This window comes from Arachis hypogaea, chromosome 17 (genome assembly GCF_003086295.3).
Source record: "Arachis hypogaea cultivar Tifrunner chromosome 17, arahy.Tifrunner.gnm2.J5K5, whole genome shotgun sequence".
Lineage (NCBI taxonomy): Eukaryota > Viridiplantae > Streptophyta > Magnoliopsida > Fabales > Fabaceae > Arachis > Arachis hypogaea.
In genome coordinates, this window is record NC_092052.1 from 66,755,994 (window position 1) to 66,828,082 (window position 72,089).

Below are 72,089 nucleotides of genomic sequence, written 5' to 3' on the forward strand. Positions count from 1 at the left end.
GCTTCCTCTGAAGAAGAAGCCTATGACCCTGAGAATGCTGCAATGGCAGAGGTGAATTACATGGGAGAATCCTATGGAAACACCTATAATCCTTCATGGAGAAATCATCCAAATTTCTCATGGAAGGATCAACAGAAGCCTAATCAAGGCTCCAGTAACAATAATGGTGGGAGAAATAGGTTTGGCAATAGCAAACCTTTTCCATCATCTTCTCAGCAACAGACAGAGAATTCTAAGCAGAGCCACTCTGACTTAGCAACTGTAGTCTCTGATCTATCTAAGACCACTCTCAGTTTCATGACTGAAGCAAGGTCCTCCATTGGAAATTTGGAGGCACAAGTGGGTCAGCTGAATAAAAGAGTTACTAAACTCCCTCCTAGTACTCTCCCAAGCAATACAGAAGAGAATCCAAAAAGAGAGTGCAAGGCCATAAATATAACCAACATGGCCGAACCTGGAGAGGAAGAAAAGGCAGTGATTTCCAATGAGGAAGACCTCAACGGACGTCCACTGGCCTCCAAGGAATTCCCTAATGAGGAACCAAAGGAATCCGAGGCTCATACAGAGACCATAGAGATTCCACAGAACTTACTATTGCCATTCATGAGCTCTGATGAGCATTCTTTCTCTGAAGAGGATGAAGATATTATTGAAGAGTAAGTTGCTCAATATCTGGGAGCAATCATGAAGCTGAATGCCAAGTTAATTGGTAATGAGACATGGGAGGATGAACCCTCATTGCTCATCAATGAACTAAATGATCTGGTTCAACTGAAATTACCTTAGGAGAAACAGGATCCTGGAAAGTTCTTAATACCTTGTACCATAGGCACCATGATCTTTGAGAAGGCTCTGTGTGACCTTGGGGTCAGGGATAAACCTCATGCCCCTCTCTGTAATGGAGAAACTAGGGATCTTTGAGGTGAAAGCTACAAAAATCTCACTAGAGATGGCAGACAATTCAAGGAAACAGGCTTATGGACTTGTAGAGGATGTCTTGGTGAAGGTTGAAGGCCTGTACATCTCTGCTGATTTCATAATCCTAGACACTGGGAAGGATGAAGATGATTCCATCATCCTTGGAAGACCCTTCCTAGCCACAACAAGAGCTGTGATTGATGTGGGTAGAGGAGAGCTAGTCCTTCAATTGAATGAGGACTACCTTGTGTTTAAGGCTCAAGGATCTTCTTCTGTAACCATGGAGAGAAAGCATGAAAAGCTTCTCTCAATAGAGAGTCAAACAGAGCCCCCACACTCAACTTCTAAGTTTGGTGTTGGGAGGCCATCATTAAGCTCTGAGTCTCTGTGAAGCTCTCTAAGAGCTTCACTGTCAAGCTATTGACATTAAAGAAGCGCTTGTTGGGAGGCAACCCAATGTTATTTAATTATATGTATTTGTTTTCCTTTGTTATTTTATGTTTTCTTTAGGTTGATGATCATGTGAAGTCACAAAACAACTGAAAAATCAAAAATAGAATGAAAAACAGCATTAAAAATAGCACATCCTAGAGGACAGACTTACTGGCGTTTAAACGCCAGTAAGGATAGCAGAATGGGCGTTTAATGCCCAGCCTGGCAGCATTCTGGGCGTTAAACACCAGAATAGGCAGCACTCTAGCGTTTAACGCCAGAAAGGGCTGTCTGGCATCTGGCTGGCGTTAAACGGCAAAAATGGGCATCTGGCTGGCCTTTAACGCCAGAAATTGGTAGCAGACTGGCGTTTAACACCAAGAAAGGTAGCAGAGCTGGCATTAAATGCCAAGATTGGCACAGAATGGGCGTTTGAACGCCAGAATGATGTAGGGACTCGAATTCCTTGACACCTCAGGATCTGTGGACCCCACAGGATCCTACCTACCCCACTTCTTATTCTCTCCTCTTCACACCTTTCCATAACACTCTTCCCCAAACACCCCTCACCTATCAAATCCTACCCTCTTCCCCATATTCTCTTCACCACTCACATCCATCCATCATTAAACTCCACCTACCCCACCATTCAAATTCAAACCATTTTCCTCCCAAACCCACCCACACTTGGCCAACTACCATATCTCCTTTACCCTATAAATACCCCTCCTCACTCCCTTCAATTTCACACTTCTCATACAATACTTCCCCCCTTGGCCGAACCTTCACACCCCCTCCATCTCCTCCATTTCTTCTTCTTCTACTCCCTTCTTTCTTCTTTTGCTCGAGGACGAGCAACCATTCTAAGTTTGGTGTAAAGCTTTTTATTTTCCATAACCACTAATGGCACCTAAGGCCAGAGAAACCTCTAGAAAGAGGAAAGGGAAGACAATTGCTTCCACCTCTGAGTCAGGGAAGATGGAGAGATTCATCTCAAAGGTCCATCAAGACCACTTCTATGAAGTTGTGGCCAAGAAAAAGGTGATCCCCGAGGTTCCCTTCAAGCTCAAAAAGAGTGAATATCCGGAGATCCGACATGAAGTTCGAAGAAGAAGTTGGGAAATTCTCACCAACCCCATTCAACAAGTCGGGATCTTAATGGTTCAAGAGTTCTATGCCAATGCATGGATCACTAAGAACCATGACCAAAGTGTGAACCCGAACCCAAAGAATTGGCTCACAATGGTTCGGGAGAAATACTTAGATTTTAATCCGGAAAATGTGAGGTTAGCATTCAACTTGCCAATGATGCAAGGAGATCCTCACGCTTTCACTAGAAGGGTCAACTTTGATCAAAGGTTGGACCAAGTCCTTAGGTTGGACTCAAGAGGCAAGCCGGTTCAACTAAGAAGGCTTGACCTCAAACCAGTGGCTAGGGGATAGTTGGAGTTTATCCAACGCTCTATAATTCCTACTAGCAACTGGTCTGAAGTTACAATAGATCGGGCTAGCATGATCCATAGTATCATGAATGGAGAGGAAGTAGAAGTTCATGAGATTATATTCCTAGAACTCTACAAGGTGGCGGACAAGTCTTCTACTTTGGCAAGGTTAGCCTTCCCTCATCTCATTTGTCACCTATATAATTCAGCTGGAATTGTCATAGAGGAAGACATCCTCATTGAAGAGGACAAGCCCATCACTAAGAAAAGGATGGAGCGAACAAGAGAGCCCACTCATGGACCTCAACAAGAGCATGAGGAAATTCCTCATCATGGAATCTCTGAGATGCCTCAGGGATGCATTTTCCTCCACAAAACTATTAGGAGCAAATCAACACCTCCCTGGGAGAATTAAGTTCCAACATGGGACAACTAAGGATGGAGCACCAAGAGCACTCCACCATCCTCCATGAAATCAGAGAGGACCAAAGAGCCATGAGGGAGGAGCAACAAAGGCAAGAAAGAGACATAGAGGAGATCAAGCACTCCATAAGATCCTCAAGAGGAAGAACTAGCCGTCATCACTAAGGTGGACCCGTTCTTTAATTTCCTTTTTCTTATTTTTCTATTTTTCGAAAATTATGCTTTATGTTTTGTCTATGTTTGTGTCTTTACTACATGATCATTAGTGTCTAGTGTCTATGTCTTAAAGCTATGAATGTCCTATGAATCCTTCACCTTTCTTAAATGAAAAATATTTTTAATTGCAAAAGAACAAGAAGTGCATGGTTTCGAATTCTATCTTGAAATTAGTTTAATTATTTTGATGTGGTGGCAATACCTTTTGTTTTCTGAATGAATGCTTGAACAGTGCATATTTTTTAATTTGTTGTTTATGAATGTTAAAATTGTTGGCTCTTGAAAGAATAATGAAAAAGAAGAAATGTTATTTGATAATCTGAAACATTATAAAATTAATTCTTGAAGCAAGAAAAAGAAAAAGAAAAAAGAAAGAAAAAAGAAAAAGCAAGCAGAAAAAGCCAATAACCTGTTAAACCAAAAGGCAAGGGTAAAAAGGATCCAAGGCTTTGAGCATTAATGGATAGGAGGGTCCATAGGAATAAAATCTTGGCCTAAGCGGCTAAACTAAGTTGTCTCTAACCATGTGCTTGTGGCGTGAAGGTGTCAAAGGAAAGCTTGAGACTGAGCGGTTAAAGTCATGGTCCAAAGCAAAAAGAGTGTGCTTAAGATCTCTGGACACCTCTAACTGGGGACTCTAGCAAAGCTGAGTCACAATCTGAAAAGGTTCACCCAGTTATGTGTCTGTGGCATTTATGTATCCGGTGGTAATACTAGAAAACAAAATGCTTAGGGTCACGGCCAAGACTCATAAAGTAGCAGTGTTCAAGAATTAACATACTGAACTAAGAGAATCAATAACACTATCTGAATTCTGAGTTCCTATAGATGCCAATCATTCTGAACTTCAAAGAATAAAGTGAGACGCCAAAACTGTTCAGAAGCAAAAAGGCTACAAGTCCTGCTCATCTAATTGAAGCTAATCTTCATTGATAAGTTTGGAATTCATTGTATATTTTCTTCTTTTTATCCTATTTTGTTTTCAGTTACTTGGGGACAAGCAACAATTTAAGTTTGGTGTTGTGATGAGCGGATAATTTATACCCTTTTTGGCATTGTTTTTACATAGTTTTTAGTATGATTTAATTACTTTTTATTATATTTTTATTAGTTTTTATTCAAAAATCACATTTTTGGACTTTACTATGAGTTTGTGTGTTTTTTTATGATTTCAGGTATTTTCTGGCTGAAATTGAGGGACTTGAGCAAAACTCTGATTTAGAGGCTAAAAAAGGACTGCAGATGCTGTTGGATTCTGACCTCCCTACACTCGAAGTGGATTTTATGGAGCTACAGAAGCCCAATTGGCGCACTCTCAATTGCGTTAGAAATTAGACATCTTGGGCTTTCCAGCAATATATAATAATTCATACTTTGCCTGAGATTTGATGGCCCAAACTGGCGTCCAAAGACAGCCTAAAATATCTTGACGTAAAACGCCCAAAATGGCACCAGAATTGGAGTTAAACGCCCAAACTGGCACCAAAGCTAGCGTTTAACTCCAGGAACAGTCTATGCACGAAAAAACTTCATTGCTCAGTCCAAGCACATACGAAGTGGGCCCCAGAAGTGAATTTCTGTACTATCTTCACTTAGTTACTCATTTTCTATAACCCTAGGTTACTAGTTTAGTATAAAAACTACTTTTAGAGATTTATTTGAGAGCTTTTATCTTTGGATCACTTTGATCTGAGAGACCATTGTACACGATGGAGGCTGGCCTCACGGCCATGCCTAGACCTTTTTCACTTATGTATTTTCTACGGTGGAATTTCTACACCCCATAGATTAAGGTGTGGAGCTCTGCTGTTCTTCATGAATTAATACAATTACTACTATTTTTCTTTCAATTCACGCCTACTTCTTCTCCAAGATATACTCTTGTTCTTAATTCAGTTAAGTCAGAATGAAGGGGTGACCTGTGACAATCACCCAATCTTCGTTACTCGCTTAGCCAATATCGCGTGCCTGACAACCACAAAGCGATCTACATGATGTTCAACGTAGTCATTGGACGACAGCTGGAGTGTACTCTCTTGGATATCTAATACACAGACTGAGTCCGTGAGATTAGTATCTTCATGGTATAGGCTAGAACCATGAGATCCGGAAAGTCTAAACCTTGTCTGTGGTATTCCGAGTAGGATCTGGGAAGGGATGACTGTGACGAGCTTCAAACTTGCAAATGTTGGGCACAGTGACAGTGTGCAAAAGGACAATGGTCCTATTCCGACGCTAGCGGGAATTGACAGATGATTAGCCGTGCAGTGACAGCGCATATGGATTTGTTTTCATCCGAGAGGATCATACAACTTGCCAAGGAAGGAGGTAACGCATGGTTGGAAGAAGGCAGTAGGAAAGCAGAGGTTCTGAAGCAACAAAGCATCTCCAGACACTTATCTGAAATTTCCACCAATGAATTACATAAGTAACTTTATCTTATTTTATATTTTATTTATATTTTAATTATCAAAACCTCATAACCATTTGAATTTGTCTGACTGAGATTTACAAGGATAACCATAGTTTGCTTCAAGCCGACAATCTCCGTGGGATCGACCCTTACTCACGTAAGGTATTACTTGGATGACCTAATGCACTTGCTGGTCAGTTACACAGAATTGTGAAGAAGTCTTGAATTCAAGTTCTCCCACACCAAATTTTTGGCACTATAGCCAGGGAACGAATAATCACGATTTCGCGTACCAAATACCTACCAGAGATTAGGGTTTATGAGAGCATCAAGAATATTAAAGCAATCTTTTTTAATATGGATGAATAATCAGATGTATTTTTGTTTTCTTTTTGGTAAATTATTTAAAATTTAAATATATAAAATTAAAATTAATAATTCTAAACTTTAATTAATTAAAAAGAGAGTTTTTTTTCCAACACAATTAAAAAAATATTTAGGTCCTTTTATAAATTAAATAAAAATAATATTTATTTTTATTAAATTATAAGGATGTTTTAGTAAGAGTATATATGTTATATATTTAAAAAAAACAAAAATTTAATACTGACTTTGATAATATAATACACGTGTTGTATTTTTATTTGTCCATTTATTATATCGATACAATAATTTTGTGCGCATTAAATACGCCATTTTTTTATGAATCATTAGATTTTATTAAATAAAAATTAAAGAATGTTATAAAAGGAGAGTATTAATAGACTTTATAAATATAAAACATATTAAAGCATACATTCATGAATATATTTTAATATATAATATTTTAAAAATGATAAATGTAATCTTTTGGTTTAAATTAAATAAAGGTTTAATTACTCTATTAGTCTCTATAATTTCACTAAATTTTTAATTAGGTTCCAATATTTTTTTTCAATTGGGTCCCTACACTGCTTTTAATTTTGTAATTAAGTCCTATTTATATTAAAAATGTTAAAATTAACATAATATTTTTACCAAAATACATGCGGTCAAAAATTTAATTATGTTTTTAATTATAAATACCTTCAATTAGCGAAGAAATATTCAGTTAATTCTAATATTTTTTACATTAAGAAGAACTTAATTACAAAATTAAAGCAGTATAGGAACTCAATTGAAAGGAAAAAAAGTATAGGGACCTAATTAAAAATTTGGTGAAACTACAGGACTAATAGAATAATTAAACTTTAAATAAATTAAATATAAAATATATTTTTGGTGAGAAAATAAACATAAAATATATAAATACATACATAAGTATTTTTATTTATTAAGATTAATTATTATGTAATTTTATTTTTAATTACAAAATATGAAATAATTAAATTATTTTATATTACATGTTAATCTAATCTAACTTATATAATCCATGATTATAAACGTTAAAATAAGCTGGCATATAACCGACAAGTGTCGGATCCAATACTGATACCAGTGAGTCAGTGTTTAACAGATTATAGACTAGTAAATTTAAAACTCACTTAACCATTTTAAATAATAATATAAAATTTGAATCATCCTTCTAATTTTTTAAATAAAAACTAGTACATGTATCTGTGTCTTGCATGGAATAATAAATGAAAAAATATAAAATACTTTTTTAATTTTTTAAATAAAAATATGCATAATAATTTTTGTTAAAAAATTGATGAAATTAGTAAAATTTAAAAATTTAACTATTTTCAATATTAAAAATAATAAAATCAATGAGTAAGAATTTTATTTATGTTTAAAATATAAAAATTATTCACTAATAGTAGTTAATGTAACATCCTACCACACAAATCTTTACCCTTAAGCCGTAAATTAGAGGTAATGTGGTATTATGACTTTTAATCATAAAATATATACATGTTAGTATTGGAAAAAGAGTAATATACGAGGAGCCTTGGAAATCAGGTAAAACAAAACCGTGAAAATAAAAAGCGCAACGCTTAAAAAACAAGATTACTTGCGTGCTAAGCAATCTAATGTCATATGAGTATAAATAAACAGAAAGTGAGATTAGAGAGTCAAGGATACAAAATAACTAGCTCCTAACTCAGCCTGCGAAGCCAAGGTTGACCGGAGAATATACACATACATATATACATATCCCAAATACCCAAACTACATTGACAAAATCCTAGCTCTCCTTAAACCTCTAAGAGGAGCAAAATAAACAAGTTATTCGAAGAGAAAGTTAAGTACATATATACATAAACTATACAACAAAAGAACATAGAAACCACTCAGCTTCAAAAGTCCAGACGCCTAGCGAGGTGCCTCTCGACCTGCATCTGAAAATAACAACACAGTATGGGGTGAGAACCGGAGGTTCTCAGCATGGTAAAGGTGCCACGCATATAATATATAAGGTCCTGGGAATTCCAGAGGCAATCTTAAAACACCGACACTCAGATTGAAAAGCTTAAAAGTATTAAACAGAAACCATAACAGAGGGTAGGTATACAGGGAATTCTAACTCAACATAAACGTAATCTTAACACTCAACCTGTCCACCTTTCCTCTGTTTCTCCATCTCTAGTGAATTTGCAATGACAGACAAATAGACAATTGCAAGCATAGGTAGGAGACAAGTAGTGCAAGTAGAAATTATTACAATTAACATAATATATTCAGTTAGGCATTCCCAAATAAGGCATAGCAAACAAACAAACAAAATGCACATGATGTATGCCTATCCTATGGCTGATGAGGCTCATCTGTCGACTATCAAGCCAGCCCGACAAGTCCGAAACCCTTGGACTGTCCTCCAATGCACATCCCCAAGAGTCTATGCATAGCTTTTCTCAAGTATATAAAATTGCTCAATGGGGATCAATATTCCCGAGAATTTATAAGTGCCCGGTCACACTTACATCGTAGAGTCAACAGAGTAACGAGTCTCAACTTGGTACACGTGGTGGCAAGTCACGGTACTTTACCCAGAGAAACTCGTATATAAGATCAATTGAATATATATAAGCCAAATCATTTTCATAATCAATGTAAACTTTGCATAGGCATAACATATGAACCATGGTATCATATATACTCCGACATACTCTTTTCCATATTCACTTCATCATTTTTCCACTTCACTTCGTCCTCAAGTTACCTTAATTTCCTATCTCCATCTTACTACTAGAGCTAATACTATGATTTTGAGGCTAAAAGGGATGAAAATAGAGGTTTAGAGGTTCAAAATTGAGCTTTTAAAACATAAAACAGCTTTGCTGAAAACAGGGAAGTCATGCATGTAGAACCTATGCACAATTACTCAAGAGGGGGGGGGTGAATTGAGTATTGCAACAACAATAAATCTTTTTGCGAAAGTTAAAGACAATATACAAAAGTGTTATTGTACTAGTATTTTTCCAAGAGCTTAACTCAATTGCTAAGCATTTATAAGGAGCTTTTACTTTCCAATAGACACCAACTCAAATAAATTGATCAAGCTTTTCACCAATCGGACTTAAGCTATTCCTTAAGTACTTACGAAGCTACTTTTCGATCACAATTTATTTGCTCAAAGGTAAAAGACAATAATATAGAAGAGATGAGTTTGGAGAGATGCAAACGCTATTTAGAGTGGTTCGGCACAATCCTTGTCCTACGTCCACTTTCTTTCTCAATCGCTATTGAGAAGTTCCACTATTGCCAAGCTTCAAGGTGCTCGCGCAAAACCTTTTACAATCCAAGTCCTTAGTTTCTAACACCTCACGGTATATGATCACCACTCGTATACTAACCCACTCCACTTAGAGATTCCTTCTCTAAGATTTGCCTTGAGTACTTAGTATACTTCTTTGGTATCCTCACCGACTATAGTGTTTATAACTCTTGACTCAACCTTGGAGATCACACTCCAATTTACAAAGTGTACAAGAAAACAATTCTCAAAGAATTGTTGAGATGAAATGAGTACTCTCTAGAAGAGTGTATGATTACAAGTTTAGCACTATTGAACCAATTGATATTGCTCTCTCAAATTGTGTATTATAACACCTTAAAAATGTGTAGAATAAAAGAATATGAACAAGATAGTTTGCAAATACTCACATGTATGAAATAAGGCTTTAATCCATCTATTTATAGACTTCCCAAACCTTAGAAACGTTGGGGAGTTAATGGGATGGAGCCGTTTTGTTAAAACTAGCCGTTTTTTATGTTTTTGAATCATTTGCATCGATGCATAACACTTTGCATCGATGCAAATGTGTCTTTGAAGCTGAAATTTGAATTTTCAGCTAGGTTGCATCGATGCAAACATCTTTGCATCGATGCAACAAGTCGTTGCATGTTTTGCATCGATGCAAGATGAGTGTGCATCGATGCAAACCTTAAAGAAAGGCTTAAAATCACTTCAAAATGCTTAGGATTGATCTCAAACTTGTTGGAGTCAATTCCTATGCTTTTGTACCTTTGAAAACAAGTTTTTAAACCATTTGGCTAGCATCGAATTGCAAGATGTGCATCAAAACATTTTGTGAGTGTGTGTTGAGAGATTTAGCAATTGGTTCTTAACAAGAAGTTACCTAACTCCTAAGAAACTATACTTGTCTTCAAATGTTGTGGACTTGAGTTTCTTGTTGTTGTTGTGTTGCTTTCAACTCTTCATTCCTCAACGTTGAATGTTGGTTGATCTTTCAACATGCTTGTTCATTCAAGTTGTTTGTTGGTTTGTCTTTCATGTCGTTTGTTGGTTTGTCATTCATCAAAACCTACGAATACAAACTTCGCATACAAGCAACATGATTTACAATGCATACGCGTGCAGATAGAACATTATGAGTATGCATTCCCTCATTACGCGTACGCGTGGGCACCTAAAAGAAGTACCCAGTCGCGCATGGACGTTTCGCGTACGCAAGCACCCCATGTCACGCGTACGCGTGGACATGCATCCTGGCCCATTATGCATACGCAGATGCTTTCTCGTGTACGCATGGGGAGGAGGCAGTGGCGACAGTCCGCGAATGGGGTGTATGCGTGCACAAAATTTTCATGCCACGTGTATGCGTGGGCGTACGTGTTTCCAAAAATTTTACAAAGTGTCAAAAGCTGCAGAATTTCAGTTTTTAATCTCAAACTTCCGACGCGCATAATTTTTTCATTTTAAATCATTTTTCCTTCGTTCCTCGAACGGCATAAACTTCATGACCTAATTTTTGTATAAAATAAGTTTGAAATCATTTCGGGGTCCGGAAGCCAAATTATAGCTCGCCGAATTTGTCTAAAAAACAATTTTTAACAAAAACCTTCCAACCTCTATTTTATTGATTCACCATTTAAATATTAACCATTCCATAATTAACATCAGTCCTAAAACATGCAATATCACAATAACATAATACTACAACCTGCTGTCATCCATCAAGCATCAATATTATACAATTTTGCTCCCAAATTCCTACTTTAAATAACAAAACTATAAACAATTCACCAATTATGCACAAACATCCTTACCAACAAACCCATCATTAATCAAATACCATTCTAGCATTCAGATTCCAACATAATCACAACCACCAACACATACTCAATCCATGTCATTAACCCTTATCACAAACCCTAACATTCAATATGCTTAATCATTCCAACCTATCTTATGGTCCTCTAGCCTAAGATTTCACAGAACATTATATATTAAATACACAAAACATAAACCATACCTTGGCCGATTTTCACGTATTCTCCGAGACACCACAAAGGAACCCAAAGCAACCCTCGAGGTTCAAAATCTTCAAGGCAAGGCTTCCCAAACTCCACCAAGCCTTGAATGTGCTCAATAAAATTCAATATACACTTATACAAGACTAATTCACATAGTTCACACCCAAATTCAATACCCAAACCCACATAAGCTAGTATTTGTAGAATTTTGAGAGTTCTCACCTTATATATGTCTTGATTAAACAAGGACACACAAGCTCCTCAAGCTAGTTTGAGCCTAAACATCAAGACACCAAATTTTAATAACCAAAACCTCAATTTTTGAAAATCCAAGAGAATACGAGGCTGATATAGAAACTGAGGATTCCTTCCAAAATTGAATATCGGGATTCATAGAGCTCGATGCATTCGATGCGTGGCTGCAAATGGTGCGGCGATCGGAACTGGGATGAAGAAGTTATGGTGGATTGATGTAGAGGTTAGGGTTGGAACCCTCTCATCTCTTCCCCTTAGCTTGTTTCAGCATTCTTGGCTGAATGGGGAAGGAGAGAGGCATGTCATTAATGTCACTTAGGCTAAAGGGTTTGGGCCTTGGGCCCATTTTGGGCCCGGTTCAGCTCGTTTGGTCTGATCTCGGGTCAAATTCTTTGAAATTAGTGTCAAAATTCTCGTTTTAATGAGCTCTATCCAATTTTAACATAATATTCACATTTTTAATATCCTTTATTAAAATTTAATTTATTGACTAATTATTTACTAATTTAGTAGAGTTTACATCCTACCCACCTAATTAAAAATTTTGTCCTCAAAATTCAGATTCAGTTACCTGAAAAGAGGTGTGAGTAGTCCTTCCGCATGTCCGATTCGAGCTCCCAAGTATGCTCTTCAATACCGGCTCGACTCTAAGCTACTTTCACCAATTATACTTTTCTTCCGCCTAAACGCTTGATTCTGGTGTCATCAATCCTAACTGGGGTCACTGGAAGAGTCAGATCTTCTTTTATTTGAACCGATTCCGATTCCTGGACATGGCTTGCGTCAGGAGTATACTTCCGAAGCTGCGACACGTGAAACACATCGTGCAAATTCGAAAAATGTGGCGGTAGGGCGATCCTATAAGCCACTGGTCCAATTCTCTTCAGGATCTCAAATGTTCCAATGTAACGAGGATTCAGTTTCTTCGTCTTAATGGCTCTTCCCTCTCTGGTGGTTGGAGTAACCTTTAGAAACACATGTTCTCCTTCCTCAAACTCCAAAGGCTTCCGCCTCTGATTAGCATAGTTCTTTTGACAACTTTGAGCCATAAGCATTCGGCTACGGATCTTCTTTATCTGTTTTGTAGTCTCAGCTATCATCTCAGGCCCTAACACGCTCCTTTCTACGGCTTCATATCAACATAGTAGAGATTGACATTTCCTACCATACAGAGCTTCATACGGAGCCATTCCGATGCTCGTATGGTAGCCATTGTTATAAGCAAACTCCACTAGTGGCATATACTGATCCCAGCTCGTCGGCTGGTCTAAAACACAAGCTCTCAGCATATCCTCCAAAGTTTGGATGGTTCTTTCTGACTACCTATCCGTCTGAGGATGATATGCAGTGCTTAGGCTCAATTGAGTGACAAATGCTCGCTGAAAGGCTCCCCAAAACCTTGATGTAAATCGAGGATCCCTGTCGGATATAATGGTGGAAGGTACGTCGTGTAATCTCACAATTTCCTTAATGTATAGCTGTGCTAACTCCTCCATCGTGCAACTTATCCGAATGGGGAGAAAGTGAGCCGACTTGGTCAGTCGGTCCACAACCACCCAAATGGTGTCATAACCCATACGAGTTCTAGGTAAGCCCAACATAAAATCCATTGCAATACCCTCCCACTTCCACTGTGGAATCTCTAAAGGCTGAAGGGTTCCTGACGGTCTTTGATGCTCAATTTTAACTTTCTAACAAGTTAAACACTTGGATACATGCAATGCCACATAATTCTTCATTTACAGCAACCAGAACATTGCTTTCAAATCTTGATACATCTTGGTACTTCCCGGGTGGATTGAGAATCCGCTCATGCGAGCCTTCTTCAAGATACTTTATCGTAAATCTCTTACATCTGGTACAATAATTTAGTCCTTGAACCTCCATAAGCCGTCCTTATCCTCTGACACTCTCCACTGCTTCCCCTGCTTAATTGTCGGCAAAACCTTATATAACTCTTTATCATTCTGATGAGCCTTTAGGAGTTCAGCTTTGAAATCACTTGAAATCTGACATTGACTTAAGCATAGAGTCCCAAACTCTTCTCTAACTCTCAGTTTCAAACCTTGGAATGCTTTTAATAACTCTTCCTCTCGCAGCATCATCCAAGCAGCACATAGAGACTTCTGACTCAAGGCATCCACCATAACATTCGCCTTTCCAAGGTGGTAGTTCAACTCGAAGTCATAGTCTTTCAGAAGCTCCATCCACCTTCTCTTAAGCATATTCAACTCTTTTTGCTCAAGGAGGTATTTCAAGCTCTTGTGGTCTGAGAAAACTTTAAACTTAACACCATAGAGATAATGTCTCCAGATCTTTAGAGAAAACACAACAGCAACAAGTTCTAAGTCATGAGTTGGGTAGTTCATCTTATGCAGCCTTAACTGCCGTGAGGCATATGCCACAACCTTACGGTGCTGCATCAGCATGCACCCCAGACCTTTCAAGGATGCATCACAGTGCACCTCAAATGGCTCACTCGGCTCAGGCAGTACTAGCACAGGTGCAGTGGTCAACCTCTGTTTCAATGTTAGAAAACTTTTCTCGCATTCTGGATTCCAAACAAAAGGCACATCCTTCCTAGTTAGCTTGGTCAAAGGTAAGGTGAGCTGTGAAAATTCCTTAATAAATCTCCGATAATAACCCGCCAAACTGAAGAAACTCCTAATCTCCGTCACAGAAGTTGGTCGCTCCAAATTCATCACTGCTTCCACCTTAGCAGGATCCACAGCTACCCCCTGCTTGCTTACCACGTGGCCAAGAAACTTCACCTCACTCTTCCAGAACTCACATTTAGATAAATTAGCGTATAGTTTTCTTTCCTTCAGGATTTGTAGTACAATCCGCAAATGACCCTCATGCTCTTGCTCTGTCTTGGAGTAAATAAGAATGTCATCGATGAATACGAAAACAAACTTATCCAGATACAGATGGAAAATTCTATTCATGTAATCCATGAATGTTGCCGGAGCATTAGTCAACCCGAAGGACATCACTGTGTACTCATAATGACCATAGCGTGTCTTAAAAGCAGTTTTGGGAATATCCTTATCTCTAACCTTTATCTGGTGGTATCCAGATCGTAAATCAATCTTAGAAAACACACCGGCTCCTTGTAACTGGTCCATTAGGTCATCAATTCTTGGCAACGGATATTTATTCTTCACAGTAACCTTATTCAGCTGCCGATAATCGACACACAGGCGCATACTTCCGTCTTTTTTCTTTACCAGTAGCACTGGCGCTCCCTACGGAGAAACACTCGGCCGAATAAAGTGTTTTTCCAATAAATCTTCCAATTGATCCTTAAGCTCGGCCATCTCTAACGGTGACATCCTATAAGGAGCACTCGAGATCGAACCAGCTCCCGACACCAACTTAATGGCGAATTCAACCTCCCGATTAGGCAAAAATTCATCAATATCATCCAGAAACACCTCCAGGAACTCACATACAATCGGAATCTGTTCTAAGCTTTGATCATCACCTAAAACACCCACAGTTAATAGCATAAAATCCTGACATTCACTCCCAGAATAATTGACTATCATAGAGTTCAAGTAATAGCTATTTGCCACAACCAGCCCTTCCGTGTCCTCTGGCATAAAGCACACTGATTTCTCAGAACAGTGGAGTAGAACATGGTTCTTAGATAATCAATCTAACCCTAGAATGAGATCAAGACCAGTCATCGGCAGACAAATCAGGTCATGCATGAATTCACGTTGTTGTACTCGAAACGGTACTTGTGGACATCCTAACCTAGTCACCATAGCCTCATGGGTAGTATTATACACCTTTAAATCATAACCTAAGACCACTATTTTCATTCCTAGTTCATCAGCCTTTTCAAATACAACGAATGAATGTGTTACTCCAAAATCAAACAAAGCACTTAAAACTTTACCGGCTATCTCACAATTACCTCTAATCAGTGTCTCTGATCCCTCAGCACCTGCTGCAGAAGTAGTATACACTCTTCCTGGCTGATGTGCTCTACGAGTCTCATACTTCTTCATCTCTGGACAGCTCCCAGCCAGGTGTCCGGGCTGTCCACAAAAGTAGCATACCCCAAATCCTGACCTATACGGGGATCCAGGATGATACTTTCCGCACCTATGGCAGCTCAAATCCTGCTGTGGCTGTTTCCCAAATCTTCTGCCCAGATTATTATTGTGAGTCAGCCTCCTGAAGTGGCCTTTTCCCCTGATTTTTTTGAGGGGCAAAGCCTCCACGCTTGAAGTTCCTGCCCCTCAGTGCCAGGTTCCTCCCCTGAGTCCTCTGGAAAGGCATCTTCAAGCTCCCATTTCTGCTACTGCCTTCCTCACACATTTCTTAGCCACCCTACTCTTATTTACAAGTTTAGAGAACACTCTGATCTCCATTGGTGCAACGGAGCTCAGAATTTTACTCCAAAGACCTCCCTCATACTTGATGGACTTCCACTCAGCAAAATCCTTTGGAGCGCCTTGACAAATGCGAGAAAATTGGCATAGCTCTTCGAACTTGTTGGTATACTCAGTAATAGTCATCTGACCTTGCTTCAGTTGCATCAACTCAAGTTTCTTGGTGTTTCTGACTGAATTGGAAAAATACTTTTTATAGAACTTGGTTTGGAACACTTCCCAAGAAATCACGACACCATCTGGATGCAGGATTTGCCGTGTTCCCTGCCACCAGTACTGAGCCTCGCCTTGTAACTGATAAGTTCCAAATTCAACCCACTGCTCCTCAGAAACCTGTTGAGCTTGCAATGCCCTCACCATAGCCTGAACCCAGTTATCCGCCTCAGTGGGATTTGAGATTCCCTAGAAGGTCGGAGGGTGAACCTTCAGGAATGTGGCAAGTGTCATAGGACCATCTTCACCATTATTATTTCCGTGATTACCATTGTTGATCTGGTTCCCCAGAGCTTTGGCTGTCACTTGCATAGCCGCAGCCATGTTTCCCATGGCAGCCATGAAGTCTACAGGATCATTCCCTGTCGAGCCAGGATTAGCATTGCCTATTCTACCTCTGCTGCGCCCGCGACTGCATCCACGAGTCAACATCTGGTTCTTATACACACCAAACAAGTGATATCAAGTTGATCAGTCTCAATATCGCAAGTCTAGTGCTTTAAGTCCCAAATGCATGCTCATGAACGTTTATGCCATATATATCAGTTAGATATCCTAATAGCACATAGACACATATACAGAGAATGCACAGAAGCACAGTCAGTCCGTCCCTCAGGCTCTATAGGAACGAACTGCTCTAATACCATAATGTAACACCCTACCACACAAAGTTTTATGCTTAAGCCATAAACCAGAGGTGGTGTGGTATTACAACCTCTAATCATAAAATATATACATGATAGTATTGGAAAGAGAGTAATATACGAGAAGCCTTGAAAAACAGGTAAAACAAAACCGTGAAAACAAAAAGCGCAACGCTCAGAAAACGAGATTACTTTCGTGCTAAGCAATCTAAAGTCATGAGTATAAATAAACAGAAAGTGAGATTAGAGAGTCAAGGATACAAAATAACTAGCTCCTAACTCAGCCTGCGAAGCCAAGGCTGGCCGGAGAATATACACATACATATATACATATCCTAAATACCCAAAATACATTGATAAAACCCTAGCTCTCCTTAAACCTCTATGAGGAGCAAAATAAACAAGTTATTCGGAGAGAAAGTTAAGTACATATATACATAAACTATACAACAAAAGAACCCAGAAACCACTCCGCTTTAGAAGTCCAGACGCCTAGCGAGGTGCCTCTGGACCTGCATCTGAAAATAATAACACAGTATGAGGTGAGAACCAGAGGTTCTCAGCATGGTAAAGGTGCCACACACATAATATGTAAGGTCCCGGGAATGCCAGAGGCAATTCTAAAATACCGACACTCAGATTGAAAAGCTTAAAAGTATTAAACAGAAACTATAAAAGAGGGTAGGTATCTAGGGAATCTAACTCAACTTAAACTTAATCTTAACACTCAACCTGTCCACCTTTCCTCCATTTCTCCATCTCCAGTGAATTTGCAAAGACAGACAAATAGACAATTGCAAGCATAGGTAGGAGACAAGTAGTGCAAGTAGTAATTATTACAATTAACATAATATATTCAGTTAGGCATTCCCAAATAAGGCATAGCAAACAAACAAATAAAATGCACATGATGTATGCCTGTCCTATGGCTGATGAGGCTCATCTTTCGGTTATCAAGCCATCTCGACAAGTATGAAACCCATGGACTGTCCCCCGATGCGCATCCCCAAGAGTCTATGCATAGCTTTTCTCAAGTATATAAAATTGCTCAATAGGGGTCAACATTCCCGGGAATTTATAAGTGCCCGGTCACACTTACGTCGTAGGGTCAACAGAGTATTGAGTCTCAATCTGGTACACGTGGTGGCAAGTCAGGGTACTTTACCCAGAAAAACTCGTATCTCAGATCAATTGAATATATATAAGCCAAATCATTTTCATAATCAATTTAAACTTTGCATAAGCATAACATATGAACCATGGTATCATATATACTCCGACATACTCTTTTTCATATTCACTTCATCATTTTTTCACTTTACTTCGTCCCCAACTTACCTTAATTTTCTATCTCCATCCTACTACTAGAGCTAATACTATGATTTTGAGGCTAAATGGGATGAAAATAGAGGTTTAGAGGTTCAAAATTGAGCTTTTAAAACACAAAATAGCGTGGGCGTGGGCCATTACGCGTACGCGTGGGTCATGCATATGTATGGGCATGCAGATGGACCATTACGCGTACGCATTCCCTGATTATGCATACGCGTTGGCACCTAATAGAAGCACCCAGTCGCGCATGGAGGTTTCGCGTACGCAAGCACCCCATGCCACATGCATCCTGGCCCATTACGCGTACACATATGCTTTTTCGCGTACGCATGGGGAGGAGGCAGTGGCGACAGTCCGTGAATGGGGTGTATGCGTGCGCAAAATTTCCATGCCACGCGTAGGCATGGGCCACGTGTATGCGTGGACGTACGTTTTTCCAAAAATTTTACTAAGTGTCAAAAGCTGCAGAATTTCAGTTTTTAACCTAAAACTTCCGACGCACATAACTTTTTTGTTTTAAATCATTTTTCCTCCATTATTTGAATGACGTAAACTTCACAGACCTGATTTTTGTATAAAATAAGTTTGAAATTCTTTGGGAATCCAGAATCTAAGTTATGGCTCGACGAAGTTCGTCCAAAAAAATTTTTTCACAAAAACCTTCCAACCTCTATTTTATTGATTCACCATTTAAATATTAATCATTCCACACTTAACATCTGTCCAAAAACATGCAATATCACAATAACATAATACTACAACCTGCTATCATCCATCAAGCATCAATATTATACAATTTTGCTCCCAAATTCCTACTTTAAATAACGAAACTATAAACAATTCACCAATTATGCACAAACATCCTTACCAACAAATCCATCATTAATCAAATACCTCTCTAGCATTCAGATTCCAACATAATCACAACCACCAACACATACTTAATCCATGTCATCAACCATTATCACAAACCCTAACATTCAACATGCTTAATCATTCCAACCTATCCTATGGTCCTCTAGCCTAAGGTTTCACATAACATTATATATTAAATACGCGAAACCTAAACCATAACTTGGCCGATTTCCACGTATACGTCGAGACAACACCAAGGCACCCAAAGCAACCCTCAAGGTTCAAAATCTACAAGGCAAGGCCTCCCAAACTCCACCAAGCCTCCAATGTGCTCAATCAACTTCAATGTATACTTATACAAGCCTAATTCACATAGTTCACACCCAAATTCAATACCCAAACCCACATAAGCTAGTATTTGTAGAATTTTGAGAGTTCTCACCTTATATATGTTTTGATTAAATAAGGATCCACAAGCTCCTCAAGCTAGTTTGAGCCTAAACATCAAGACACCGAATTTTAATAACCAAAACCTCAATTTTCGAAAATCCAAGAGAATTAGAGGCTGAGACAGAAACTGAAGTTTTTATTACCAAAATTGGATATTGGGCATCGTAGAGCTCGACGCGCGGCCGCAAACGATGCGGCAATCAGAGTTCGGATGAAGAAGTTATGGTGGATTAAAGTGGAGGTTAGGGTTTGAACCCTCTCATTTCTTCCCCTTAGCTTGTTTCAACGTTCTTGGCTGAATGGAGAAGGAGAGAGGCATGTCATTAATGTCACTTGGGTTGAAGGGTTTGAGCCTTGGGCTCATTTGGGCTCGGTCCGACCGGTTCGACTCGTTCGGCCCGATCTCAGACCAAATTCTTTGAAATTAGTGTCAAAATTCTCGTTTTAATGAGCTCTATCATATTTTAATATAATATTCACATTTTTAATTTTTTATTAAAATTTAATTTATTGACTAATTATTTACAAATTTAGCGGGATTTACAGTTAATATATTAACAAATTATAATGAATTTGATTTAATAAAATTATTTAGTTGTGCTTGCACACTTTAAAAAGTTAGAGTATTTTTCAAAGTTAATTTATACTTATCAAAATTTAAAAATCTAACATAACCTCATATAATGATAAAATTTAAATTTATTCTTATATTTATGCATATTATGATTTTTTTTATTTTAACAATTGTTGTTTCTTATGCTTATTAGAAAATTGTAAATTTATTTTTAATTTAATTTACTAAATTTATGTGCTACAACTTTTGAAAATATATTTTTTAAAAATCAAATTTCATAAGTTATTTTTAATAATTAAAAAATTTAACAAATTTATAATTAAAAATTTTTAATAATATTTAATTAGAATTCCTATAAAAAAATATTAATTTAAAAGAATAATATAATTATTAAATTATATATTTTATAATAGATCAATTCAATATGAAATAAAAATAGTAAAAATCAACTAGTATTAATGACCGCCTTTTTTGACAATTTTGGTGGGTTGACTGAGCAAATTTAACCCATTTTGTTACCTCTAACTTTAATACTAGTTGATTTTTACTATCTTTATTTCTTGTTAAAATGATCTATTATAAAATATATAATTTAATAATTATATTATTTTTTCAAATTTAATAATTATTTCTATACTTGTATAGGAATTTCAATCAAATATTATTGAAATTTGTTAATTATCAATTTGTTAAAATTTTTAATTATCGAAAATAACATATCAAATTTGACATTAAAAATTATATTTTTAAAAGTTATAGCATCTAAATTTAGTAAATTAAACTAAAAATAAATTAAAGTTTTTTGAATAAACACAAGAAACAATAATTTCTAAAATTTAAAAAATCATAATATACACAAATATAAGAATAAATTTGAATTTTATCAGTATATGAAGTTATGTTAGATTTTTTAATTTTGATAAGTATAAATTAATTTTGAAAAAGCACCCTAACATTTAAAAGTGTGCAAACACATATAAATAATTTCATTAAACCAAATTAATTATAATTTGTTAATATATTAGTCACTATTAGTGAGTAATTATTATATTTTAAAAATAACTATAATTATTATGCATTGATTTTATTATTTTTAATATTAAAAATAGTTAAATTTTAAATTTAATTAATTTTATAATTTTAAAAAAAATTATTGTGCATATTTTTATTTTTATTTTTTTAATAATATTTTATATATTATTGTTTATTATTCTGTGCAGGACACAGATACATGTTGTAGTTTTCATTTAAAAATTAGAAGGATTATTTAAGATGATATATTATTACTAAAAATAATTAAGTGAATTTTAAATTTAATTAGTCTATAATCAATTAATCACTGATTCACGTATTAGTATTGGATCCGACATTAGGATACTCGCCACCTTATTTTGACATTTATAAAGATGGATTATGTAAGTTAGATTAGATTAACAAGTAATATAAAATAATCTAATTATTTTATATTTTGTAATTAAAAATAAAATTATATACTAATTAATCTTAATAAATAAAAATATTTTTGTATGTATTTATATACTTTATATTTATTTATTTTAAAATAAAAGATTATACTTATTATTTTTATATATTAAAATATATTTATGTACGTATGCATTAATATATTTATATTTATAAAGTTTATTAATTTTTTTTTTATAACATTTTTTTATTTTTATTTAATAAAATCTAATAGTTAATAAAAAATAACACATCTAATGCGTATAAAATTATTGGATTCGGTTTAGACGGCTCATAAAATCTGATCAAATATGATTTTGCATTTTTGACAACATTTTTTAGTTTTATACTAGATTAATGAGATAAAAGATTCATATACATAAAGAATTGGGATATCTGATTTAATCTTTTTTTATTTTTTACTTATATATATATTTTTAATTTCTTTCTCTAAATTTCAACTCAAGGCTACTGTCATGAAATAAAGAATTTATTATCCTAATTATTTTACATTTATTTATTATTAATTATATAAATTTTTTATTTTTAAATTATAACATAAAAGACCCTACTTCTGCATTATTAGACATACTTTATTGTCAAGATTCTAGAGTACGTACTTTCTGGTTATATTCTTTTATTTATGTTATAACTTTAAGCATTTTAATTATAGGTTTTATACCAAATTTCGTTGAAGCACGCTTTTAAGATGACATTTGTTATGAAGAGAGATTATTTGATTCCAAAAAAGCGTCTACAAAATAAACACGAAACCTTTAATGCAATTGCTTTAGGCTTATAATGTGGAGCATTCAATCAAGGGCTTATAACACGGTTGCTTGTGGGTCCCTATTATTTATCATTGGCAGATTTTGAATTGGCACATGGATATAACAAATATGCATATGTAATATATATTTTAGGGTAATGTTGGAGAAAAAAAAATTTGTTTTATTTAGTATTTATTAATTATTATAATAATTAATAAATATTAAATAAAATAAATTATGACTGTTTTTAGTTAATGTTTTTTATTATCAAATATTTTCAATATTTTATTGGACTTATGATAATCGAACCTAAAAAAGAAAGAGTGAGTATGGGTGGAGTTGATTTGCGACTTGGATTAGTGGTGATAGTGGACTGCAACTGACAGTGGATGGTGGAGATGTGGGTTGGACGCAGGGTTGGGTTGGGGGTGATAAGTATGGAATTGGCGTAACCGAATAATAATAGGGATAGAACTTAGAGGTGAAGATTGACACTAGAGTTATCTTTGATACATATTAGAGTTGCAAATGATAGATCATAGATATAAAATTGAAAAAAAATGATAATATTTAGCAAAGGACTTTTAACATGTGCAGGTTGAACTGCGCTGAATTAAAAAGATAATTAGTTATTATATTAAGAGGTAGACTATTAAATGACATTCCTTCGAATCATTTTTTGTTAAGCTAAATACAAATAATTTGAATGTTATTAGAGACATGAATGAAAGGTTTAGTTATTTTTAGTGCAAATTCAGTTTTTATCTCAATTATTTCGATAGAATTCTGGAAAATTTAATGGATATGAACCTTTTTGTAAATATGGATATAATTAGATGGTTATGAAAGTGAAGTAGTTGCAGTAATAAGGTTTGTTCTTTATGATGATATTAATTTATTTTTTTTGAATTTTTATTTTGCCAATTAAAAAGAGGTGCAACAAACTAATCAACTGGAGAATACAATATTAATTTTAGGAAGTAAATTCTTGTGCAGATAAAATGATTAATTATAGTCATAGTTTACCTTTTAACTATCATGTATTCTTTAATTTACCTTCTTATATCTCTCTTCATCTTCATGCTGATTCTATCAACATTTTATTTTCAAGAACGGTTATTTTTTATTTATTTATTTATTTTGAAAAAAGTAAAAGCTCAACACAAAAGTGGAGCATATAAACAACAAGCAACAAAACAAAGTACATAAACCTAAAACAACTCCTATGTCATTTCCGGCATAGCCATCAATAATCTCGATCAACTACCACACCACTTTATTGAGAACTCAAAGGTGCTAGCAACACAATTCTTCACATTTGTTGTCTTATTCTGGAATATGACATCATTCCTATGTAGCCAGACATTCTATATAACTGAAAAGAAACCAACTAACTACTTTTGCGCAATTCTTTTCTCAAAAGCAAAGTCCTCTAACTCTCAAAGTGTTCTTTGACAGTACCTAAGATAGTCCAATGACGACCAAAATGAATAATCTAAGCACACCATACCTGCCAAAAAACTCACACGTAACAAACAAGTGTTGTACAGTTTCAACGTTTTTGTTGCATAATACACAGCCAGTATCACTCTGTTCAATGATACCCAATCTACTAAGTCGATCCTTAGTATTAACTCGACCTACTAGCACAAACCACGTAAACAACTTGACACGAGGCGAGACAAGTTCTTTCCAAATTTCATTTGTGAATCTATAATCAACAATGTCATCCTTCAGTCTCTTTTTACAAAATTTGTACAAATGAGTTAGTAGAATAAATGCTTTTCTTGTCAAATTTTCACACCACTTTATCTTATACTTCTGCTATCAATCTTACAGATTGCAAGACCTCAAGTAGTTGATTCAAGCTTTCTGCCTCTCATTGACGGAATTTTCTCCTCCATTGGAAGTTCCAAATCCACTTTAACCCTCCCAAAAACCACAATTCCCAATTACAAATCTTTTTTTGTTTGAAATTAAGAAGAGCTCGAAAAGGAATTTCTTGCTTATAGCCATGTATCTTCTCAAAATCTGATTAATCTTTCATCTCCTATCTCTATAGCATATCCATCAATCATCTTCTGTTTCACATGTTACTTATTTATTTCCAGTTGACATATGTCTCTCCACAAATTTTCTTTTACTATTATCTTTTAGTTTGTTTTTTTTATTTTAAGTTTCATTGTTAAAAAAAAATGAATAAACATTTATTGTAAAAAAATATTATAAAAAAATTTATTTTAAATATTACAAATAAAACTAAAATATATCAAATGAGATGTCAATTTTACATTCATCAAATTTTGAAATAGAAAAAAAATCGGTGGACAAAAATAAATAGCAACCATAATTATTTCAGAATTAGAGTTAATGCCTAACTAAACTAGTCTTATTTTAGATATAAAAATAAGGGTAAAAAACAAAAATAAGTCAAGAGAAAAAATAATTTACGTGAATAAACCAAAACAAAAATTGCTTCATGAATTCACCAATGCATGTTTATATGTAGTTCGGAACTCCATTTCTACATAATTCGAACCAGCTTGGTTCGAATTATACACAAACACATGCACACACATAATTCGAACCAGCTTGGTTCGAATTACACACAAACACGCACACACTAATTCGAACCAGCTTGGTTCGAATTACACACACAATAATTCATGGTATAATTCGAATTATGCTGTTAAAAAATTAATAATTTATTAAAAAAAATTTATTAAAAAATTTATTAAAAAAATTAATAATTTAAAAATTTAAAAAATATATATTTTATTTCATACGTTAAATAAAAGCTAACAAAATATTTAATTACGAGACTTCTTTAAAATATTAATGAGCTATCAATTCGAATTCCATACAATACTTTTCTGTCCATTTTTAATAGTTCATGAATATTTTTTAATAAATTTTTTTAATAAATTTTTTTAAATTATACTACAAAAAATATTTTATCCTATGCAAAATAATTTTAAAAAAATGGCTTAAAAAATGTTAGGAGTACTATAAAAATTTGTAATGTTATAATAACTTAGGTAAATACATGCATGTACTCAAATTTTAAATAAAATACTCTACATAATCAATAATAATTTAGAAATGAAAGAAAATATTTTATTCCATACAAAATAATTAAAAAATATATTTTATTCTATACAAAATAATTTTAAAAAATGGCTTAAAAGATGTTATGAGTACTATAAAAGTTTGTAATATTCTAGTGATTTAGATAAATACATGATAAAAATATTTTTTCTTTAATTTCTAAATTATTAGTGACTATGTGGAGTATTTCTTTAATGTCTTAAGTCATTAGGACATTACAAATTTTTATAGTACTTCTAACATCTTTTAAGCCATTTTTTAAATTATTTTGCATAGAATAAAATATTTTTTTATGGTATAATTTAAATAAATTTATTAAAAAATATTCATGATAATTTTTTAATAAAATTATTTAAATTATATGGTGAGATATTACATGATTCGAATTACGCATAGGGAAGTTCGAATTACTCTGATTCAAATTATATGGTGAGCAATTCGAATTCTATACAATACTCTTCTGCCCATTCTTGATAGCTCATGAATATTTTTTAATAAATTTATTTAAATTATACCACAAAAAAATATTTTATTCTATGCAAAATAATTGAAAAAATGGCTTAAAAGATGTTATAAGTATTATAAAAATTTGTAATGTCCTAATGACTTAGGACATTAAAGAAATACTCCACATAGTCACTAATAATTTAGAAATTAAAGAAAAAATATTTTTCTCATGTATTTACCTAAATCACTAGAATATTACAAACTTTTATAGTACTCATAACATCTTTTAAGCCATTTTTTAAAATTATTTTGTATAGAATAAAATATATTTTTTAATTATTTTGTATGAAATAAAATATTTTATTTCATTTCTAAATTATTATTGACTATGTAGAATATTTTATTTAAAATTTGAGTACATGCATGTATTTACCTAAGTTATTATAACATTACAAATTTTTATAGTACTCCTAACATTTTTTAAGCCATTTTTTTTAAATTATTTTGCATAGGATAAAATATTTTTTGTAGTATAATTTAAAAAAATTTATTAAAAAAATTTATTAAAAAATATTCATAAACTATTAAAAATGGACAGAAAAGTATTGTATGGAATTCGAATTGATAGCTCATTAATATTTTAAAGAAGTCTCGTAATTAAATATTTTGTTAGCTTTTTTTTAACGTATGAAATAAAAATATATATTTTTTTAATTTTAAATTATTAATTTTTTTAATAAATTTTTTAATAAATTTTTTTAATAAATTATTAATTTTTTAACAGCATAATTCGAATTATACCATGAATTACTGTGTGTAATTCGAACCAAGCTGGTTCGAATTAGTGTGTGCGTGTGTTTGTGTGTAATTCGAACCAAGCTGGTTCGAATTATGTGTGTGCATGTGTTTGTGTATAATTCGAACCAAGCTGGTTCGAATTATGTAGAAATGAAGTTCGATCAAGCTGGTTCGAACTACATATAAACATGCGTTGGTAGATTCATGAAGCAGTTTTCGTTTTGACTTATTCACGTAAATTATTTTCTCCCTTGACTTATTTCTGTTTTTTTGCCTAAAAATAATTTATTGATATAAATTGTTATAAAGGGAGATCAAAAGTGTTTTATCAGTGGGGGACCAATATTTTTGCTTGCTTTACATTCAAAACGTTCCTTTTTCAGGTATGGCACATCAAATAATTGATGACTTTAGAATGTCACGAAAAGACTACTTGAAAATCTTGAGGTTTACGTAATTACGTTGGATCATTTTCAACACTACAACAGACACAGAGGATGGTGGCATAAAATTGGCGATCGTTTATAAACCCGCCGTAGATTGGATGGATAGCGGTGATTGTCGTAGTAGTTTGATAACTGCAGCAAAATTAAATAGCATAGCCGCGGTGACACGTTCTAACCGCTGGAAAGCAACAAAGTGATATATATAACAAATTAACATAACGCGTTCATAAAATCGTTTTCGCGTGAAGTCAATTGTGAACCACTTCTCTGGGAGTCCTTGCCGCCGTGATGCTTCCCTCAGTCAATTCCAGTAGTCTCCTCCTTCTTATTGCTGTGTCCATCACTGAGCCGCTCTTCCTCCCTCTAACACTGGTCCGAAACCTAGGTTTGCTAAGCCCTCTTTTAATTTGGTTGATTTTTTTTGTTTCACTTTTCAATTTGGCTTATATTGATCTTGTTCTTCTTGATTTGGGTATATACAGTCAAGAATTAGATTCGCACTTTTTATCTTCCTCGCGCGAACACAAAAGGAGCAGAGGTGCAAAACACACCTCCGCGTGCGAATCCCTGCCGCCGTTCCCCTCCGCTCGTCAGTACCAGCTGCTCGCGCTTCCCGTTGCCGGTAGGTCCATTGCCGATCAGCTTCTTCGTTTAGATTACTAGTATGTACAAAACCCCTTGTTCAAGTTTGTGCTATTTTTCTTTTGGTTTCAGAATTCAAATCTGTCCACATTAATCGTTATCTTCTTAATCGCATACCAATAGTTAGTTTTGGCCGCACTTGTTGTCTCCTAACCATCCTATCTCATTATCCAGCAGGACTAGGTGCAGAATTTTTATATAGAATAATTTCTTGGATTAGATTAATCAGTGCCATAAGCCCATAACCACCGATTTTCTGGTTAATCAGTTGTTATTATCTACTATCTTAGTCGACATTTTTTCAGAATGAAAGAATATTATTATACTAATGTTTAAATTAGAGAGAAATAAAGATCAAGCGCATTAAAATGGAGTGATATCTTTATTTTTCCAGAGGCTCTGTTTTGTTGGAAATGCAGGAAATATCATGAAGGAGGCAGGGCCTGTTAGCATGACCTTTGATATACCAATATATCATGCTTTAAGGCTTCAGGTAAAATGTGGAGATGATCCTTTGAAGTTATATTTTCTCTATATTTTACTTTCAAATATAAATACACGTTTGAAAATTTATTTACTTATTTTAAACAAAAAAAGAAAAGGTGTTGGTTGAACATTGTGCCTGATTTTGCAGATGATTTTCATAACTCACTTGTGTATTATTGATCATGAAATTAAATGGTAGCTGTCCATATGAAATTAAATTCAAATTGTTTTGTATAATCTTCTATAATTTGATGATCAGACATTCAGAGTAAATTCCCTTTTTATTACTCATTTTGTTTCAAAATATTTGTCAATTACTCTATTTGAATAAAGTGGTAAAATATAAAATCAATGTATCTGAATAATACATTGATATTTTAAACTTTCTCTTTGTCAAAAATGACAGATATTTTGAAGTAGAGACTAATACTTAACCTATCATATATTTTGGGTTATTTTGTACTCTCTAGTGATAAATAGTTCTAAGAAGCCATTTGTTGGTGTAGGTGTTGCAAATAGCGAAGAAATCAAAGGCACATAATCCATATAGATGGGTTAGATATGTGACCCAAGCAAACTCATATGTTGCCCACATGTAATTGGTAATAATTACCATAAAGACAAATAATGCTTTATGTATTCATTGAAAATTGTCTTCTTGTAACTTTTGTATGTAAATTGTAAAATGAGGATATATAATGCTAATTATCTTTAGACCAGAAAAGACTAATTATTAGGTATATATTGTAGTCAAAGTAGTATAATTTGGATATTAACTTAAAAAGATGTAGGGGTTTTATGAAGGGTAAATTATACTAATTTCTTCTATGGTATTAGTATTATGAAAAACACTTTATTTGTAGAGGTATATACTAACTTTTTCTGAAATTTAGGTTATACTACCTATGATATTTTTATATTTTGTAAAATATGACACTAATCTCCTTAAGATTGAAGGAGTGATTAGTGTAAATGTCAATGATTAAGGAATGTTTATGCATAGAAGAAAGAAAAGAAGATTTGTAGAGGTATATACTATTTTTAGGAGAATTTGCTGTCATTTATCTTTTAGTTGGATATCTGTGATCTTATTATTACGTTAGGGAGACAGATACAAAGACAGACATATACTATTTTGGTGTTCTATTTGATCAATGGTGTACGAAGGAGAGATTATTATTATTATTATTATTATTATTATTATTATTATTATTATTATTATGGGAAAAGAAAAGAAGATTTTCAGTGAAAACTTTTTGATCATGAAGCATAATCTGCAGAATTGAAAAAGAAAGAATAGGAAAAAGAGAGATAATTTGGCCAATATGTAAACTGGATGAAGTGTGTTTTATTGATTAAATCTAAAGTAAATATTCTATCTAGTTATTAATAAAAATATCTTTTATTAATAACTAGAATGTTTATATCTTATTTATGTTATATGAATAAAATTTATAACAAAATAACTTATTACTAATTACTTTATTACCTCTATGGTATATTATAAACACTTAATAATTCTACACTTGAACTAGCTTTATCTTATAGGAGATCATAATTAATATCATCTTATCTCTATTATATGTACCAGACTTATTACTTTAGGAAAGGGATCTTATTTCGAAGATCATCGAGGAGAGGAATTCTATTATTAATCAAAATAAAAGACCTCAGCAAGAACTGGTACAGAATTTATTTAGAAGATAAAAAATTCTTTTATGCATGTGCTTATACTAGTTATGTTGAACTTTTTTGTAAAAACTCTTTTATCCTCTGAACACAAAAGAAAACCTAATGAGTTTTCATGTACTAAAATGGTATTCTTACTTTTCAGATTACAAGAAATAGTATGCTATTCAATTTGTGGTATTTATAGGTGCTGTTACTATTTGTTTTCTTTTCCCCTAAACTTATTAGTTTGGTCGTTAAAGACAGTTATTAAGAGAATAATGGGTGGGGATGAAGGAAAGGAGATTAGAGGAAATGTCTTGAATTTGAAGGAGAATGCAAATGAAGGGAGCTCTTGTTTTGTTTTCAAATTCTTGCAGCCACTCAAGTTCCAGGTCAGGAGGGTCAAAGTTGGTTTCAGGGAACTGCTAATGCTATAAGGCAGTTCCACTGGCTATTTGAGGTGCTAAGCTGTTTCATATCATATGCTTTATTTCATGTATTAATCCTAACATATATAGTCTAATTACTTGTTTGTTGACAGAGAATATAAAACTTTGTATTGTGCTATATATGTTGTTCTGTTGACATATGGTATACAAAGTGTTGTTAGTTCCAGTTTTTAATTAATGAAAATGTTTATTTGTTGAGGATCCAAGAGCAAGGAACATTGAGGATGTATTGATGCTTTTCGGGGATCACTGCCGGTACTGAATGAATTACATAGATTTGATTCAAGTAAGTCATCATCACCATCATTGTATCTAAGATTTCAACTCTCAATTCAATTTGCATTTTAAAGAATTAAAATGACTTCATGTTCTTTCTACATTTCAGGTTTACCAAGAGAGCAAAGCTGAATTATGTATTGACTATAAAAGGAGGTGTGGGTGAAAGGTTGATTTCTTTGTTGGAGACACTATTGACATGTTTATGTAGTAGTTGATACTTTTATTCTTAATGAATGATGATCTCTTTGAAGTATAGATGATGTTCTTCTATGATCATGTAGTTTACTTGTTTTGGCTCTGACTTATAGAGAATTTCGATTTTTTTAAAGATGCTGCCACCAATGTATCTCCAGCAGTTTCAAGGCGAAACATGGCAACACGGATGATAAATATATTATTTTGTTTTTCAGTTAATTTTGTTATTTTTTCCACAAGTTTAGATTTAATAGATGAAAAATATTAAGATTTATAGTATTAAAGAAACCAAAAAATGTATCTTTAAAATTAAACAAAACAAAATCAGCTTTTTTTAAAAGGAAAATCTAATTTTTTTTAAAATTTGTATTGAAATTAGCGGCGGTTTTAAAACCGCCACCAAACAGTCACAAACTTTAAAAAACCGTGTTAAATAGTGGCGGTTACAGGCTGCCGATAAACATGCGCGAAATCGCGGCACTCTCTTTTAGCGGCGATTTTTTAACTGGATGCCGCAAAATACTGATTTAGTGGCGGTTATACCAGCGGTTGTTGAAAACCGCCGCAAAACCTAATCCCCGCGCCCATAATTATGGCGTTTTCCTTAGCCGCCGGCGTTTGATTTTGCAAAATCGCGCCTCTCTTGTAGTGCAACTCCTTTTTTTTTAAATATATTTTGAATAAAAAAATTTAAAATCTATTATATCATTGATTGACAAATCAGATATACCATATAATTCATTTTTATTGTAATTGAGATAATTTTGTTTTTCAAAATTAAAAAATATAATTAATTTTTCTCTCCCTACTTCCTTCTAATTCTATTATTTAAGCTCTATTTTTTAATATATTAAGAAACTAAAATAAGATGTATAATACTTTCTATTTTCTTTCCTTTATTCTTATTGTATATTATAAAATTTAAAAAAATAATTTTTTTCATATATTAATACAAAAATATTTCAAAAAAATAAGGTCCGAATTCTATCAGTTCTATCAACTGACCAAATATCTATTGGTTAATTTTTGACAACTGATAAACCCTATTTGTAGGGTTATCTTGTACTTAATTTAGGGAATTTTATGACATTTTACCCACATTTATTCAATGAAATAGCATGGTTTTATGATTGTCTCCTAATTTGTGCTTAAGTGTGAAAACATGCTTTTAGGCCCTTAATTGTTTAATCTTGATTTACCTTTGATTCCATTAGATGTATTGATATGTTTGTTAAGTGATTTCAGATTTAGTAGGCAAATATTGGATCAAGGGAATGAAAAAAAAGCATGTAGAAATGGAGAACTCATAAAGAAATGAAGGAATCGCAAAAGCTGTCAAGCCGACTTCTTCGCACTTAATTGACCATAACTTGAGCTACAGAGGTCCAAATGATACTATTTTATTTGCGTTGGAAAGCTAACATCTGGGACTTCAAAATGATATAAGATTTGCCATAGTTGCATTGCGCATAGGGGCACGCATGCGCACGGTACGCGTCCGCGCCGATGGGTGCACATGGTTCACTTAATGCAACTCATGGCCAGCGATTTTAGAAGCCTTGTGGGCCCAATACAACTCATTTTTGATGCTGTTTAAGCCAAGGATTGAAGGGGAATTAACATACTTTTGATCATTAGTCATAGTTTAGTTTTAGAAATAGTTTTAGTTAGTTTTAGAGAGAGAAGCTCTCACTTCTCTCTAGGATTAGAATTAGGATTAGGTTTAGTTCTTAGATCTAGATTTAATTCATGCTTTGATTTACTTTTCCTTTTCTTGTTCCTCTACTCTTCCTCTCTCTAATTTTGCATTTCATTCTTGTAATTGCCTACTTTGTTGTTGATGCACTTTTTCTTCTTCTATTTTTCTTTAATGCAATTTGAGGTAATTCATTTAGATATTGTTTTCTTTAATTGTTGTTGTTAATTTTTTGCAATTAGTTGTTGTTAGATTTTGCTCTTGTTGTAGATTTACTATGCTTTTCTTTTATACCTTCCAAGTTTTTGATGGAATGCTTGGTTGGAATCTAGTATAGATTTTGTTCCTCTTGGCCTAGGTAGAGTAATTAGTGACGCTTGAGTTATCTAATTCCTTTGTTGATTGATAATTAGAAGTTGCTAAGTGATTTGGATACCACTAAAGCTAGTCTTTCCCTTGGGAGTTGGCTAGGACTTGTGGAATCAAGTTGATTCATCCACTTGACTTTCCTCCATGGTTAGAGGTTAACTAAGTGGTAGCAATGGACAATTTGTGGTCACAATTGAGGAGGATAACTAGGATAAGACTTCTAGTTCTCACATCTAGCCAAGAGCTTTGTTAGTTGTTAGTTTATTTCTTTTGCAATTTACATTCCTTGTTCAAAATCTCAAAAACCCCAAACATACTTCATAGCCAATAACAAGAACACTTTATTGCAATTTCTAGGGAGAACGACCTGAGGTTCAAATACTTCGGTTTATAAATTTTAGGGATTTGTACTTGTGACAAACAATCTTTTGTATGAAAGGATTATTGTTTGGTTTAGAAACTATACCTGCAACGAGAATTCATTTGTGAACTTGGTGCACAAATTATGAATCACACTTTTCACAACTCGTACCACTAACCAGCAAGTGCACTGGGTCGTCCAAGTAATACCTTACGTGAGTAAGGGTCGAATCCCACGGAGATTGTTGGTTTGAAGCAATCTATGGTTATCTTGCAATTCTTAGTCAGGAAGTCAATTATATTTATCAGTTGAATTGCGAATAAACAAGGGAGCATGGGTTAAAGGTTACTTGTTATGCAGTAATGGAGAATATGTTGGAGTTTTGGAGATGCTTTGTCTTCTGAATCTCTGCTTTCCTTTGTCCTCTGATTCACGCACGCACGTCCTTCTATGGTAAGCTGTGTGTTGGGGCATCACTGTTGTCAATGGTTACATCCCCTCCTCTTGTGAAAATGGTCCAAATGCTCTGTCACAGCACGGCTAATCATCTGAGGTTCCCGATCATACTGGAATAGGATTCACCCTCCTTTTGCGTCTGTCACTACGCCCAGCACTTGCGAGTTTGAAGCTCGTCACAGTCATTCAATCCCTGAATCCTACTCGGAATACCACAGACAAGGTTTAGACTTTCCGGATTCTCATGAATGCCGCCATCAGTCTAGCTTATACCACGGAGATTCTGATTAGGGAATCTAAGAGATATTCATTCAATCTGATGTAGAACGGAGGTGATTGTCAGACACACGTTCATGGGTTGAGGAAGGTGATGAGTGTCACTGATCATCACCTTCTCCATAGTTAGGCACGAATGGATATCTTAGATAGGAACACGCATGTTTGAATAGAAAATAGAAATACTTGCATTAATTCATTGAGACACAGCAGAGCTCCTCACCCCCAACAATGGAGTTTAGAGACTCATGCCGTCAAAGAGTACAAAGTGTAGATCTGAAATGTCATGAGATACAAAATAAGTCTCTAAAAGTTGTTTAAATACTAAACTAGTAGCCTAGGTTTACAAAAAGTGAGTAGACTATGACAGATAGTGCAGAGATCCACTTCTAGGGCCCACTTGGTGTGTGCTGGGGTTGAGACTTGAATAATTCACGTGCATAAGGCTGTTTTGGGCATTCAACGCCAGGTTTGGATCCATTTCTAGCGTTGAACTCCAACTTTTAATCCTTTTCTGGCGCTGGACGCCAGAATTGGGCAGAGAACTGGCGTTGAACGCCAGTTTAGGTCCTCTATCCTTAAGCAAAGTATGGACTATTATATATTACTGGAAAGCCCTGGATGTCTAATTTCCAACGCAATTGGAATCGCGACATTTTGAGTTTTGTAGCTCCAGAAAATCCACTTTGAGCGCAGGGAGGTCAGAATCCAACAGCATCAGCAGTCCTTTTTCAGCCTGAATCAGATTTTTGCTCAGCTCCCTCAATTTCAGCCAGAAAAATACCTGAAATTACAGAAAAACACACAACTCATAGTAAAATCCAGAAATATGAATTTTTCCTAAAATCTAATGGAAATAAACTAAAAACTAACTAGAATATACTAAAAACTATATGAAATTAACCCCAAAAAGCGTATAAAATATCCGCTCATCACAACACCAAACTTAAACTGTTGCTTGTCCTCAAGCAACTAGACAAATAAAATAGAAGACTAATAGGTTGAGAAGAAATAATATCTCAGAGTTTTGAGTGAAGCTCAGATTCTAATTAGATGAGCGGGACTAGTAGCTTTTTGCTTCCGAACAGTTTTGGCATCTCACTTTATCCATTGAAGCTCAGAGTGATTGGCATCTATAGGAACTTAGAATTCAGATAGTGTTATTGATTCTCCTATTTCAGTATGATGATTCTTGAACACAGCTATTTCATGAGTCTTGGCCGTGGCCCTAAGCACTTTGTTTTCCAGTATTACCACCGGATACATAAATGCCACAAACACATAATTGGGTGAACCCTTTGGATTGTGACTCAGCTTTGCTAAAGTCCCCAACTAGAGGTGTCCAGAGTTCTTAAGCACACTCTTCTTTCTGCTTTGGACCTTGACTTTAACCGCTCAGTCTCAAGTTTTCACTTGACACCTTCACGCCACAAGCACATGGTTAGGGACAACTTGGTTTAGCCGCTTAGGCCAGGATTTTATTCCCTTAGGCCCTCCTATCCACTGATGTTCAAAGCCTTGTGATCCTTTTTATTACCCTTGCCTTTTGGTTTTAAGGGCTATTAGCTCTTCTCTTCTCTTTTTTTTTCTTTTTTTTTTGCTGCTTTTTCTTGCTTCAAGAATCATTTTTATAATTTTTCAGATTATCAATAACATGTCTCATGTTCATCATTCTTTCAAGAGCCAACATATTTAACAGTCTTAAACAACAAATTCAAAAGACATATGCACTGTTCAAGCATTCATTCAAAAGACAGGAAGTATTGCCACCACATGCAACTAATTAGAATTTCTCTTATTAAAACTCAAAATTTTATTGCCTCTTATTCAAAAGATCTACTATTTTATTCATGTTTGCTGATGATGAGAAAAATAAACTATGGCTTAATTGGAGATAAAATCAAAATAGATACTAATTACTACTATATGACTCCTAAGGTGAACTTCTATAACGACACTATCATAGAGTTAAAGCAGGAATTGGAATTTAACAACCTTAGTTCTGGGAAACGGGTGTTCCTCGGATCTTTGGGGTGTTTGGTCCTTCAAGAGATAAGTTCTGGCGCTTCAAGTCCCTCAAGTCACGCCCTTGCTCCTCTTGTTCTTTAAACATATATGTGAGAATTTGACTGTGCTCCTTCTGTTCTTTTATTATTTGTTCCGTAGCTTCCCGTATCTTGGTAACAGACGTCTCAAGATACTCCCAGTATTCAGATTGAGGGATTTCTGGGAGAAATTCCTGTGTTTTCTTCTTGGTGGGATCATCCTGTGCTTGTTGTTTTTCCATTGATGCTTTGGTGATTGGTTTCTCAACTGAGATATACTCAGTTATTCCCATCCTTACCCCAGCGTCCTTGCAGAGCAGAGAAATCACGTTTGGATAAGCCAACCTGGCTTCTTTAGAATTTTTGTTAGTAATTTTGTAGAGTTCGGCTGAGATCAGCTGATGAACTTCCACTTCTTTTTCCATCATGATGCAATGGATCATCATTGCTCTTTTAACTGTGACTTCAGAACGGTTGCTAGTAGGCAACAGAGAATGCCCAATGAAGTCCAGCCATCCTCTGGCGACTGGTTTGAGATCTTCTCTCTTGAGTTGATTTGGGACACCCTTTGTGTTGGTGGTCCACCTGGCTCCAGGGATACATATGTCCTCTAGAATCTTATCCAGACCCTTGTCTGTTTTCATCATTCTCCTGTTGAAGGAGTCTGGATCATCTTTCAGCTGAAGTAGCTTTAAGATCTCTCTGATCTTGTCAGGGGTGGTATGAACAATCTTTCCTCTGACCATGGTCCGATATTCATAGAAAGCAGTTCCAGATAGTTTTTGCTTGTCAGTCTGCCACATATTAGCATAGAACTCTTGGATCATATTCCTTCCCACCTTCGTTTTAGGATTAGCTAGGACTTCCCAGTTCCTGATTCGAATTTGCTCCTGGATCTCCGGATATTCATCTTCTTTCAGATCGAATCTAACTTCTGAGATCACTGATCTCAGACCCATTATTTTGTTATAATGGTCTGAATGTTCTTTAGATAAGAACTTCCCTTGATTCCAAAGTGGTTTTGGAACGCTCTCTTTCTTGCCTCTTGGAGTGGGTTGTTTTCCTTTAGGAGCCATGATCTTAGTGATCGCGGATAAACACACCAAACTTAGAGGTTTGCTTGTCCTCAAGCAAAAGAAAAGAAAGGATAGGGAAAGAAGGAGAGCTAGGTGCAATTGTTGATGGAAGGGGAAGGAGGCCGAACCCAAATTTAAAGGGAGAGAGGGTGGGTTTTCGAAAAAAAGAGATAAGGATATGATAAAAAGATTGATTTGAAAAAGATAAGATAGAAGATATGATAAGAGAGGATATAGTTTAAAATTGAAAAGATATAAAAGATTTTTGAAAAAGATAAATCTAGATTTTGAAAAAGATAATGTGGAGATTTGAAAAAGATATTAGTTGGAAAAAAAATTAGATTTGTTTTGAAAATAGGATTTGAAAAGAGTTGGATTGAATTTGCAAAGAGGTTTGGTGCTTATGGATTAAGATACATTTGATATTTTTAAAGTAGGATTTTTAGAAATTAGGGTATTTAGAAATCAGGGTTCTTAACATGTTTATGCAAGAAATCCTGAATTGAAGTATGAAAATCAAGATTAGAATGAAAAAAATATGAAGAAAAATGAGTTTGCCTCCTCCCTGCCATCCTGGCGTTTGAACGCCCAAACACTGCCTGTTTTGGGCGTTCAATGCCCAAATGCTGATCTCCTGGGCATTCAACGCCCAGTTGTTGCCCTTTTCTGGCGTTGAACGCCAGATTGCTACCCTTACTGGCGTTCAACGCCCACTGGCTGCCCCTTTTGGGCGCTGAACGCCCAAAATAGGCTCTTACTGGCGTTTTCTTGCCAGTGAGCTCTTTTTCTCTATTTTGTGTGCAGATTCCTTCTGTAACCCTGTGAACTTATGCAATTGATTATTTACCTTGTCATTAATGAACTCTATATAAACAAATAAAAATAAAAATAGAAATAGGGCAAAATTCTTAGAGGATTGATGCCCCATGGCTGGGTTGCCTCCCAGCAAGCGCTTCTTTATTGTCTTTAGCTGGACCTTGCTGAGCTTTTAGTCTAGCTTCAGCCTTGAGCACTCTTGCTCAATGTTGCCTTCAAGATAGTGTTTGATTCTCTGTTCATTGACAATGAACCTCTTATCAGAATCAATATCTTGAAGCTCCACATAACCATATGGTGATACACTTGTAATTACGTATGGTCCCCTCCACCGGGATTTCAATTTCCCGGGGAATAGCCTGAGTCTAGAGTTGAACGGCGCCAAAAACTTGGTGCGCAGAAATTGTGATTACACTTTGATTATGTAAAATTCATTGCTCTTTCTTTCCCTGGTGATGGCGCCAAAAATATGATGCCAATACCATGGTTCACAACTTCGCACAACTAACCAGCAAGTGCACTGGGTCGTCCAAGTAATACCTTACGTGAGTAAGGGTCGAATCCCGCGGAGATTGTTGGTATGAAGCAAGCTATGGTCACCTTGTAAATCTCAGTCAGGCGGATATAAAATAGTAATGTGGTTTTCGAAATTAATTGATAAAATAGGGATAGAAATACTTATGTAATTTATTGGTGAGAAGTTCAGATAAGCGAATAGAGATGCTTTCGTTCCTCTGAACCTCTGCTTTCCTGCTATCTTCATCCAATCAGTCTTACTCCTTTCCATGGCTGGCTTTATGTGATACATCACCATTGTCAATGGCTACTTTCGGTCTTCTCTCGGGAAAATGATCCAAATGCCCTGTCACGGCACGGCTAATCGTCTGGAGGCATCACCCTTGTCAATGGTTTCATCTTATCCTCTCAGTGAAAATGGTCAACGCACCCTGTCACGGCATGGCTATTCATCTGTCGGTTCTCGATCTTGCTGGAATAGGATTTACTATCCTTTTGCGTCTGTCACTACGCCCGGCAATCGCGAGTTTGAAGCTCGTCACAGTCATTCAATCATTGAATCTTACTCGGAATACCACAGACAAGGTTTAGACCTTCCAGATTCTCTTGAATGCCGCCATCATTCTAGCTTACACCACGAAGATTCCGATTAAGAGATCTAAGAGATACTCATTCAATCTAAGGTAGAACGGAAGTGGTTGTCAGGCACGCGTTCATAAGGAATGATGATGATTGTCACGTTCATCACATTCAGGTTGAAGTGCGAATGAATATCTTAGAAGCGAAATAAGATGAGTTGAATAGAAAACAGTAGTACTTTGCATTAATCTTTGAGGAACAGCAGAGCTCCACACCTTAATCTATGGAGTGTAGAAACTCTACCGTTGAAAATACATAAGTGAATAGAGGGTAAGTATGGCCGAATGGCCAGCCTCCCATGGAGGTCTAGAGATCTAAAAATGATCAAAAGATGGTTCCAAAGATCCAAAGATGATCAAAAGATAATCCAAAGATGTCAAATACAATAGTGAAATGTCCTATTTATAATAAACTAGCTACTAGCTAGGGTTTACAAAAGTAAGTAATTGATGCATAAATCCACTTCCGGGGCCCACTTGGTGTGTGCTTGGGCTGAGTTTTAACTTTCCACGTGCAGAGGCCATTTGTGGAGTTGAACTCCAGGTTTTGATCCATTTCTGGCGTTCAACTCTGGTTTTTGATCCCTTTCTGGCGCTGAACTCCAGAATTGGGCAGAGAGCTGGCGTTGAACGCTAGTTTGCGTCATCTAAACTTGGACAAAGTATGAACTATTATACATTGCGGGAAAGCCCTGGATGTCTACTTTCCAACGCAATTGAAAGCGTGCCATTTCAAGATCTGTAGCTCCAGAAAATCCACTTTGAGTGCAGGGAGGTCAGAATCCAACAGCATCAGCAGTCCTTCTTCAACCTCTGAATCTGATTTTTGCTCAAGTCCCTCAATTTCAGCCAGAAAATACCTGAAATCATAGAAAAACACAAACTCATAGTAAAGTCTAGAAATGTGAATTTAACATAAAAACTAATGAAAACATCCCTAAAAGTAACTAGATTCTACTAAAAACATACTAAAAACAATGCCAAAAAGCGTATAAATTATCTGCTCATCACAACACCAAACTTAAATTTTTGCTTGTCCCCAAGCAATTGAAAATCAAATAGGATAAAAAGAAGAGAATATACTATAAATTCCAAACTATCAATGAAACAGAGCTTCAATCATATGAGCAGGACTTATAGCTTTTTGCCTCTTGAATAGTTTTGGCATCTCACTTTATCCATTGAGGTTCAGAATGATTGGTATCTATAGAAACTCAGAGTTCAGATAGTGTTATTGATTCTCCTAGTTCAGTATGATGATTCTTGAACACAGCTATTTTATGAATCTTGGCCGTGGCCCTAAGCACTTTGTTTTCCAGTATTACCACCGGATACATAAATGCCACAGACACATAATTGGGTGAACCTTTTCAGATTGTGACTCAGCTTTGCTAAAGTCCCCAATTAGAGGTGTCCAGGGTTCTTAAGCACACTCTTTTTTTTTCTTTGGACCTTGACTTTAACCGCTCAGTCTCAAGTTTTCACTTGACACCTACACGCCACAAGCACATGGTTAGGGACAGCTTGGTTTAGCCACTTAGACCAGGATTTTATTCCTTTAGGCCCTCCTATTCACTGATGCTCAAAGCCTTGGGATCCTTTTTATTTGCCCTTGCCTTTTGGTTTTAAGGGTTATTGGCTTTTTGCTCTTGCCTCTTGGTTTTAAGAGCTTTTGGCTTTTTCTGCTTGCTTTTTCTCTTTCTTTTTGTTTTTTTTTCGCCTATTTTTTTTTTCTGCAAGCTTTGTCTTTTGCTGCTTTTTCTTGCTTCAAGAATCATTTTTATGATTTTTCAGATTATCAAATAACATGTCTCCTTGTCATCATTCTTTCAAGAGCCAACATATTTAACATTCATAAACAACAACTTCAAAAGACATATGCACTGTTCAAGCATTCATCCAGAAAACAAGAAGCATTGTCACCACATCAATATAATTAAACTAAGTTCAAGGATAAATTCGAAACTCATGTACTTCTTGTTCTTTTGAATTAAAACATTTTTCATTTAAGAGAGGTGATGGATTCATAGGACATTCATAACTTTAAGACAAAGTTACTAACTACTAATGATCATGTAATGAAGACACAAACATAGATAAGCACATAACATAGAAAATGAAAAGCAGAAGAAATAAGAACAAGGAATGAATCCACCTTAGTGATGGTGGCGTTTCCTTCTTGAGGAACCAATGATGTCCTTGAGCTCTTCTATGTTTCTTCCTTGTCTTTGTTGCTCCTCCCTCATTGCTTTTTGATCTTCTCTTATTTCATGAAGGATGACGGAGTGCTCTTGATATTCCACCCTTAGTTGTCCCATGTTGGAACTTAATTTTTCTAGGGAGGTGTTGATGTGCTCCCAATAGTTCTGTGGAGGAAAGTGCATCCCTTGAGGTATCTCAGGGATCTCTTGATGATGAGCTTCTTCATGTGCCTGTTGAGATCCATGAATGTGCTCTCTTGTTTGCTCCATCTTTTTCTTAGTGATGGGCTAGTGAGATGAATCTTTCTATCTCCCATGGCTCAGAAGTGGAAGCAATTGCTTTCCCTTTCCTCTTTCTTGAGGTTTCTCTGGCCTTAGGTGCCATTGATGGTTATGGAAAAATAAAAAGCTATGCTTTTACCACACCAAACTTAGAATGTTGCTCGCCCTCGAGCAAAAGAAGAAAGAATAGAGGAAGAAGAAGAAGATATGGAGGAGATGGGGGGATGTGTGTATTCGGCCATATGGGTGGGATTGGGTGGGAAAGAGATATTGAATTTTGTAGGTAAGTGGGATGTATGGATGTGAGTGGTGAATGGAAAACAGAAGGGATGATCATGAATGGAGAGAGAGGGTGAGGTAGGTGGGGATCCTGTGGGGTCTACAGATCCTGAGGTGCTCCTGTGGGGTCCACAGATCCTGAGATGATCCTGTAGTGTCCACAGATCCGGAGGTGTCAAGGATTTACATCCCTGCACCCATTAGGCATGTAAAAATGCCCTTGCACACAACTCTGGGCGTTCAGCGCCAGGTTGGTGCCCATTTTGGGCGTTCAACGCCCATTTGTTGGCCATTTCTGGCGTTGAACGCCAGAGCCATGCTTGGCGTTCAGCGCCCAGACACTGCCCATTTTGGGCGTTCAGCGCCAGAACCATGCTCTGTTCTGGCGTTGAACGCCAGGCAGGTGCTTCCTCCAGGGTGTGATTTTTCTTCTGCTGTTTTTGATTCCGTTTTCAATTTTTATATTTATTTTGTGACTCCACATGATCATGAACCTATAAAGACATATAACTAAGAAAAATATTGTTAGATAAATAAAAATTGGGTTGCCTCCCAATAAGCGCTTCTTTAATGTCAATAGCTTGACAGTGGGCTCTCATGGAGCCTCACAGATGTTCAGAGCATTGTTGAGACTCTCCAACACCAAACTTAGAGTTTGGATATGGGAGTTCAACACCAAACTTAGAGTTTGGTTGTGGCCTCCCAACACCAAACTTAGAGTTTGACTGTGGGGGCTTTGTTTGACTCTGCTTTGAGAGAAGCTTTTTATGCTTCCTCTCCATGGATGCAGAGAGAGATCCTTGAGTTGTAAACACAAGGTTGTCCTCATTCAATTGAAGGATTAATTTTCCTCTGTCCACATCAATCACAGCTCTTACTGTGGCTAGGAAAGGTCTTCCTAGGATGATGGATTCATCCTCTTCCTTTCCAGTATCCAGGACTATGAAATCAGCAGTGATGTAAAGGCCTTCAACCTTTACTAGCACGTCCTCTACTTGTCCATAAGCCTACTTTCTTGAATTGTCTGCCATCTCTAATGAGATTTTAGCAGCTTGCACCCCATAGATTCCCAGTTTCTCTATTACAGAGAGGGGCATGAGGTTTATTCCTGAACCAAGGTCACACAGAGCCTTAAAGATCATGGTGCCTATGGTACAAGGTATTATGAACTTTCTAGGATCCTGTTTCTTCTGAGGCAATGTCAGTTGATCCAGATCACTTAGTTCATTGGTGAACAAGGGAGGTTCATCTTCCCAAGTTTCAATACCAAATAATTTGGCATTTAGCTTCATGATTGCACCAAGAAACTTGGCAGCTTGTTCTTCAGTAACATCCTCATTCTCTTCAGAAAAGGAATACTCATCAGAGCTCATGAATGGCATAAGGAGGTTCAATGGAATCTCTATGGTCTCTATATGAGCCTCAGAGTCCTTTGGTTCCTCAGAGGAAAACTCCTTATTGATCACTGGGCGTCCCAGGAGGTCTTCCTCCTTGGGATTCACGTCCTCTCCTTCCTTCACAGGTTCGGCCATGATGCTTATGTCAATGGCCTTGCACTCTCCTTTTGGATTTTCTTCTGTATTGCTTGGGAGAGTACTAGGAGGGATTTCAGTGATCCTTTTACTCAGCTGGCCCACTTGTGCTTCCAAATTTCTAATGGAAGATCTTGTTTCATTCATGAAACTCACAGTGGCCTTAGATAGATCAGAGACTAAATTTGCTAAGCTAGATGGATTCTGCTCAGAATTCTCTGTCTGTTGCTGAGTGGATGATGGAAAAGGCTTGCTATTGCTAAACCTGTTTCTTCCACCATTATTAAAGCCTTGTTGAGGCTTTTGATCCTTCCATGAGAAATTTGGATGATTTCTCTATGATGGATTATAGGTGTTTCCATAAGGTTCACCTAAGTAATTCACCTCTGCTATTGCAGGGTTTTCAGGATCATAAGCTTCTTCTGCATAAGAAGCCTCTTGAGTACTGTTGGATGCAGCTTGCATTCCATTCAGACTCTAAGAAATCATATTGACTTGCTGAGTCAATATTTTGTTCTGAGCCAATATGGCATTCAGAGTATCAACTTCAAGAACTCCCTTCTTCATAGGCGTCCCATTACTCACAGGATTCCTCTCAGAAGTGTACATGAACTGGTTATTAGCAACCATGTCAATGAGTTCTTGAGCCTCTGCAGGCGTTTTCTTTAGGTGAATGGATCCACCTGCAGAAGTATCCAATGACATCTTTGATAACTCAGATAAACCATCATAGAATATATCCAGGATGGTCCATTCTGAAAGCATGTCAGAAGGACACTTTTTGGTCAGCTGTTTGTATCTTTCCCAAGCTTCATAGAGGGATTCACCTTCTTTCTGTCTGAAGGTTTGAACATCCACTCTAAGCTTGCTCAGCTTTTGAGGAGGAAAGAACTTGGCTAAGAAATCCGTGACCAGCTTATCCCAAGAGTTCAGGCTGTCTTTGGGTTGAGAGTCCAACCATATTCTAGCTCTGTCTCTTACAGTAAAAGGGCAAAGCATGAGCCTGTAGACTTCAGGATTTACTCCATTAGTCTTAACAGCATCACAGATCTACAAGAATTCAGTTAAGAACTGAAAAGGATCTTCAGATGGAAGTCCATGAAACTTGCAGTTCTGCTGCATCAGAGAAACTAGCTGAGGTTTCAGCTCAAAATTGTTTGCTCCAATAGCAGGAATGGAGATGCTTCTTCCATGTAAATTGGAATTAGGTGCAGTAAAGTCACCAAGCATCCTCCTTGCATTATTATTATTTTCGGCTGCCATCTCCTCTTCTTGTTCGAAAATTCTTGACAGGTGCTTGCTGGATAGTTGTAATTTAGCTTCTCTTAATTTTCTCTTCAGAGTCCTTTCAGGTTCTGGATCTGTTTCAACAAGAATATTCTTGTCCTTGCTCCTACTCATATGACAAAGAAGAGGGCACAGAAAAATAATAATAATAGGGATCTTTTTTACCACAGTATAGAGGTCCCTGTGTGAGTAGAAGAATAAATAAATAGAAGGAGATGAGAGAGAAGGGGAATTTTTGAAAATAATTTTTGAAAAAGGGTTAGTGATTTTCGAAAATGGTTTTTGAAAAAGGTTAGTAATTTTTCGAATTTTTTTTAAAATCAAAGTTTTTAAAATAATTAGTTAATTAAAAAGAATTTTTGAAAAAGAGGGAGATATTTTCGAAAATTAGAGAGAGTTAGTTAGGTGGTTTTGAAAAAGATAAGAAACAAACAAAAAGTTAGTTAGTTAGTTGAAACAAATTTGAAAATCAATTTTGAAAAGATAAGAAGATAAGAAGTTAGAAACGATATTTTGAAATCAAATTTTTGAAAAAGGTAAGATAAAAAGATATTTTTGAAAAGATATGATAGAAATTAGTTTTTGAAAAAGATTTGATTTTTGAAATCTCAATTAATGACTTGATTCACAAGAAACCACAAGATATGATTCTAGAACTTAAAGTTTGAATCTTTCTTAACAAGCAAGTAACAAACTTGAAATTTTTGAATCAAAATATTAATTGATTATGTTATTTTCGAAAATTTGATATAAAAATAAGAAAAAGATTTTTGAAAAATATTTTTGGAATTTTCGAAAATAACTAAGAAAATTGAAAAAGATTTGATTTTTTTAAAAAAGATTTTGAAAAAGATAAGATTTTCAAATTGAAAATTTGATTTGACTCATAAGAAACAACTTGATTTTAAAAATTTTTGAAAAAGTCAACTCAAATTTTCGAAATTTTAAGAGAGAAAAAGGAAAAGATATTTTTTTTTATTTTTTTGAATTTTTAATGATGAGAGAGGGAAACATGAAAATGATGTAATGCATGAGAATTTTAGATCAAAACATGTGATGCATGCAAGAATGCTATGAATGTCAAGATGAACACCAAGAACACTATGAAGATCATGATGAACACCAAGAACATATTTTTGAAAAATTTTTAATGCAAATAAAACATGCAAGACACCAAACTTAGAATTCTTTAATGCTCAGACACTAAGAATTCAAGAATGCATATGAGAAACAAGAAAAGACACAAAACATGCAAATGCAATGATCAAACAAGAAGACTTACCAAGAACAACTTGAAGATCATAAAGAACACTATAAATGCATGAATTTTCGAAAAATGCAAGATGCACATGCAATTGACACCAAACTTATAACATGACTCAAGACTCAAACAAGAAACAGAAAAATATTTTTGATTTTTATGATTTTCTAATTTTTTTTGGATTTTTTTTTTCGAAAATTATTTGTAAAAGAAAAAATAAGGATTCCAAAATTTTCAATATGAATTCCAGGAATCTTGCCATGTTAGTCTAAAGCTTCAGTCCAGGAATTAGACATGGCTCACTAGCCAGCCAAGCTTTCAATGAAAGCTCCGGTCCAAAACACTAGACATGGCCAATGGCCAGCTAAGCTTCAGCAAACATAGATACCTCTCATGTATACAACAGCTGATATTTCATCCAACTTCATATACTTATGAGTGGGAGCCTCAGTCTAAAAGAATTTAGACATGGCTTTACAGCCAGCCAGGCTTCACATGCTTCATGAAACACTAGAATTCATTCTTTAAAAATTCTGAAGAAAAATATATTTTTGAAAATATTTTTATTTTTTTTTTTCGAAAACAAAGGAGAAAATTTTGAAAGGTTTTTGAAAAATTTTTGAAATTAAAACTAAAAGAAAATTACCTAATCTGAGCAACAAGATGAACCGTCAGTTGTCCAAACTCGAACAATCCCCGGCAACGGCGCCAAAAACTTGGTGCGCAGAAATTGTGATTACACTTTGATTATGTAAAATTCATTGCTCTTTCTTTCCCTGGTAATGGCACCAAAAACATGATGCCAATACCATGGTTCACAACTTCGCACAACTAACCAGCAAGTGCACTGGGTCGTCCAAGTAATACCTTACGTGAGTAAGGGTCGAATCCCACGGAGATTGTTGGCTTGAAGCAAGCTATGGTCATCTTGTAAATCTCAGTCAGGTAGGGTCAAATGTGATTGGATTAGATAATTAAAAGATAAATAATAAAGGATAGAAATACTTATGTAATTCATTAGTGAGAATTTCAGATAAGCGTATGGAGATGCAGTCGTTCCTCTGAACCTATGCTTTCCTGCTGTCTTCATCCAATCAGTCTTACTCCTTTCCATGGCTGGCTTTATGTAATGCATCACCATTGTCAATGGCTACTTTCGGTCTTCTCTCGGGAAAATGATCCAAATGCCCTGTCACGGCACGGCTAATCGTCTGGAGGCATCACCCTTGTCAATGGTTTACATCCTATCCTCTCAGTGAAAATGGTCAACGCACCCTGTCACGGCACGGCTATTCATCTGTCGGTTCTCGATCATGCTGGAATAGGATATACTATCCTTTTGCGTTCTGTCACTACGCCTAGCAATCGCGAGTTTGAAGCTCGTCACAGTCATTCAATCATTGAATCCTACTCGGAATACCACAGACAAGGTTTAGACTTTCCGGATTCTCTTGAATGCCGCCATCATTCTAGCTTACACCACGAAGATTCTGATTAAGAGATCTAAGAGATACTCATTCAGTCGAAGGTAGAACGGAAGTGGTTGTCAGGCACGCGTTCATAGGGAATGATGATGATTGTCACGTTCATCACATTCAGGTTGAAGAGCGAATGAATATCTTAGAAGCGAAATAAGATGAATTGAATAGAAAACAGTAGTACTTTGCATTAATCTTTGAGGAACAGCAGAGCTCCACACCTTAATCTATGGAGTGTAGAAACTCTACTGTTGAAAATACATAAGTGAAAGGTCCAGGCATGGCCAAGATGGCCAGCCCCCAAAACGTGATCACAGGATCAAAATACGATCCAGGATCAAAAGATGATGTCTAATACAATAGTAAAAGGTCCTATTTATAGTAAACTAGCTACTAGGGTTTACAGAAGTAAGTAATTGATGCATAAATCCACTTCCGAGGCCCACTTGGTGTGTGCTTGGGCTGAGCTTTAACTTTCCACGTGCAGAGGCCATTTGTGGAGTTGAACGCCAGGTTTTGATCCATTTCTGGCGTTCAACTCTGGTTTTTGATCCCTTTCTGGCGCTGAACTCCAGAATTGGGCAGAGAGCTGGCGTTGAACGCCAGTTTGCGTCGTCTATTCTTGGCCAAAGTATGGACTATTATATATTGCTGGAAAGCCCTGGATGTATACTTTCCAACGCAATTGAAATTGCGCCATTTCAAGTTCTGTAACTCCAGAAAATCCACTTTGAGTGTAGGGAGGTCAGAATCCAACAGCATCAGCAGTCCTTCTTCAACCTCTGAATCTGATTTTTGCTCAAGTCCCTCAATTTCAGCCAGAAACACACACAAACTCATAGTAAAGTCCAGAATTGTGAATTTAACATAAAAACTAATGAAAATATCCCTAAAAGTAACTAGATCCTACTAAAAACATACTAAAAATAATGCCAAAAAGCGTATAAATTATCCGCTCATCACAACAGCTTTCTGTCATGCCACTTTTTTTATTTCTCTTTATAAAGCTTGGCATTTTCGAAAGCTGTGAATCTGAATTCCTCTAGCTCATTTAGCTGGAGCAATCTTTTTTCTCCTGCTAATTTGGCATCAAAGTTTAGGAATCTGGTTGCCCTGTAGGCTTTATGTTCCAGTTCCACGGGCAGGTGACATGCCTTACCATATACAAGTTGGTATGGAGAGGTCCCTATAGGGGTCTTGAATGCTGTTCTGTAAGCCCACAGAGCATCATCGAAGCTCCGTGCCCAATCCTTTCTATGGGTACTTACTGTCCATTCTAGGATTCTCTTTAATTCTCTGTTAGAGACTTCAGCTTACCCATTAGTTTGTGGATGATATGGAGTAGCCACCTTATGGCGAATTCCATACCGAACCATGGCAGAGTAAAGCTGTTTATTGCAGAAGTGAGTGCCCCCATCACTGATGAGTACTCTAGGGACACCAAACCTGCTAAAGATATGTTTCTGGAGGAATTTCAGCACTGTTTTAGTATCATTGGTGGGTGTGGCCATGGCCTTAACCCATTTGGATACATAGTCAACTGCCACCAGAATATAAGTGTTTGAGTATGATGGTGGGAAAGGTCCCATGAAGTCAATTCCCCATACGTCAAACAACTCAATTTCCAAGATTCCTTGTTGAGGCATGGCGTAACCATGAGGCAGATTACCAGCTCTTTGGCAACTGTCACAGTTACGTACAAACTCTCGGGAATCTTTATAGAGTGTGGGCCAATAGCAGCCACATTGGAGGACCTTGGTGGCTGTTCGCTCACCTCCGAAATGGCCTCCATATTGAGATCCGTGACAATGCCACAGGATCCTCTGTGCTTCTTCTCTAGGCACACACCTACGAATTATTCCGTCTGCACATCTCTTAAAGAGATAAGGTTCATCCCACAAGTAGTACTTTGCATCAGTAATTAATTTTTTCTTTTGTATCCTGTTGTATTCCTTGGGTATGAACCTTGCAGCTTTATAGTTTGCAATATCGGCAAACCATGGTGTTTCCTGAATGGCAAATAAATGCTCATCCGGAAAAGTCTCAGAGATCTCAAGAGAGGGGAGGGGCGTCCCTTCTACTGGCTCTATCTGGGACAGATGATCAGCCACTTGGTTCTCTGTCCCTTTTCTGTCTCTTATTTCTATATCAAACTCTTGCAAAAGCAACACCCATCTGATGAGCCTGGGTTTTGAATCCTGCTTTGTGAGTAGATATTTAAGAGCAGCATGATCAGTATACACAATCACTTTTGATCCTACTAAGTATGATCTGAACTTGTCAATGGCGTAAACCACTGCAAGTAATTCTTTTTCCGTGGTTGTGTAATTTTTCTGGGCATCATTTAGAATGCGACTAGCGTAATAAATGACGTGCTAAAGCTTGTCATGCCTCTGTCCCAACACTGCACCAATGGCGTGATCACTGGCATCACACATTAGCTCAAATGGTAATGTCCAGTCTGGTGCAGAAATAACTGGTGCTGTGACCAGCTTAGCTTTCAGCGTTTCAAACTCCTGTAGGCACTCTGTGTCAAACACAAATGGCGTGTCAGCAGCTAGCAGATTGCTTAGAGGTTTTGCGATTTTTGAAAAATCCTTTATAAACCTCCTATAGAATCCTGCATGCCCCAGAAAGCTTCTGATTGCCTTAACATTGGCAGGTGGTGGTAATTTTTCAATTACCTCTATTTTTGCTTGATCCACCTCTATTCCCTTGTTTGAGATTTTATGCCCAAGAACAATCCCTTCAGTCACCATGAAGTGACATTTTTCCCAGTTTAAAACTAGGTTGGTCTCTTAGCATCTTTTTAGAATAAGTTTCAGGTGATCAAGACAGGAGCTGAATGAGTCTCCATATACTGAGAAGTCATCCATGAAGACTTCCAGAAAATTTTCCACCATATCAGAGAAAATAGAGAGCATGCATCTCTGGAAGGTTGCAGGCGCATTACACAGCCCAAATGGCATCCTTCTATAAGCAAACACTCCAGATGGACATGTGAATGCTGTTTTCTCTTGATCCTGAGGATCTACTGCAATCTGGTTATAGCCTGAGTAGCCGTCCAAAAAGCAGTAATAGTCATGACCTGCTAGTCTTTCTAGCATCTGGTCTATGAATGGTAAGGAAAATGATCCTTTCTGGTGGCTGTATTGAGCCTTCTATAGTCAATACACATGCGCCACCCTGTAACTGTTCTTGTAGGAACCAGTTCATTTTTTTCATTATAAATCACTGTCATGCATCCCTTTTTTGGGACAACTTGGACAGGGCTCACCCAGGGGCTATCAGAAATAGGATAAATAATCCCAGCCTCTAGTAGTTTGGTGACCTCTTTCTGCACCACTTCTTTCATGGCTGGATTTAGCCGCCTCTGTGGTTGAACTACTGGTTTAGCGTTATCCTCCAATAAGATTTTGTGCATGCATCTAGCTGGGCTTATGCCCTTAAGGTCACCTATGGATCACCCAAGAGCTGTCTTGTGTGTCCTTAGCACTTGAATAAGTGCTTCTTCTTCCTGTGAATTTAAGGCAGAGCTTATGATCACTGGAAAAGTGTCACCTTCTCCCAGAAATGCATATTTCAAGGATGGTGGTAATGGCTTGAGCTCGGGTTTAGGAGGTTTTTCTTCTTCCAGAAGAATTTTCAGAGGCTCTTTCATGTCCTCTGACTCTTCTAAATCAGGCTGAGCATCTTTAAAGATGTTTTCCAACTCTGATTCGAGACTCTCAGCCATGTTGATCTCTTCTACCAAAGAGTCAATAAGATGAACTTTCATGCAGTCTTTTAATGTGTCAGGATGCTGCATGGCTTTGACAGCGTTCAACTTAAACTCATCATCATTGACTCTCAGGGTTATTTCCCCCTGTTGGACGTCAATGAGGGATCGTCCAGTTGCTAGGAAGGGTCTTCCTAGAATGAGAGTAGCACTCATGTGCTCCTCTATTTCCAGCACAACAAAGTCAGTGGGAAAGGCGAATGGCCTAACTCTGACAATCATGTCTTCAATCACGCCTGATGGGTATTTAGTGGAGCCATCAGCAAGTTGGAGACATATCCGGGTTGGTTTAACTTCTTCAGTTAAGCCAAGCTTTCTGATAGTGGATGCAGGTATTAGGTTGATGCTTGCCCCAAGATCGCATAAAGCTGTCTTGGTGCATTGACCTTCTAATATGCATGGTATCAGAAAACTCCCAGGGTCTTTGAGCTTCTCAAGAAAGCTTTTCAGAATGACTGCACTGCATTCTTCAGTGAGGAGAACTCTTTCTGTTTCTCTCCAATCCTTTTTATGACTCAAGATCTCTTTCATGAACTTGGCATAAGAAGGTATTTGCTCAAGTGCTTCTGCAAATGGAATCTTTATTTCAAGAGTCCTGAGATAATCTGCAAAGCGAGCAAATTGCTTATCCTGCTCCTCTTTCCGGAGTTTTTGAGGATAAGGTATCTTGGCTTTATATTCTTCAACCTTAGTTGCTGCAGGTTTATTTCCTACAGAAGTGGTTGAAGAAGCCTTTTTAGAGGGGTTGCTTTCAGCATTTGTGTGTGTCTGATCCCTCACTGGCAATTGAGTGCCAGAGTTAGAGACTGGAGTGACGTTAGATGCCAACTCCTTGTCTGTTCCTGGTGTCTGAACGCCAGAACTATGCCCATTTTGGGCGTTCAGCGCCAGATCTTGCCCATTTTGGGCATTCAACGCCAGATCCTTGCCTATTTCTGGCGTTGAACGCCAGTCCTGCCTTGTTTCTGGCGTTGAACGCCAGTCCTGAGCATGGTCTGGGCGTTCAGCGCTAGCCTTCCACCAAATTTCTGGCGTTTTAGTTCCAGAATTACTTTTCCCTGGGCTCCTACTGTCCTCAGGTGAATTTTGGGTGGTTTGCTCATTTCTTAGCTTTTTGCTGCCTTGAGGTGGGGTATTTAATGTTTTCCCACTTCTTAGTTGAACTGCTTGGCATTCTTCTGTTATTTGCCTTGACAGCTGCTGCTTTGTTTGCTTAAACTGTTCGTCCATATGTATATTAGCCATCCTTGTCTCTTGTAGTCTATCTTTGAATTCGGCTAACTGCTTTGTTAGAAAGTCCAATTGCTGATTGAATTCAGCAGCTTGTTTTACAGGACTGAGTTCAGCAGTTGCTGTTTTAACCTCTTCTTTCATGGAAGGGTCACTGCTTAGGTACAGATGCTGATTCCTAGCAACTGTATCAATGAGCTCTTGAGCTTCTTCAATTGTCTTTCTCATGTGGATAGATCCACCAGCTGAGTAATCCAAAGACATCTGAGCTCCTTCTGCAAGCCCATAATAGAAGATGTCTAACTGAACCCACTTTAAAAACATTTCAGAGGGGCATTTTCATAGCATCTCTCTGTATCTCTCGCAGGCATCATAAAGAGATTCATTATCTCCTTGTTTGAAGCCTTGGATGTCCAACCTTAGCTGTGTCATCCGTTTTGGGGGAAAGTATTGATTCAGGAATTTTTCTGTTAGCTGTTTCCATGTCCTTATGCTGGCCTTAGGTTGGTTATTCAACCACCTCTTAGCTTGATCTTTTACAGCAAATGAAAACAGTAATAGTCTGTAGACATCCTGATCTATTTCTTTATCATGTACTGTGTCAGCAATCTGTAGAAACTGTGCCAGAAACTCTGTAGGTTCTTCCTGTGGAAGACCAGAATACTGGCAACTTTGCTGCACCATGATAATGAGCTGAGGATTCAACTCAAAGCTACTGACTCCAATGGAGGGTATGCAGATGCTACTCCCATATGAAGCAGTAGAGGGGTTAGAATATGACCCCAGAGTCCTCCTGGACTGTTCATTTCCTCTTAGGTCCATGATGGAGAAAGGGAGATGATGTAAAATAGGGAAAATATTTTTATTTATTTATTTTTTTTGAAAATAAGATTAAGATAAATAAAAATGGTGAATATTTTCGAAAAATTGAGGAGAGAGGAAGTGGTTAGAAAATATTATTTTGAAAAAGATATGATTTGGAAAAGATTTTAAATTTTGAAAAAAAATCTGAAATTTTAGAGATAAATTTCGAAACTTTGTTTTAGAAATAGAGAGAAAAGATATTTTTGAATTTAGTGAGGAAAGAGAAAAACAACAAAATAGCACAAGATTTAAAATTTTTAGATCTAATGCTCCTAGTTTTTGAAAATTTTGGAGGGAAAATACCAAGGAACACCAAACTTAAAAATTTTAAGATCAAGACACAAGGAAAACTCAAGAACACTTTGAAGACTCACAAGAACACAAGAACATGAAGGAAGAACACCAAACTTAAAATTTTTAGAAAACCAAACTAAAATTTTCGAAAAACATAGAAAAATCAACAAGAAAACACCAAACTTAAAGTTTGGCACAGGATTTAATAGAAAAATTATTTTTGAAAAAGATTTTAAAAAAGAAAATAAGGATTCTAAAATTTTAACACGACAATAATAAGAGACTCTAAACTAAAAAGGGAAATTTTTCCTAATCTAAGCAACAAAATAAACCATTAGTTGTCCAAACACGAACAATCCCCGGCAACGGCGCCAAAAACTTGGTGCACGAATTGTGAATCATACTTTTCACAACTCGTACTACTAACCAGCAAGTGCACTGGGTCGTCCAAGTAATACCTTACATGAGTAAGGGTCGAATCCCACAGAGATTGTTGGTTTGAAGCAATCTATGGTTATCTTGCAATTCTTAGTCAGGAAGTCAATTATATTTATCAGTTGAATTGCGAATAAACAAGAGAGCATGGGTTAAAGGTTACTTGTTATGCAGTAATGGAGAATATGTTGGAGTTTTGGAGATGCTTTGTCTTCTGAATCTCTGCTTTCCTTTGTCCTCTGATTCACGCACGCACGTCCTTCTATGGCAAGCTGTGTGTTGGGGCATCACCGTTGTCAATGGTTACATCCCCTCCTCTTGTGAAAATGGTCCAAATGCTCTGTCACAGCACGGCTAATCATCTGAGGTTCCCGATCATACTGGAATAGGATTCACCCTCCTTTTGCGTCTGTCACTACGCCCAGCACTTGCGAGTTTGAAGCTCGTCACAGTCATTCAATCCCTGAATCCTACTCGGAATACCACAGACAAGGTTTAGACTTTCCGGATTCTCATGAATGCCGCCATCAATCTAGCTTATACCATGGAGATTTTGATTAGGGAATCTAAGAGATATTCATTCAATCTGATGTAGAACGGAGGTGATTGTCAGACACACATTCATAGGTTGAGGAAGGTGATGAGTGTCACTAATCATCACCTTCTCCATAGTTAGGCGCGAATGGATATCTTAGATAGGAACACGCATGTTTGAATAGAAAACAGAAATACTTGCATTAATTCATTGAGACACAGCAGAGCTCCTCACCCCCAACAATGGAGTTTAGAGACTCATGCCGTCAAAGAGTATAAAGTTTAGATCTGAAATGTCATGAGATATAAAATAAGTCTCTAAAAGTTGTTTAAATACTAAACTAGTAGCCTAGGTTTACAAAAAGTGAGTAGACTATGACAGATGGTGCAGAGATCCACTTCTGGGGCCCACTTGGTGTGTGCTGGGGCTGAGACTTGAATAATTCACGTGCATAAGGCTGTTTTGGGCATTCAACGCCAGGTTTGGATCCATTTCTGGCATTGAACTCCAACTTTTAATCCTTTTCTGGCGCTGGACGCCAGAATTGGGCAGAGAACTGGTGTTGAACGCCAGTTTACGTCATCTATCCTTGAGCAAAGTATGAACTATTATATATTTCTGGAAAGCCCTGGATGTCTACTTTCTAACGCAATTAGAAGCGCGCCATTTCGAGTTTTGTAGCTCCAGAAAATCCACTTTGAGTGCAGGGAGGTCAGAATCCAACAGCATCAGCAGTCCTTTTTCAGCCTGAATCAGATTTTTGCTCAGCTCCCTCAATTTCAACCAGAAAAATACCTGAAATTACAGAAAAATACACAACTCATAGTAAAGTCCAGAAATATGAATTTTTCCTAAAATCTAATGGAAATAAACTAAAAACTAACTAGAATATACTAAAAACTATATGAAATTAACCCCAAAAGGCGTATAAAATATCCGCTCATCAGAACTCTAAACCGCACAAGAATCCTCTCATCAAAATGGTTATGATTATGTTTTGTAGGTGATGAAAACTTGAATGATGGCTCACATTATGGGAGAGATGAATACTTGAGAAGGGAGCCACATCCATATGAGCAATCACCATGGCAACCTCCTCATGCAAGCTACTATGATGGTAATCCCTCCTATAATGCATATCATTCCAATGGATATGATTGTTCTTATCGTGATTATTCCACTCAATCACCATCATTCCATGCACCACACTCTCAACATAGTCCTCAAACACCATCATTCCAACCACCATATTCTCAATCCACATCCTATTTCCACCAATTGCCTCCATACAATTCTAATCCATACTCTCCCTATGCCTATCCTTGTGATAATTATGAGCAAGCAACCATTGAATCACCACCACTCTAACATCTTTACCCTCCAAACCAAGTTCCCATGGATGATACACTTGGTATCATTCCTCAAGAGCAAGAAGAGCTCCAAACCGCACTCACTAGTTTCACCTCTACCCTCCAAGAACTCATGTCCCATATAATTTCACCTTCTACCAACAACCAAAACACCTTCCAACCTCCAAGCTTTGATGAACCTCCTTTCCAACCACATGATAAATTTTCCTTTCCATCACAACCTTCCATGGAAGAATATCCATGTCCATCAATCCAAGAGCCATATGATCCTACTTATGTTAGTAAAGAGGAACAAGAGTCAAAGGATCATCTCAAGGAAGCAATGGATCGGCTTCAAGCAACCATCCGTCAAAAGTTGGACTCATGAGATTCATGCCACAAGCAAAATATGTTCACGGATGATTGTGGAAAAGCAACCGAAGAGGAAAGTATGAGGGAGATTTTAGAGTCTCAAGTTGAGAACAAGGAAATGGAGTGTGTTTTGCAACAAATGGAAGAGAGGGAGATTGTTGAAAGAGAAGAAGTGGAAGAAGACCTAGGGGAGGTTGAACAAGAAGAAAACTCCATCATTGAAGACAACTCTACACCGAGCGACAATGATGATCTTGTTGAAGCTTCTTCCATGAGATGTGAACCCGATGTTGAGGAGGGTGCGCAACCTCCAACATATGACATAAGGAAGAGTTGCAAGAAGTTAGCAACCAAGAAGGATTTGAAGAAAGTTGTCAAAAGATGAAAATTATCAAGGAGGAGCCAAAGAAAAGGGAGCCTACAATATCAAGACCATTGGATATCTTCCTTGCTAAGCCACCATCCAAATCACAAATTGAGTGGGTAATCATCTCATCTTTTAAGTTCCTTGGCCCATATCAATATGCATTGTTAGAAACGGATGGTCAACTTAGAACTATTTGTGGGTTAGAAAGTAGAAAAGAGTTGGATGTTAGTTGGCAACAAGAATCAAGTTACATACTGGGTAGAAACTCAAATTTTAGGATTCAAAGGTGGAGTGGTACTCAAGTCAATGGAATTAGGATGATGACTAGGAGTCACAAAGAGAATTCAATAAGTTTGTCACCCTATTGGAAGCATGAAGATAAAGAAGAAAGGGGGTTGACAAACAAAGTATGGGACCCCGAAATATACATAGACAACCATCAACTTTGGGGCCTTGTCACTTGCCTAAGCCTCCTTGAAGGCCTTATACACTTAATTTGGGATCCCGGAGTCTATTGGAAGTGCAAACATTGGTGGAGATTTAAGAAAGAGTTCAAGCATAAGCCACCCTAGCAAGGACTCCACCAAATGTCCAACTTAAGGACTTTAAATAAAAGTGCTAGGTGGGAGACACCCCACCATGGCAAACTCTTTCCACCCCCTTGTAGCTTTGATTAATAAGTGATTTGAGTTGCCATTATAGGTAGTCTTTCCTCTTCATATAGTTGTCTTAACAACTTAGTTGTTGGTTGCTTGTGAAACAAGTTTCCCTTGTTTATATTTGAAACTCTTCAACAACCAAAAAGATTTTTTTTTTAATTTTGCATTCGTAGTTGATCTTTGAGCTGTAGGTAGTGTTAGGGGGATTTTTAGGCTATTTTTCGTATTTCTGAATAAAAAAGGGGGGGGGGGGCGTGCGCGCACTAGGCGCGTACGCGCCCATAGGCCGCTCGCAACTCCTAGGTCATTTTTCAGAGAGTTGTGCCAATTTTGGGCCAACGCTAGGCCCCTGGCACAACGCTAGTGTGCACACCTCGCGCATACGCGCCCATGACCTTCATCGCGCAAAGCGCGCGTACGCGCACTGCGCGCATATGCGTCGCTATACATATTTTGCAATGCGCGCGCCCGCGCACATGCTGCGTGCATGCCGATCCGCTGACGCAGTTGCCATACATATGACCCGAGAGTTGTGCTAACTCCGGGCCAGCACTATGCCTTTGGCCCAACTTCACCCACGCGTGCGCGCACCTGGTGCGTACACACCCTTCGGCCAAAATGCACATCGGCGCGTAAGCGTGCATGACGCGTCCGCGCCGGTAAAAAAAAGAGTTTTTTTTTTCTCATCTTCCATTTTCTTTTGTCTATTGCATTCGCATACTTTTATTCTTTACATTTTCATTTTGTTTTTATAGCTTGTTTTTCCTTTATTTTTTTCGAGTTTCTTATTTTGATAATGGTGTTGAATTCTCTTACTCAATTGTTGAGCATTCTTGCATTGCTTTGGTGCATCTTGACTTGTTTGATATTGATGGGTGATGAAACTTTTAAATCAATGATTCAATCTTTTATGACACTTGTGTCTTTATGCATTGATATGACCTCATATTGTTTTTCATGACCCACTCTTTCTTGTTCAAACTTGATGCTTTTGAGTGCCCTTTAAGCTTTGATTTTGCTCTTGCATCAAGTATTAGTTGATATGCCCTTTGCCTATATTGCTTTCTCACTTACATGCATAGCTAACATGTAGTGAGGACCGTACCCTTGTTTGGCATTAGCCCCCGCCTATGTTCTATTTGCTTTAATACCTTTGTTGTAGGCTTAATTTTCTTTCTTTTTCTTTCCTTTTAGGTCGGCCACCAAGAAGGAAGAAAAAGGAAAAGCTTTTAAATGGGGCAACAAACAAGTCATCCGCACAACCGTTTGACGAAACTCATCAATTGTAGCAACCCGTCCACCTTGCTCTTCTTTGCATGCACCGAGGACGGTGCAATCTTCAAGTGTGGGGAGGTCGTCCGACCGATCTCTGTGGGTAAATTTCTTTTTCAATACCAATGTTAGCTAGTTATTGCATTGCATGATAGGTTGAATGTTAGTTAGAATTTGTACATATTTTACCACTTCCCTTTTATGTTAGGACTACTTGGTTAAGGTGGTGATTTCTTTTCCAACAAACTGTTTTAGGGCACCTCAATTAATTTGATTGAAAACTTTTCATAGGACTTGCTTGAGATTTGAGCTAAGAACACAAACAAGTGAGATTTGAGCCTAATGGTGTGGTTACATCTTATAACCACTTATTTTCCCTTCTTGTGTGTATTATTCTGTTTCTATGATTGTAATATTTGATTTGTTTGATTCTTTATGTCCATTATTTTGTGTATTCATGTATTTATATGATTGAGGTCATCATTTCATTTAGCTCACTTACCCAAATAGCCTTACCTTTTATCTTCCTTTGTTAGCAACTTTGAGCCTACGATTAACCCACTTGTTCTTTAATTTAGCACATTACAAGCCCTAAAGCGAAAAATAATAAAAGTCCTCTATTTGGATCTTTGATTGGCTTAGGCTAGTGTGCGTGTATCATTCAAGTGTGAGAACCTTGGGACATTGGGTGAATAAAAGGGTAGTTTTGTATTTTTGTTGTAAATATTTGGGAATTGGGTACATGCTCATGTATTGATTAAACATATAGACCTTATGCATTGATGTTCTTATATATTGTTTGAAATAAAATAAAATGAGAAAAATAAAAGGAAAAAAAAGAAAAAAAAGAAACAAAGAAAAGTATAGAAAAGAAAAGAAAAAAATAGAAAAAGAAAGAAACAAAGAAAAAAAGAAAGTAATAAAAAGGGGACAAAATGCCCCAAAGCAAAGCTCAATAAGGATCAATGCATAAGTGTTGTGAAATGAAAAGAAAATGCATGAGTATGTTAAAAAGTGAAGAATGGGTAGTTGATAAACCCCAATTTCGTGGTTTATCTTGTGCTTATTTTGGGACATTTTATCACCTTTCCTCACATTTATTCAATGAAATAGCATGGTTTTGCAATTCTCCCTTGATTTGTGCTTAAATGTGAAAACATATTTTTTAGGCCCTAAAATTGGTGATTTTAATTCACTTTAATTCTATTTGATGCCTTGATATGTTTGTTGAGTAATTTCAGGTTCATAAGGCAAGTATTGGATGGAAGAAGTGAGGAGAAAAGCATGCAAAGTGGGAGAACTCATGAAAAAATGAAGGAACCGTAAAGCTATCAAGTCTGACCTCTTTGCACTCAAACGACCATAACTTGAGCTACAAAGCTCCAAATGAAACGGTTCTAGTTGCGTTGGAAAGCTAACATCTGGGGCTTCAAAATGATATAAAATTTGTCATATGTTATTTCGCGTTTAGGGGCGCGCACGTGCCATGTACGCGTGCGCGCCGATGCTGCACATGGCCCATTAAAAGTGAAATCATGGCCAACGATTTGTAGTTCATTTTGGGCCCAATCCAACTCATTTCTGATGCTATTGAACCCAAGGATTGAAGGGGGAATGAACCAAGTAGTCATAGTTTTAGTTTTTATCATGTTTTAGGGTAGAATTCTAGAGAGAGAGGCTCTCTCCTCTCACTAGATTTTGGATAGAAATTAGGGTAGAGTTATGTTAATCACTCTCAAATTTTCTCTTTTAATTCTTGTTTTGATGACAATTCTCTTTACATTTTAGTGTTCTATTGTCTTTGTTCTTCTAGTTTCTCTTGTTAATCTCTTATTTTGCTCTCTTTTGTGTTAATGAACAATTGTTGAATCTTGATTTCTTTTAATGCAATTTTATGTTTCCATGTCTCTTTTATGTTGATCTTGATTGCTATTGTTGATTTCTTGCTTGTGTTAGTTATGGGTTTCCTTTAATTCTTGCATTTTATGATGTTTACTTTTATTGCACACTAGGTATTTGATAGAATGTTTCCTTTAGTTTTTGAGTAGTTTTCTTTACTCTTAGCCTAGGCTAAGGGAATTGAGTGACTTTGAGTCATTGGGTCTCAATGATTTGGTGATTTGAAAACCCTTGGTGATCAATTTGATACTCATTGACACCAACCTACTACTAATCTAATTAGTAGGTAGATAGGGACTTTTGGGTTGATGTGATCAAAGCTATTTGACGTACTTCAAGTCTAGGAGTAGATATTACGTACTTAAGACTTTTGGAAGTAGACTTAATGAGCTTGGCCTCTCATAATTGTCAATATATGGTTTGTAGACAAGGATGGTGATCTCAATTACCTATGTCTAGCCAAGAGTATTTTTCCTTTATTTTATTAGTTCTTGTTATTTTACTTTTTTGCCATTTATTTTCTTGTCAATCATAAAAACCAACCCCCTTACCCCCTTTATAGCCAATAATTGAGCATTTCATTGTAATTCCTTGTGAGATGACCCGGAGTTCAAATAGTTCGGTTAATTCTTATTCGGGGTTTGTTATTTGTGACAACCAAATTTTTTATGTGAGAATTGTTTGTTGGTTTGGAGCTATGCTCACAACGAAGTAATTTCTTTTCTTTAGGAAGAAAATTATAGACCATCAAGCAAAACTCATCTATCAAAATGGTGCCGTTGCTGGGAAGTTGCAATGGTGTTATATTATTGGCTATTGTGAATTTTGTGAATATGTTTGCCTTTTTCTTATTTGTTAGTTTTTGTTAGCTTTAGAACTTTGTTGCTTATTTTTGTTAGCTTTTGCTTTTATTTGTTACTATGAATTCTCACCCCTTTGGTTATGAGTTTGGCTCAAATTATGTTGTAGGGAATGTAAACTATAATGACAATATGCATCAAGGATGGAACAATCAAAGATGGGAGGATCCTCAAGGGATTGATCAACCTTCTTGGCAACAACAACCTCCGGATTCTTATGGGTATAACTCTCATCCTAAGGCATATCAATCTAATGGATATGGTGACCCTTATTGTGATTGTCAACAACCACCACCATATGCCTATGAACCACCTCCTCAACATAATTTTGCACCACCTTACTCACAAGCCCCTTTTCACCAAACACCCCCATATGACCCCAACCCATATCCACCATACCAACCACCTTGTGAACCATATGAACCATATGAAGAACCACCCCAATTCCACCACCAATACCCTCAAGAACCACCACCTCCATATTATCACCAAGATAAATCACCTCCCATGTATGATAACTTTCAACCACATAATGAATTTCCCTTTCAACCACAACCCTCCATGGAAGAACACCCATACACATCCATCCAAGAGCCAATGGATCATCTCAAGGAAGCAATGGATCGGCTTCAAGCAATAATCCGTCAAAAGGAGCAAGAGGAAGCCCAAAAGAATGATGAAGCTATCGAGGCTAACCTTGCCAAAATTAAAGCCAACATGGACTCATGGGACTCATGCAACAAGCAAAGCATCTCCACGGATGAATGTGAGAAATCAACCGAAGAAAGGAGCATGAAGGAGATTTTAGAATCTCAACATGAGGACAAGGAGATGAGGTATGTCTTGCAACAAGTGGAGGAGGAAGAGATTGTTGAAGAAGAAGAAGAAGTGGTTGAAGAGCTAGGCGAAGTTGAGCAAGAGGTGGATTTCAAACTTGAGAGCACTTCCACACCAAGTGACATTGTTGATGATTTTGTGGAAGTTGTTGAACCTTCTTCCAATGAGTTTGAATTTGGTGTTGAGGAGGATAATGCGCAACCTCCAAGGCATAGTATGAATGATGAAAGATTGGAAGAGGATGATCAAGAGGCAAGCTCCACCAATGAAGAATGTGTGGAAGAAGTTGGTGGGCAAGGAATTGAAGTTGAAAAAGCTTGCCAAGAGGTGGAAGTAGTCAAAGAAAAGCACAAGGGAATGGAACTTACAAGACCATTGGAGATGTCCCTTCCTAAGTCACCATCCAACATAACATTCAAGTGGGTAAAATCCTTATCTCTAATCTTTACTTTCCCACTTGAGTATGGTTTGCTTGAGACGGATGGGCAACTTAGAGCTCTTTGTGGGGTTAAGAGCAAAAGAGAATTTACTAGTGGGTGGAAATGCCAATCAAGGTTCCTAATGGTTGGAAACTCAAAGTCTAAGTGCAATGATTGGTATAGTTCTCAACTAAAGGGGTCTAGGAAGATGCTTTGGTGTTTACTTGAGAATTCGGATCACTTCTCACCCAATTGGAATTGTGATGATCAACTTGAAGATGGGTGTAGAAACAAGATTTGGGATCCGGGAATATATGAAGACCAATTTTGGAAGCCCTTAGCTTGTGTGGAACTTCATCAAAGCTTGGTGCCATTGATTTTGAATTTTGGAGCTTACTTGAAGTCCAAGCATTGGTGGAAGTTCCAAGATGAGTTCAAGCATAAGCCATCATGACAAGGAGCTTCCCAAATGTCCAACTTAAGGACTTAAACTAAAAGTGCTAGGTGGGAGACACCCACCATGGTAAACTCTTTTCACTCTCTTTTAGATTTGGTTAATAAGTGATTGGAGTTGCCATTGTAGGTGGTTTTTGTTATTTTCTATACTCTTATACATTTTGCTTTGATTGATTGGTTGCTTCTTAGTTTGTTTTGATTAGTCTAGTTATTGTTGAATTACATTTTACTTGTAGTATAAGGTTTTGTTTTTAGTATGTTTGAAAATTTTTCAAAAACTAAAAAGATTTGTTGTTAAATTTGATTTGTGGTTGCTTTAGAATGTTTATGGGTTAAGAGAGTGTTAAATTCTGTTTTTATGCTTCTTAAAAAAAAATGGGCATCCGCGCGCAAGCGTGCTGTGCACGCGCGCGTGCCGGTGGTGCATATCGCACTCCTGGTACAAAAACTAGAGAGTTGTGCCAAGGTTGTGCCTACACCGTGTTCGAGACGCACGTGCAAGCGTGCATGACACGTACGCGTCGGTCGCCATCTTCACACCCCTGCGCACGCGTGCTTTGCGCGTACGCGTCGCTTGTCCCGCCTACCCACCCACGCGCACGCGTGCTGTGCGCGTACGCGTCGCCCTCCGCACCTGTTTTTCCCCTGTTCTGCCCTGTTTTCTTTCTACCTTCTTCTCTTCTTTTCCTTCTAGTTTCTTCCTCTTTCTTTCTTCTTCTTTCTTCCTTTCTTATTTTCTTTTCAAAATTTTCACTCCTTATTTTTCTTATTTTCACCTTTTTTTATATGTTGCATTTGCATATTATCATTCATTGCATTTTAATTTTGTTTTTATAACTTGTTCTTATTTTCTTTTCAAAGTTTCTTATTTTAATAATGGTGTTGGATTCTTATATTCAATTGTTGAGAATTTCTTGGTTAATCTTGGTGCTTTGTGACTTGTTTGGCATTAATTGTAATATTTGCTCTACACACAAAATTAGTGTTTTAGTCCGTCCTGACTCATGATCCCTTGTTTTTGTACCTCATCATCATTAAGTTAGGATGGGACCAAATGCTCTCATGCTTATCACTAATCTTGTTTGTGTCAATTGTTGATTAAGCTTGATGCAACATGCTCTTCATGTCATGTACCCATGCTTTAACTTGTTCTTGCATCAAGTATTAGTTAATATGTCTTTGCTTAAATTGCTTTCTCACTAACATATTGTAGCTACCATGTATTCAAGAACCTTACTCTTATTTGGCATTAGCCCCCGCCTATGTTCTACTTGCTTTGATATCTTTGATGTAGGCTTAATTATCCTTCTTTCTCTTTCCTTTTAGGTTGGCCACCAAGAAGGAAAGGATTGAAAAGGCTTCCAGATGGGGCAACAGACAAGTTCACCCGCACAACCCTTTGAAAAAACTCATCAATTGTAGCAACCCATCCACATTGCTCTTCTTTGCATGCACCGAGGACGATGCAAATTTCTAAGTGTGGGGAGGTCATCCAACCGATCTCCATGGGTAACAATTTTCTTTTTCAACACCAATTTTTAATTTTTGTCTTTGATAGATTAGTTGTTGCATTGTATGATAGATTGCATATTAGTTAGAATTTGTACATATTTCACCATTTTTTTTATATTAGGACTGCTTGGTTAGGGTGATGATTTTTTTTCCAAGAAAAAATTATTTTTAGGGCACCCTACCAATTTGAAAAATTTTTTTGTGTTGAACTCGCTTGAAGAATGTATTTTGGAACATGGTTTTTGAGCTAAGAACACAAGCATGTGAGTTTTGAGCCAAATTGTGTGAATACATCATATAACCACTTATTTCCATTCTTGTGTGTATTATTCTCTCTCTATGATTGTAATCATTGATTTGTTTGATTCTTTATGTCCATTATTCTATGTATACATGCGTTTATATGATTGAGGTCATCATTTTATTTAGCTCACTTACCCAAATAGCCTACCTTTCATCAATCATTGTTAGCCACTTTTGAGCCTATTTAATCTCTTTTGTTCTTAATGTTAGCACATCACTACCCCTAAGTGAAAAATAATAAATATCCTTGATTTGGATCTTTGATTAGCTTAGGCTAGTGAGGGTGTGTATCATTTGGGTATATGGAAAACTTAGAACATTGGTTGAGGTAAAGTGTAATTTTTGTTTTTGTTGAAAATATTGGGAATTGGGTACATATTCATGCACTATATGTAAAATCGTATGCATTGATATGTTTGTATATACTTTAGAAAAAAAATGATAAAGAAAAAGAAAAATAATATATATATATATATATATAAAGAAAAAAATATATATAGAAAAAGAAAAGCAATAAAAAAGGGGACAAAAATGTCCCAAAGTAAAGTTCAATAAAAATCAATGCATATGTGTAGTGAATTAAAAAGAATGCATGAGTATGTGAAAAAGTAGGAATCATGGGTAGCTAGGTTGTGTATTAGTATTGTATACGTTGTTATATGTGTTAGGTGAGAGCTTAGGCTAATCAAAGATTCAAAATTCAAGCTCACTTGACCATATGCATCCCTACCTTTACCCTAGCCCCATTACAACCTATGAATAAGTCCTCCTGATGAATGTATGCATGCATTGAATAATTGTTAATTGTTAGATGAAAAACAAATCATGGAAAGCATGATTAGAAGAGAATTGAGTGATCGACCCTATACACTAGAGCGACTAGAGCGGATACACTTCCGGTGAGGGTTCGATGCTCAATTCCTTGTTCCCGGCTTTCATGAGCTTTCTTCTTGCAAGTCTATTTGAACTTTATTTTAATATTTGAATTGGTAAAGTTTGTAAGTCATCATACTACTTAGCCCTACATGTGCATATGTGTTCTTGGGGATTGATTTACTTTTAACCAAGTAGGTAGAATCATTTTGCATTTAGTTGCATTCATATAGATAGGTACACATAGTTTATTTGCATTGAATAAATGTTCATACCCTTTTCTTGTCCTTCTTTATTTTTAGCATGAGGACATGCTTGGTTTAAGTGTGGGGAGATTTGATAAACTCTGATTTCGTGGTTTATCTTGTGCTTATTTTGGAGATTTTATCACCTTTCCTCACATTTATTCAATGAAATAGCATGATTTTGCAATTCTCCCTTGATTTGTGCTTAAATGTGAAAATATGTTTTTTAGGCCCTAAAATTGGTGATTTTAATTCACTTTAATTCCATTCGATGTCTTGATATGTTTGTTGAGTAATTTCAGGTTCATAAGGCAAGTATTGGATGGAAGAAGTGAGGAGAAAAGCATGCAAAGTGGGAGAACTCATGAAGAAATGAAGGAACCGTAAAGCTATCAAGCCTGACCTCTTCGCACTCAAACGACCATAACGTGAGCTACATAGGTCCAAATGAGGCAGTTTTAGTTGCGTTGGAAAGCTAACATCCGGGGCTTCAAAATGATATAAAATTTGTCATATGTTATTTTGCGTTTAGGGGCGCGCACGCGCCATGTACGCGTGCGTGCCGATGCTGCACATGGCCCATTAAAAGTGAAATCATGGCCAGCAATTTGTAGCTCATTTTGGGCCCAATCCAACTCATTTCTGATGCTATTGAATCCAAGGATTGAAGGGGGAATGAACCAAGTAGTCATAGTTTTAGTTTTCATCATGTTATATGGTAGAATTCTAGAGAGAGAGGCTCTCTCCTCTCACTAGATTTAGGATAGAAATTAGGGTAGAGTTATGTTAATCATTCTCAAATTTTCTCTTTTAATTCTTGTTTTGATGACAATTCTCTTTACATTTTAGTGTTCTATTGTCTTTGTTCTTCTAGTTTCTCTTGTTAATCTCTTATTTTTCTCTCTTTTATGTTGATGAACAATTGTTGAATCTTGATTTCTTTTAATGCAATTTTATGTTTCCATGACTCTTTTATGTTGATCTTGATTGCTATTGTTGATTTCTTGCTTGTGTTGGTTATGGGTTTCCTTTAATTCTTACATTTTATGATGTTTACTTTTATTGCACACTAGGTGTTTGATAGAATGTTTCCTTTAGTTTTTGAGTAGTTTTCTTTACTCTTGGCCTAGGTTAAGGGAATTAAGTGACCTTGAGTCATTGGGTCTCAGTGATTTGGTGATTTGAGAACTCTTGGTGATCAATTTGATACTCATTGACACCAACCCACTACTAATCTAATTAGTAGGTAGGTTGGGACTTATGGGTTGATGTGATCAAAGCCATTTGACGTACTTCAAGTCTAGGAGTAGATATTACGTACTTAAGACTTTTGGAATTAGACTTAATGAGCTTGGCCTCTCATAATTGTTAATATATGGTTTGTAGACAAAGATGGTGATCTCAATTACCTATGTCAAGCCAAGAGTATTTTTCCCTTTTTTTTATTAGTTCTTGTTATTTTACTTTCTTGCCATTTATTTTCTTGTCAATCATAAAAACCAACCCCCTTACCCCCTTTATAGCCAATAATTGAGCATTTCATTGTAATTTCTTGTGAGACGACCCAGAGTTCAAATACTTCGGTTAATTCTTATTCGGAGTTTGTTATTTGTGACAACCAAATTTTTTATGTGAGAATTGTTTGTTGGTTTGGAGCTATGCTCACAACGAAGTAATTTCTTTTCTTTAAGAAGAAAATTCTAGACCATCAAGCAAAACTCATCTATCAGTAGTTGCGTTAGCTTTTGAATTGTATAGGATGTCATAGGCTAGGTGGGAAGTCTAAGCTTATCAAAGATTCAAATTTCAAGCTCACTTAACCATATATGCATCCTACCTTGACCCTAGCCCCATTACAACCTAAAGAAAAGACCTCATAATATTTGTATGCATGCATTGAATAAATGTTGATTGTTAGAAGAAAAACAAATCTTGGAAAGCATGATTAGGGGAGAATTAAGTGAATCAACCCTAAACACTTGACTGAATAAAGTGCAAACACATCCGGTGAGGGTTTGATGCTCAATTACATGTTCCCACCTATGATCATCTCTTCATACAAGTTTGTAAAAATATTTAATAACTCAATTCAATTGTAGTTTGGCTTGGTTGATTAGTAACGTTGGCCCTTGTGCTTATATATATATTCTTGGGAATTAATTTATTTTGACCAAGCAATTGCATTCATGTAGATAGTTGCATATAGTTTAGGTTGCATTTAGATTAATTCACATTGAATAAATGTTTATACCCTTTGCTTTCTCTTGGTTTAAGCATGAGGACATGCTTGGTTTAAGTGTGGGGAGGTTGATAAACCCCATTTGTAGGGTTTATCTTGTGCTTAATTTAGGAGATTTTATGACCTTTTACCCACATTTATTCAATGAAATAGCATGGTTTCATGATTGTCTCCTAATTTGTGCTTAAGTGTGAAAACATGCTTTTAGGCCCTTAATTGTTTAATCTTGATTTACCTTTGATTCCATTAGATGCCTTGATATGTTTGTTAAGTGATTTCAGATTTAGGAGGCAGAGATTGGATCAACGGAATGTAGGAAAAGCATGTAGAAATGGAGAACTCATGAAGAAATGAAGGAATCGCAAAAGCTGTCAAGCCGACCCTTCGCAGTTAATTGACCATAACTTGAGCTACAGAGGTCCAAATGATGCGGTTCCAGTTGCGTTAGAAAGCTAACATCCGAGGCTTCGAAATGATATAAGATTTGCCATAGTTGAATCGTGCATAGGGGCGTGAACGTGCACGGTACGCGTCCGCGTCGATGCGTGCACATGGTTCACTTAATGCAACTCATGGCCAGCGATTTTAGAAGCCTTGTGGGCCTAATCCAACTCATTTATGATGCTATTTAAGCCAAGGATTGAAGGGGAATTAACATACTTTTGATCATTAGTCATAGTTTAGTTTTAGAAATAGTTTTAGTTAGTTTTAGAGAGAGAAGCTCTCACTTCTCTCTAGGATTAGAATTAGGATTAGGTTTAGTTCTTAGATCTAGATTTAATTCATGCTTTGATTTACTTTTCCTTTACAATTTCTTGTTCTTCTACTCTTTCTCTCTCTAATTTTGTATTTCATTCTTGTAATTGCTTACTTTGTTGTTGATGCACTCTTTCTTCTTCTATTTTCCTTTAATGCAATTTGAGGTAATTCATTTAGATCTTGTTTTCTTTAATTATTGTTGTTAATTCTTTGCAATTAGTTGTTGTTAGATTTTGATCTTGTTGTAGATTTACTATGCTTTTCTTTTATGCCTTCCAAGTGTTTGATGGAATGCTTGGTTGGAATTTAGTATAGATTTTGTTCCTCTTGGCCTAGGTAGAGTAATTAGTGACGCTTGAGTTATCTAATTCCTTTGTTGATTGATAATTAGAAGTTGCTAAGTGATTTGGATACCACTAAAGCTAGTCTTTCCCTTGGGAGTTAGCTAGGACTTGTGGAATCAAGTTGATTCATCCACCTGACTTTCCTCTATGGTTAGAGGTTAACTAAGTGGTAGCAATGGACAATTTGTGGTCACAATTGAGGAGGATAACTAGGATAAGACTTCTAGTTCTCACATTTAGCCAAGAGCTTTGTTAGTTGTTAGTTTGTTTCTTTTGCAATTTACATTCCTTGTTTAAAATCTCAAAAACCCCAAACATACTTCATAGCCAATAACAAGAACACTTTATTACAATTCCTAGGGAGAACGACCCGAGGTTCAAATACTTCGGTTTATAAATTTTAGGGGTTTGTACTTGTGACAAACAATCTTTTGTATGAAAGGATTATTGTTTGGTTTAGAAACTATACTTGCAACGAGAATTCATTTGTGAACTCTAAACCGCACAAGAATCCTCTCATCAACAACCAACCATAATTTTTTGAACCATTATAAAGTCTAGAGGGTACTTTGATAGTTTTTTTTTGTAGGATAAATTTTTTTATTTCAAATCAATTTTTTCATACAAATTAAACTGTGCTTTGAACAATAGTCATGGATGGACGTAGTGCTGGTCAGAAAGTGGTGATGACACTAAAGGGTTGGAGGATACATATATTATTGTGTTTGGGGAGGAGAAAATATAGGAAAGTCTCCAAATGTGTGCCAAAAGTCTTATAGGTCGGATCTTGGCAGACCAATCCTTTGGTGTTGGTACAGTGAAAGGAGTAATTTGGTCTCATCCACAAGGGTTTAAAGTTATGGATTAAGTGATAACCTATTTCAATTCTTCTTTAAAAAAGAAGTAGATCTTGTTCGCGTAGAACGCAGTGCAACATAGTTGCTAAAAAATTACATTGTTAACACCAAAAGGTGGGAGGAGAATGCTGCTGGTAACAATGATCATCTATCTCGAATCCCAATTTGGGTACAATTATGAGGAATTCCGGGACACTAGAAATCAAAGGAGTTGGGGAGGAAGATTGGAGGTAGTCTGGGAAAGATAGTAAAGATAAATTCTTCTCAATAAAGGATAGAAAAAGTAAAATTTTAAAGGTTAAAATTTTCATGGATGCTATAAAACCATTGAGAAGAAGCCTTAGGATTGCTGGACCTAATAGAAATGTGATTGAGTTGTCCACAAAATATGAACGAATTTGCATATTTTGTAACTATTGTGGACATCTCAGACATGAAATTAGAGGATGTAATAAGCATCTTGAAGACTCAATTAAGGGAGATGTGGAAGAGGAGAAATTGAGGAGTTGGTTAAAAGCCGAGCAAATAGGTTAGAGGGTTGAAAATAAAAAAGAGAATGTAAATCCTAATATTCCTAGGGCTGAGATGTCTCAGAAGGAAGGTTTTGGAAAGCAAACTCTAGTTAACTTGCAAAGGAGATTTGCCAATCTCTCGATGCAGGAAAACAACAAAGAAAATGAGTATGTTGGCAACAAATCGAAAGGAGATATTAGTGGTAATGGAGGACGACGGGAGAAGATAGTGGCAGATCAAGAGGAGAGGCTGTTGTTAGTGCATCAGAAGTGTGGAAACGGAGAGGATCTTAGTGAAGACAGAATTAAAAGTGAAATAAAGAGATCCTGTTCCTTATGTGAGACAAAGAACAGTTCTTTGTTTGTGATAGATCAATGTCATAAATTGGGGTTTACAAATGTTAGCTGTGTTAGACATTTTTCGTTTCTAAAAGCTGATGTTAGCTATAGTCTGTCATGGGCTTAGGGGAGTCTACTAAATGGGAGAAAAGTTATGGAAAAGGGTGTTTCCTGGTTGATTGGAAGGAGGTCAACAGTAAAAATTTGGGAAGATTATTGGGTTGGAAGACAAAAACCACTGACGTTTAGACAAAATCAAGAGATTAATCCAAACTTAATTTGGGTCTCTCAACTTATCACTAAAAAAGTTAATTGGAATACACCTCTAATAGCCAACAACCTCACAACAGAAATTACCAAAGTTTTGAAAATTGATTCGAACCGGCTGGTCAAACTGTGAACCAATGAGGATGCCAGTTTGGATTAATGCCAAAACTTCCAATCAAAAAACCGTTATTGGACCGCCAAACTGGCCAGAAACCGGTTGGTCGATCCGAACCGTCAACCGGCCGATTTTTGAATTTTAAGCAAAACGCACCGTTTTGTTCACTTTGGTTGCCTAAATGTGTGAATCCCTAACCCTAAGCATAACACAACGTCTCCCAATCCTAACCCAGCACAATGGCACAGCAGTCTCTCTCTCTCCCTTCACCCCTCCCTTCACCCTTGAGCTCGTCATTCCTGTCACCGCCGGCGAGCTATCTTCATCACAACCGTCTAGTCGCTGGACCGCTCCCGCCACCGTCGCAAGTTGGAGCTTCGTTGTCGATTGTGCAGCTCTCCACCATCGTCGCCGTTTCAGCTCGGGAAGCACCATCGTCGGGATCGCCTCCTGCCTCTATTGCGCACCTCTGTTCCACTATCACCGGCGTCATGTGGTTCAACA

At 36.5% G+C, this 72,089-nt stretch overlaps 1 long non-coding RNA gene across 16 annotated transcripts; it reads left to right on the plus strand.

Annotated features, from left to right (window-relative positions):
- The first annotated feature begins 27,190 nt into the window (after nt 1-27,190).
- LOC112765356 (uncharacterized) lies at nt 27,191-31,244 on the plus strand. 16 transcript variants are annotated; one of them, XR_011875288.1, is made up of 8 exons: nt 27,191-27,688; nt 27,786-27,965; nt 28,340-28,438; nt 28,938-29,033; nt 30,023-30,114; nt 30,480-30,562; nt 30,759-30,837; nt 30,937-31,244. It is a non-coding gene; the product is annotated as an uncharacterized lncRNA (long non-coding RNA). The 16 variants fall into 16 exon arrangements; XR_003183673.3 differs by having other exon boundaries at nt 27,192-27,688; nt 27,786-27,925; XR_003183671.3 differs by having other exon boundaries at nt 27,243-27,688; nt 30,363-30,562.
- The last annotated feature ends 40,845 nt before the right edge of the window (nt 31,245-72,089 follow it).